Source organism: Magnolia sinica, chromosome 13 (assembly GCF_029962835.1).
Source record: "Magnolia sinica isolate HGM2019 chromosome 13, MsV1, whole genome shotgun sequence".
Lineage (NCBI taxonomy): Eukaryota > Viridiplantae > Streptophyta > Magnoliopsida > Magnoliales > Magnoliaceae > Magnolia > Magnolia sinica.
In genome coordinates this window covers 11,059,522-11,131,610 of record NC_080585.1, presented here as the reverse complement: position 1 = coordinate 11,131,610, position 72,089 = coordinate 11,059,522, and the positions used below count along the sequence as shown (strand labels likewise).

The 72,089-nt window shown below is 39.5% G+C and overlaps 1 protein-coding gene across 1 annotated transcript; it reads left to right on the top strand.

The window, feature by feature from the left end:
* The first annotated feature begins 35,356 nt into the window (after window positions 1–35,356).
* LOC131222785 (protein HOTHEAD) lies at window positions 35,357–49,761 on the top strand. The gene is made up of 7 exons (XM_058217980.1): window positions 35,357–35,468; window positions 35,548–35,609; window positions 40,656–40,998; window positions 44,091–44,401; window positions 47,026–47,411; window positions 48,583–49,151; window positions 49,633–49,761. The coding sequence occupies exons 1-7, from the start codon at window positions 35,410–35,412 to the stop codon at window positions 49,685–49,687; spliced, it is 1,785 nt and encodes a 594-aa protein (XP_058073963.1). The 5' UTR covers window positions 35,357–35,409; the 3' UTR covers window positions 49,688–49,761.
* The last annotated feature ends 22,328 nt before the right edge of the window (window positions 49,762–72,089 follow it).

The following is a 72,089-nucleotide window of genomic DNA, read 5'->3' as shown; positions in this document are numbered from 1 at the left end:
GATACCAATAAAAAATTGAAACCGATTGGATTATCCTGTCCCTCTGTAAGTTGGCCCCCTTTTTTATATCCATTCATTTTTTCCAGCCAAAAACAGAACGTTTTCGGTAGTCCTATAAAAGTAATTCTTGTGAACTATGAGCTATCAATAATGAATCTCAACCAATGAATGGTTCAGATTATCGATAGGACCTACGTTTTTCTAAGCGATCTTGACCGACCATTTTATAGGCCCCTGATCAAGTACTTAGAAGTCCGATTTTCTCACACGGTAACTCTTGAAATGCTTTACCACACATAATGGATAGTTCAGTTCCATAGATTGGACCGTCCAACTGTCCCAATTAGGAAACGTACTTTGATACTCCGGCAGAGTATGATTGTTCATACGCATGCACTCATAAATCATGTAAGTATCATATAGGTAACCAAAAAGAAAACCATCCAAATTGTGGGTCCCACTTTAGATAGGTCATCAACCAAGGATTACACTGAAGTAATGTCCTAACTGGCTGTTCGGTGAAATCCAACGGATGGACCAGAGGAGAAAAAGTCAACAGTCCAAATTCAACAAACAGATGTCCATTATCCAGAGGTGGGACCCTCTAATCAATCAAATTTCAGGGTTATGTCCTATCTATAGTGGGCTTCACATTTTGAACGGTTTAGATTGAAGTGACATATATGCCACGTGCATATATATGGCTGAAATTTTGCCAGCTTACAAATAAAAATCTTATAATTAAAAGTATGGGTCACATTGTGGATGTTGCTTTCAAGTGGGACTTGATAGTGACGTAGCCAGATTTAGGGTCCCATCGTAGTTATGATTACTAGGAAACATCAATGATTTTCTTGATTCAAATTTTTTACTTTATTTTATTTTATTATATATATATATATTTTAAACACGCACACACACCGCACACACACCACCACACACTCACGCCGTAGTGGGATTTCACCACCTATGGGTACTCGAACCCTCGACCAGGTGTTGAAACTCCTGAGAGTCTACCACCCCGAACAAGAGCAAGGACCCTCTCAGTTCAATTCGCTTGTTGATCCAAACGGTGTATTTAAAAAAGAAGAAGCTAAATTTGGATTTTTGTTTAGGACAACTAACACTATCTTTATTACCTGTGCTCGTTTTGACTTTATAGACTCACATAATCACCCTTCAATGATGATCCCAGCCTTTGATTTTTAGATCTGAATGTGATCCACTGAAAATTTTCATTTCATGGTTCTAAAATTCATTTGCAGAAAGTGATGGACACAATCATCATTTCAGGGTAAATTTCTTATGGGAGCACTGCATAGAATAGATTCCACACCATGTATGGTTCAGATCATCACAACGCTCAGAATGTGGGCCCCACTGGGCCGCGACACACGATCATTGATAAGTCGCGACAGATGCGAAAGAGCTCTTCTTCTTGTTTTTTTTTTTTCAAGGGGGGGGGGGGGGTTTAGCTTGTTAGTGCACAACCATGCACACACTCCATGTTAGCCACCCCCGTGTTGAAACGAGGTATCTCCACTCAGTTTGCCAGTTGAGTTATGGATCTGGGTGTCGAAAGAACTCTTACCATGCATTATATATCTCATGTGAATTTATGATTTGGCCCCACTATTATTCCGTCTGATCCGGACGGTTTTCTGGTGAACCCCATGTTCGATATGCCATAGCACAAAAAAAAAAAAAGAAAAAAGAAAAAGCAATGCGTTGATCCTAACCGTCTGATTGCACTCCTTGAACGTGGACCGTTGCCTTTTAACCAGCCATTTGCACTTTGCCCAGTAGATGTTCAGGATCATGCAACTGGTATGACTTTTGGTTGTTAGGCATCTCATTGGTGAGGCCCACTAGGCATCCTTAGTCGGGACCAAGAACCGACCAAGACAACTAATCTTTTAAGGGTCATGATCTAGTAGCCTGCGGACTACTGAAGTGAATTTGTAGTCTGCCCGTTGGGCTATTTGGGTCTGTGATCGGGACCGCAGAAGTCGAAGGTCTCACCAGCAATAGTCATTACTACATACAACCCTAGTCATTAGATCCATAGGGGCTTACCTCTTCAAGTGGACCTTACCATTATCAGCATATCCCAACTGGCAGGTTATGGTCTCACTTCAGTAGTGAGCGTACTTAATGTCTTTCCACCATCTATTGATGGCATCATTACCGTCCACGTCCTTTCCAGAAGTGGCCTAGGTTGAAGTTTTAGTAATATATAACCCTATAGGACTACTGAAATAGTGGTCCACGCAGAAGCCGGTGGGTCCCCCCATTTTTAAGTTGGGAGCCGTGGCTTCTAAGAATAGCATCATGTAATCCTGTGGACTACCAACCTATTGTTGCCAAACAGGGCCACTTAATTTCCACCATCCACCCTCCTACATTTGAAGAACGCTCCCAGCGTTTTTATTGTTTCACGTGGTGCGTACAGGAGCTGAGGGAGCACCATTAATGTCCTCTCACTGGGTGGTCGCTGTTATCCAACGTCTACAATTGCTGAATTTTTGTGGCGGCACATGTTTAGTACTGTCGGTTTAAGTGCATGAAAACCCAATGCACATAATTGAATTTGGACTCGTTGGCATCCACATCACCAATCTTGACCGTCCATTAGGTCCAGTTCACTCTTTTCAACAATCTTGCAAAATCTGGAAATCAGATGGTTCTAAACATCCGTGATTTAATCTATCTTCTGTGAATAATCTTATCCATCCACTTTGCATTCTATTACTAGACGGTTTGGATCATCTGATTTGTATGAATTTTTTTTAATTCGGGAAGCCTATGAAGAGTGGACTGAACCTAATGCACGGTCCCCGATCGGTGAGGTGGATGCCAGCGGGTCCTAACGCAACTATATGTTTGTGAAGGTTCCCGTGTCATTTCTGCACACGTGGCACAGACGGGCTAGATCGAAACCGTCCATTTGGCTTGTTGGAACAGTGAATGGGCCATTAACCAAAAATCACCTGTTTTAAAAATCACAAGCCTTTGTGCCATGCCAATGGACAATACAAGACAAGCTAACAATGAATGGCTCGTGCCCCAAATGTTGCCATGCGAAAGATCCAAACCGTCAATTCGTGGGCCTGTTTGGCTGCAGCTTAAAAATGTGTTCATCTTATTTTATTTTACCATAGCTATATATTAGAGATAAATATATTTTGTTAGGGATTTTATTTTATTTATTTATTTTTGGTTAGCTTGTTAGTAGACCCATTGTCAGTTCACACGTCACTGTTAGAGATTAAATATATAATATAAACGATGATCTCTAATACTTTTTTGTTTTCTCTAATACCTAATTGGCCTTAACTAAAATGTGACGAAGTTATTTTTAAGTGGCAACCAAACGGGTCCTGAGCTTATTTTATAAGGATTGTCGCATCAGGAGATGGTGGGGAATTCCATCCACAGTAGGGCCCATCACATGAACGGTCTGGATGACCAGTCCATGGGTCCCAGATGTATTAACATGGGGGCGGATTGCCTGTGTTTACGGAGTTGCCCGAGACAAATCCACTCGGTCATCTGTTTTGAAAGACCACAATAGGTCCAAAACTCATGTGGGGTGCACCACACGAAATGGTGGGAAAGCAACGTCCACCGTTGAAATATTCCTAGAGCTACCATGATGTTTATATGCCATCCAAACCGTTCATAGAATTATTACCACTCAGATAAACTGCGGGAACAAATATCATCCTGATACAAAACTTCTGTCACCACCAGGCGTTCAATCCTCACATTTTCATGTGGTATAGCCCACATGAGTTTTGGATCGCCTGATTTTTAAAATCATGTTCTATTGTAGTCTTTCAAAACAGATGGACGAAGTAGATTTGTCACAGACATCCCAATGGACCCCACTTGTCCAATAATGGTTTACATTATTTATAGATGCAATGATAATTTAGATATCTAATAATCTAGATTTTGATATTTTAGCACTCTCCGTTAGAGGTGGGCATCGAGTCCAGTCGGACCGGATTGGGTCCAACTCGACTCGATCTGATTTTTCCAATAACCCGACCTGAACTCGATTCGATCCGGGATCTAGTCCAGCAGGGCTGACTCGATCCGATCTGAATCTTTGATGGCCTGACCCGAACCGAGTTGAATCGAGTCGAATCGAGTTGAGTCTGTCTAGTCGATTCGGACTGGGTTACATTAAGATCAGGAGAGAGAGGGAGAGAAATGAGGAGAGAAAGAATGAGAGGTGGGAAAGAAGAAGAGAAAGGAGGGGAGAGAAAGAGGGAGAGAAAGGAAGAGAGATGGGTGGGTGAGGCGCCGTTCGGGTAGAGAGAGAAGGGAGGGATTAGTGCTTCGTTTGGGTAAGGTGAGTAATAAAAAAATGAAAATAAAAGTATTACTTATATAGTACCCGACCGAATCGGATCGGATCCATTTGGATTGGATTTTGGATCGGATCGGTCCGGATTGACCACGATCCAAACTCGATCCGATGTACGATCGGATCTAAGTAGTCCTACTCGAACTACACCGATCTAGGCCTTCGATTCTGCCCAGCGCTACTCTCAATGGAGAAAACTTATGACATTGTCCATTTAATCAACAGCCTGGATAAACCAACCATGACCCCATGTGAAAAATTTAGTGCACAACAAGAAAGTTATATTTTAATCACAATTTGGGATTCTGGTGAGCCCAGACGTGGATGGAGGCTATCATTTGGTCCAACTCACATGTGACATTCTCAACCAAATTACTTTCAAATACGACTGCTCTGACTCAATTAATATGACTGCTCAGACTCAACAACTTTTAAGCATGCTTTACTGTCATTTCTTACTGCAGCACATGATCCAATTAAATTTCACCATCTCACATTGGCTTCGAGGAGATGGAAATTTCCTTTGGTAAGAGATTAGGAATTGTGGACTACCCCACTAGGGCAAAACTAAAGATAGATGATCCAGTCAGGGGCTCTATGGGACCAATGTGATGTACAGGTTTTATTCACACTGTTCATCCATTTTGACAAATCATTTTAGGACATGATCTCAAAAAGGAGAAAGACGGAAGGTTCACGTGGACTATACCATAGGAAGTTGTGGGGATTGAAAGCTTTTTGTGGGGTATAGAAGTTTTCAATCAAACTTATATTTAAGTTTTCCCCTCGTACAAGTTTACTTGACCTAATGAACAAGATAGATGGCAAATAAATATCATGGTGGACCATAGGAAGTTTTCAACCTTTTGAATTCAATCAAGCTACAAACACATAGCTAGTTAAACATCAATTATTGTAATAGATATTATTAATTTAACATATCGAGTTGATATAGATGAAAGGTTCATCCAAACATTCATGTTAACCTGGCTGAATGTCTAGTTATTTCCAAGTTTTGAGTTTTTGGACTATGATCTACGGCTGTACATTATTTTCTATGGTGTTGCTCACATTATGAGTAGACAGCCTAATTTTTGCACCTGCTGTTCTTTATGGGAAGCAGATTGGAGCTCACCTTGATGGGTTTATCTACACTGTTCATCTATTTTTCTAGATCATTTTAGGCTATGAGCTAAAAAATGAAGTAAATTCATGGCTCAAGTGGACTATGGCTCATCGTAATGTTTATTTTCCATCTAAACTGTTCATAAGGTCACACAAACTTAAATGTATGAAGGTAAAAAAACAAATCTGCTTGATCCAAAACTTTTGAGGCCCCTGAGAAGTTTTAATGGTGAGTGTCCACTTGTGCCTTGCATCTACCTCATTTTTGGGCTCATACTGTTAAATGATTTGGAAAATTTTATGAACGGCGTGGATAAAACCCATAGACAACAGTGGCACCATAGATATCGATCCCATCCAGGTGGGGGCAGGACGCAATCCGTCTCCTTCCTTATGGTGGGACCTTAGGGCCCGTTTGGTCCGTGGAATTGAATGGTATTAGACGGGAATAACATTATTATTGCATAATGGTTGCATGTATGGAAATACCATGGTATTGTAGCCATCAAACTCCATGTTTGGGATAAAATTTTTGCCAGGGGAAAACACTATGTTAAGAAAAATCATGTTTAGTGGACCATGGAATTGTAATCAACGAACCAAATTCAAAATGGGGATGTTGTTGACTTGTACACATATATAATCAGAATGTCACGTGTAAATGGTGTATATGAATGGACGGCATGGATAAACACATGCATTAATGTGGGGCTCACATGTGTAGTGGATTTCAAAATCTACCCAAATCTTGCATGGGACCAAATGCAATTCCATGAGACTAAATGTAATTCCATCCCACCTAATCCCATCCTTTCCCATCCTCTCCAAATGCTGGATGGAATTGCATGGACCAAATGCAATTCTATCCAACCTAATCCCATCTAATACCCTCTCCCAAACGCCCCCTTGGACTTTTTCATCCGACTAGTTGTGTGAGACCCCTCCTCTTTTAAATGAGTTGCTATGGTTATTTAGTTGGCTAATAAAACTAGCATTTAACTAGTAATGTGTCATGCATGAATAACATTAGCCAGTCCAACTAGTTGCATGTGAGACCAACTTCTATGTGAGGGCTCACCTACAAAACTAGGTGGACAATAAAGTCCCAAAAATCATGGCCTGATTGGACTTAGAGGGGCACCACCTTGTTAGGTGGAGAAAAGTCCATCCACTTCAAAACATCCAGCTTTGTGGCATTTGCATTAATGAAAAATGGAGTTCGCTTTCATGGCTAGGGTTGGTTGGCGTATCTCTAGTATGGTAATTTTACTTAAGGTAGAGTTTGGTGTTTTGGGAGATAGTGGAAAAATATCTCAGATGCTAGTTGGACAATAATTTTATCTTACAGCTAGTTGTACATGAGACCTCTCTTTTTGTAGTCAGTGGTCCACAACTATTTTCTTTATATATGGTACATGCATATAGTTGGTTATCCATATTGATCACTCATTGCTCATCTATTTAGGTGGTTGCTTTTATTATTCCAAGAACTTGAGAGTGTTGGAAAAAATATAATCTAGTATACAATGGAAGAAGATAATAATAATAATGAGATAATTAAATTTATAGGGTTCAAGGCTTAGCTTGAATAGTTAATTTCTCAAGATAAATTTCCTCTCTTTTTTCTGGTAGTTCTAGCAAGTGCAAACGAATGAAATATATAAATTGTCTTCAGGATATGATTAACTCGCAATCTAAATTTCAACACGAAAATTTGCACATTAAGTAAGATTGGAGAGTACTAAACAATTGATGATTTATCTGAAAATTTGAGAGAATTTCTTTTGAATTATAGTATTTAGGATTTATAACAATTGAATGATCATGGAGATCTTCTTGAAGAGATACCCACGTGCCTCTTCAAGAGATCCACACACATTCACAATAAACAATACTCTTCCATGGAAGTGTAAGACATTCTTTACCATGATAATTATTTCTATATAAGCCACGTGAGGAGATTTGAATCCTTATTGCAGAAGAAAAATCATTTCTCTTACTAACTAGTTATATATTCTTTTTATAAAAAGTTTTAATAATTAATATATTTATTTATTTACTAAAATTAAACTTTTATTTTTAAAATTTATTTTTATTATAAAAACACAACAGAGGAACCATGACAAGACAGGCTGACGGATCAAACCTTGGTTCATGGGGTGAGTGAGCCGGTCTAGTCTGGTGGTGCTAAATGAGTTACTTGGTCAAGGAGTTATTTGATTCATTCTCAGAGTATGAAAGCCAGATGCTGCATGTGCTCAACAGCTGAAAATGTCGCATAGACAGTTAGCAAAATGCCCTATGGTGAAAAGGTACGTAGTAGGGAAATCTTAGATGCAATATTGAAAGACAGTATGGGAAATGGTAATTGTAATATGTATTTTGATCTCAGTCATTAAAAAGATGATAAATGATAAGGTCCAAGAAACATAGGTGCAAACAATTTGGAGAATGAAAAAGTTAACATTTAATACAATTTTGATGCTGAAAAAAGTTGGCGTGGAAAAAATGATAATACATACAAGGTGAATCTTCTGTGAAGATAATCAAATAGCTAAGGTGCTAGTTAACTTTACATGCATCACTCATAAATGTAAGAAGTGTGCTTGGGAGGTATGTCTTTAAGGTAGGTTTTCAAGTCTTCGCATTAAATGATGTGTTGTTTTGATGTTTCATGGGTTTGGTGGCATTTCTTTTCTCTTCTTAATAAAATTACAGGTGATGTCATACATCTTTGGTCAAACAAAATAATATATTATCTTTGGCTCTCTATGGGATCCTTGTTGATGAATGTGTTGTAGCCTGTAGGGTAACACCTTAGTGAGTGTTATCCTTACCATATGGGGCCCATCTTAATGAATGTATTGACTATCCATGCCGTCCATCCATTTTTCCAACTCATTTTAGAATTTCATTTGAAAACTTAAGCAGATCTAAATCACCAGTGGACCACACCACTAGTAGTCAATGACCATTAAAAGCTTTTTATAGGCAACAAAAGTTTTGAATCAAGTTGATCTTTGTATTTTCACTTCATCAAGGGGTTGGATGAAAAATTAACATTAAGGATCTGCTTACGTTGGACCCTAAGAAAAGTTTCTAATATTAAGCATTCAATCACCGCTATTTCCAGTGATGTGGTCCACTTAAGATTTGGATTTGTTTAAGTTTTGGGACCACATCGTAAAATGGGCTAGAGAAACGAATGGAAAGCGTGGATATACAAAAAAAAATCATCAAGGTGGGCCTCATGATAAGAGTAACACCTCGGGTAACACCTAATCTGCTCCCTTGTTTTCTAATCTCCCTTAAGAGCATGGTTTGAAAACTTATTGACTCAAAACTCATCTAATTCAACTCAAATATATGAAAATTCAAGTCAAGTTAGAGAGAAACTTGTTACTGAGTTTGACTCTGAAATTTTTTGTTTTTTAGACTCGTAGGCTCAGTTGAGTTTACCCAACTCATAGGACTCAGCCAAGTTACTTGTCAGTGAAACCTTTTAAAAAAATAATATTAATAATAAAAGAAAAAGTCATTTGGAAGGATGGTGTTTAACAGTCAACCCCTCTGTAAAGATCCTCAACGAATAGGGTACTAATGCAGATGTATTTATATTAGCTATTTTGTTGAGAATTTTCTTATTGTGGTGGTTAAAATACATTATAAATGAACATTGATTTTTGAATTCAAAACTAGAAAAATTAGTTTTTCCTCCAAAGCTTTTGAAAAGTTAAACAAAAAAAAGAAGAAGAAATTTTTTTTTTTTTTTTCATTTGTCCCACGTTGCTTAGACATAAAAACTTTTTTAGATTTATAAATGATCTTGTTAATAGTTTACTTATTTGGAGAAAAGAGAGAGAAAGAGAGCTTTGGGTTATATGCGCGCTCGAGCTCACTTGACCAATGTGGTTATAAAGGCGCTAATGGTGCACTTTACGCTTCACATGTGTGCATGAGCACGATATGAGTGAGAGGGCCAACGTTCTATATATACCGGACTCCTCCGGATCTAGAGTATCAGCAATGCAATCAATCTTGTTTAAGCCTGCTAGAGAAGAGCTGATTGTGTTAGCCAAATTCCTGAGGTAGTCATCACAGAAGAGATGCGATGAATCATCGTTTAGGGATAACGAATCAAATATGTGCTTCAGCCTAATTTTGATAATCAACTTTTTATTTTAGAATTTTTTTCTAACATATTTTATACAAACACTTAATACTACCATTACTGTTTTATTTTTGCTTTAAATTATCATGTCAATCTGTTAGGGTAAAAATTGACAAGTCCATAGGTAGGATTATGGAATGGACCAACTCTACTTAACCAACACATGCCCAGTGAAATCTAAGCTTGATAAGGTATATACATCCAGAAATAGGTTGACCTTTAAGGAAGTCGAGGCAACTATAAGGACATTCAAATAACACGATAACGAGCCCATTCGTATAAACCGTGCTTTGACCTAATGGGTCAATTGCAGATCGGCCACAGTTCAACCATTGGTTGGATATAGGTTGATCTTAGATCTACCCCAAATCAGTCACTGTTCGACAATGATCGGTCATAGCTCGTCCATTGGACAGTTATAGATCGGAAAATGTCCGGTTACAAGTCAAGCAACGTCCCATGACAAAGTCAAGGACTATTAACACTCAACTAAAAATAAACATGGATCCTCTGACTTAATTATTAATTGAAGATTGAGAATGCTGATCTGTCGAGAAGATCAGAGTCGCTCATTCCTGAGCCATCACCCACATGCGGGAGTCGGCCTAAATCCCAGTTATAGATTCAAGGAATCTCCTATAATCTCGAAGATCTCTCCCCAAATCTTTTAAGGATAAGATCAGATCCTGATAATGTTAGAATCTGATAATCTCATAAAGATCCCAGATTTGGATGGATCTCCAAGAAATTAGGACGAGTTCTCATACAATTGGACTCTCTTCCCTATATATAGAGGTATCTCTAACCATTAAAGGTACGCACATTGTAACCCTAACATTTGACTCGTCTCTTTTCTGGAGATCCTACCTTACAAAAAAGATTCCGTTCCTGACTTAGGATTCAGAGAGTCCCCTGCACTAGGCAGGGTCCCCTGCAAGAGGGTCAATCACAGAGGGACTGCGGAAAACTGTATCAACACAATCCATGTAAGACTCAATCAAATCTACGAGTCAACTCAGACCAGCCTGATACCGAGACAAGTGTTGGGGTTTTTGAATTATGCTTAAAATTTTCTTTAAAAAAGCGTATAGATTTTTGAAGAAAAATATTTCCATTTAGTTAAATGAATTTTTTTTTGCCCTTCTTCCAAGTAATTTTATACAAGTATTTATTTAAAGTGGAGTTTGACAAACTATAAGTATGTATGTCTAAAGTTAACTGTACAAAACATGGGCCCAACGGTTGACAGGGCATAACTACAAAATCTGTAGTGATGGATCCTAACGCCCAACTAATGGATTTTTTTTTTCGGTAATAAAAAATAAAATAAAATCATCGAGCAGATGTTGACCTATCAGCCAGGTAAGACATTATGTTCTGACACAGCTAGCTGGTTTCAAAGCTCTGTGGGCCCCACCATGATATATGTGTTTCATCCATTTTGCCAGCTTCTTTTAAAGCATGAGCCCAAAATGAGGCAAATCCAAATCTCCGGTAGACCAGACTATACAAAAACAGTATTGATTGAATGTCTACTATTAAAAACTTCATTCTACGTGATGTAATGTTTATTTGCCATACAACCTATTGATATGGTCATACAGACCTGAATAATTAGAAAGCAGAAATATCAGCTCGATTCAAAACTTATGTGGCTTTAGAAAAGTTTTCAAACAGTAAATGGTCCACTTGAAGTGTGATCTGCCTCATTTTTTGGATCATGCTCTAAAATGAACTAGCAAAACAGATGGACAACGTGGATAAAGCACAAGGATCATATTAGGGCTATAGAGCTTTGACGAAATTAGTATTGCCAGCTCATGTTGGGACATGAGTATAAAAATGAGGCAATCTAACATATAAGTGGGCCACACAATTAGAAGTAGTCATTCCTACTGCCAAAATATTCCCTGGCCCACCATGAATGTTTATTTGCCATGCAAACCGTTTTATTTCCACTGGGATGAACTGCAATTGTAAATATTAGAAGTCTCAGCAAAGGCTTCCGTTGCCCGTGCAAGATCACCACCATTTTCAAAGTGGTGGGGACTGGTCCACCGTACACTTGCTATAAATGCAAGTCAATACCGGCCGTCCAGGTTGTGTGACCTGTTGTGGATAAAGCATAACCCAAAAAATCAAATCCAATGGGTGTCTATTCAATGGACAGCTAAAAATAAGAAAGGCCCATGGTCTAAAATTAACAAACAAAATAAAATGGAGCTACACTTTATGAACAAAGGGACCCACAATTGTATATATACGTCCAATCACCGTTTAGGTATGCCACGTTTACTTAGAGAAAATTCAGAAAATGTGGGTGAAATTAATATGGCCGTGGAATAATCACATACACGTATTGTGAATAGCATAGGTTGGATGGTGGACGTTAGGTAGGGCTATGCCAGCCATAGAGACTTCCACATGGAATGCGGGGTCCACCATGTTGTCTATATGTCATCCAACAAATTCATTAGGAAAATGTATAGGTTTTAGGCGTGATTGTACAATATTGCTCCCCAACCGAGTTTGGGAAGGACTAGATTAAGGAGCGTACGGTGAAACATATGGAGGCCCACCAGATGCATGGTTTAGATTCCACATATACATCTCGTTTCGACCCCACATACCTCGTACGTACAGTGACTACCATACATTCAAATGTATATAATCATTCCCTAAAGTATGGGGCGCGGATTCAGTTAGGTTTTGCCCTGACCGAGTTCGGTCAAGTCGTAACTGTGGGGCCAACCTTGATGAATTTGTTGTATATCCACACCGTCCATCTGTTTTTCCAGCTCATTTTAATACGTGCCCCCAAAACTGAAGCAGATACATATCTCAAGTGGGCCACACCACAGGAAACAGTGTCTCTACCAACTTTTAGACATGAAGACATGGCCCTCATGCACATTTAAGATTTTTTTTTTTCTTTTTTTTTTTTTTATTCGCATTAAAACATGTGGTCAGGGATGGGCGGAGGCGGATTGGCTACTAAAGCAGTCAGTAGACAGTCGCTATTGGACGGTGGTCTGTGGGCGCTACAATGATCTATTTATTTTATCCACTCCGTCCATCAACTTTTGAAGATCGTTTTATGAAATAATAGAATAAATTAGTCTGATCAAATTTTCATGTGGACCACCCCACTGGAAACAGCTGTGATTGAACGCTCACCATTGAAAACCTCATGGGGCCACAAAGTTTTCGATGAAGGTGATATTTATTTTTTTTCCCTTCATCTAGATCTTTGTGACCTAACATACAGGTTGGATGGAAAATAAACATTAAAGTGGGCACTAGGAAGTTTTTAATGGCGGGTGTTCAATCATCACTGTTTTCTTGTGGTGTGATACACTTTAGATTTTGATCCGTCTCATTTTTCGTCTCACGCTCTAAAATGATTTGGAAAAATAGATGGACGGCTTGGATAAAACAAATACATTTATGGTGCGGCCCACAGATCACTGTCCAGTAGCCATGTTGCTACTGTCAGCGTCAGTAGGCAATCCGAGTTCGGTATGGGCATGGATCGTCTGAGTCGTGCGCAGGTCAAAGTTATTAGACCGTGGGTCCACCGCAATTCTTACACCAAACTCGCAATCCGAACATTCATCAAAACCGTCAGATCTTCATTTGACAGTTGGTGGTCACGTGTAAAGACCACAACCGTATCCAATCAATAATCATCGGTTGATGCTCACCAACCTTGCAGAAGTTAAATTCCGATTGGACAGCCATGCGATTGAATGATTGACAGTTAATAGACAAATGCAGTAATTACATCAGACGAGTCACGTTCGTTGCATTCATTCTCAACACGTGGCATGCCTGGATGGATCTAAAGGTCCAATTTTTCATTTCCAACGGTGAATGAACCATCGAACAAGATCACGATGGTTGGACGGTTCTAGTCCTTTAATAGCGGCATACAAATTAACACGTGGCATGCTGTTGTTAATTGAGGGAAAAGAAAAAAAAACCATTTATTAGATACGGTAAAGATAGTTTAAAAGAAGACGTACAAAAATAGTTAGGGGTCAATTAACGGCGGAGCCGACAGGATGCATGATTTGGATGGTCATCCTTTGTTCCATGTGCGTGGTATACAATCTCAGGCACGAAAGTGCCGTGGCTTCCAAGGCATGTAATCCGCTTCAGTGCATCTCTTACTGAAAGATACGCAACGAGTGTCATTTAAAAAGTAGTCCAAGATCACAGCCATTCAATAGTGTCTAGGGTACCAAGAAAGGCAGGATAATTTAATAGGTGGGCCTATCTTGTCTATGTTACCAATAAAGAGAGAATAATTTGGTCACAATTGCATGAATGAGGAATACTATAGTAGCATCCATTTATGTAAGATGAAAGGAGCATTTTCGACAGTGAAGAGTCACGAGTAGAACTAATATTCCTTTTTTTTTTTTAAATAAAATTTATTAGCTTGCTAGTACAACAGACTGTCAGATCACACTTCACTGTTAGCGACCCCTACTAGGGATCAATGCCAAGACCTCAATTTTGAAACGAGGTATTTTCCACTCAGTCTACCACTTGAGCTATGAAACGGGTGTAGTAAAACTAATATTCCTACATGCATGTTTGTTTCACCGATCATTGAGAAAATGTAGAGGAAGTGTGGAATGCTTATAATTTAATTGAGCTTGAAAAGCTTATAGCCCGATGGGAAGTCCCTACAACATGCATTGGTGAGAACTACCCGAATAAAAGGGCGCATTTTGAGCAGGCAATCTGCGGTGATAAATTGAAAAGTTATAAATACCCTCGGTCAAAGTTGCAGTCGCATCTCAAAAGCTATTGGCTCATCTGCCTCTCTACTACTAATTGTAGGGGTACACTACTTGCATTATGTATAATAAGGATACACACACACACCACATGCATAAATGAAAGCACGTACGTGTATCATTCAACCTACTATGGCAGAGCCTCAAGTACTCCCATTTGAAAATTGAGGGGTAAATCGGGAATGCAAACCCGGTAAATAGGGTAGTTGGTTAGTAGCATTTACACCAATGAAATGGACTTTGTACATGAGTACCGCACTAATTGGCTATTAATCCTCTTTTCTTTTAATGTATCTCTCTCTCTCTCTCTCTCTCTCTCTCTCTCTCATATATCAGTGAAGATATCATTGATTCAAGTACCTTGCATCGTGTCCTTTCTGTTACGTTTAACCAACGACTGTTAAGCTAAGTGGCCAATATGTAAAAGATGACTTGGACAGACATTACCATGTAATGGTCTACAAATGAATGGTAATAGTAGAAACAGTCTCATGCTAATCTCATCCGAAGGATGTGATCATCCTATCAAAGGTGATCTTGGGCCATCCTACCCAGTGGTCCACCGTGACCACAAGTTTTCTATGTATCCTTTCTAATAATCAAAAGGTGAAACTAAAGTGACTCCTAAAATTGTTGTATAACCAAGTTGATATGGAGCTGTATTTTGTTTGAGTTTTCATTTTTATATTAATTATAAAACATAAATATTTTAATTATTTATCACCCTTTTTAATATTTTGAATTTATAATAAATTAAATGTCAGTCGACTCAGGTCTTATCTTTGAGTTGAACTAACCCGGCCAGCTTAATATGGAGCCTGATCCTCTAGCCATTTGGGATCATCTAGCCATGTAAGGTTCGGTCTTATCATCATACTAGTTTCAACAATCAATCTTGCATGAATGGGCCACATATGTATATATAAAATAGATGATCTGAAAGATAACTGCCAATCATCCACATACAAGAAGAGTTTAAAAACTCATTGACTTGGCTGAGTCGCCAGACTCATTGATCAGTTTGCTCAATAGCTCAGCCGGCTCAATACAACTCGGCATGATTGCACGATCAGAAGCCATTTAATAAAAAATAAAAATAAAAATACAACCGATGAGAATCCAACTTGCATTAGTGAATTAGAGTGCATCCTTCTTACCAGCGTCCCACAAACAAAAGCTTTATTCTTCTAATATATAATTTTTATATTTACCGAAAGGTGGGAGCACATCACCTCTAACTATATTGATATCCAAAAAAGAAAGTACAACTATTCAGGTGAGCCCCACACCAAAAAATACTTGGGGCCATGTCAAGTTTTTAATATATAATTTACATATGTAACAATTTTAAATATTAATTATTCAATTATGTACTATAATATTAGGAAGAGTCAATTTAAGTCTAATTCATCTGACCTAGCTGGACATCAAGTTGTAGGTTTTTGGGTTTTTGAACCACATTCAAGATATGGCGTTGTGTAGTTGGAGTCACCTAAATATGGTTATATCATATGATTACTCTCCTGATGATAGTGAATATTTGGTAATAAATCCACTTGAATAGTGCTGCCACCTATTTGGCATGACATAAATTGGCATGTTATATATTAATAATAATTAAAAAAAGAAATATTTTTTTAAATTTCTTAGAAAAAAAAAAAAGATATATTAAATTCCTATGTGGGTTTCAATCACATGACCATAAACCCTATGTATTCAATGGTTAGACTTGTCTAGAGGTGGCCCATTTTGCCAAGATGCAATAACAATGACTTTCTAGGCATGCTGTCATGATCAAGAGAAGATGCATGTTCCTCTACGACTCCATAGGATAGGTTTACTTTATGGGTTATTCATCTTGTTGTAAAAATTTATTTCCTCTCTATAAAATTTATTCACCAATGTGATGACACGCTTATTCACCTACTTATGCGACATTGCTTTTATGCGATTCATTGTGTTCAGTGTGCTATCCAATCATTAGGTGGGCACAATCAATGAACAAACACCCAAAAATCTCTTAGTTCATATGGTGGCCCACATGCTTGTTGGATTACACAAATTAATAAATAAAAAACATCATTATCCAAGCTTACCATAGGTTGTGTGTGAGGCTACCATGGTGTGTATGGTTCATTGAACCCGTTACCTAGCTCACCGGGATGAAGAGGAGGTACGAAAATAAACCTGATAAAATAACTCAGGTGGGCTAAGATTATATGAGTTTCTAATCAGGTTTATCTTCTGTATGTTTGATTCAAATAATAGTTCTCACTTGATAGACTGAGTATATTTTACATGTAAAAATTATTGAGCCCATACAATTTACATGGTGAATAAAACTTTTGGGCTTCTGTTTATTATTTTAAAATTTTTCTCTTCAGAGCTTCTAGAAGCTTATTCCCAGGGTATGCATGGGCCCCACGGTGACACATATGCATGATATCCAATCCATCCAATAGCTTGGTATTGGCAGTGGGAAGCAGAATGTGCACTAAGTAACTTATTACACTAAGCATAGTGAGTAAACTCTTTGGGTCCACTATGCTTTATGTATTTTATCCACTATGCTCATCTATTTTACCAGCTTGGGCCTAAAAATGAAGCATGTGAAAAGCTGAAGTATACCACACCACATAACATAACATAACATAACATAACATAACATGAATTCAACGTCTACCATTTATAAATTCCTGGACGTCATAAAAGTTTTGGATCAAGCTGGTATTTGTATTTTCCCTTCATCTATGTCTGTGTAAACATCACTGTGGGCATTAGAAAGGTTTCAATGGTGGAAATCAGTATTCCAACTGTTTCCTATGGTGTGGTCCACTTGAGCTTTAGATATGCTTAAAGTTTGGGCTCAACTCCTAAAATGAGCTGAAAAAAATAGATGGGCAGTGGATAAATCACATATAATCACGGTGGGCTAACAAAGTTTACTCAGTACTGAGTAGTCAGTGGGCAATCCGATTTCTTGGCAGTGGTTCCAACAGTGGCATGCATGATATGAAGTCTGTCCAATAACATGTGGTATTGACCGTGTAGCCCGCTTTAGTTTTAGAATGGTCTAACTTTTAGGTTGTCCCTTCATCCTGGCAGTGTCCTTATTCTGATTAATGTACAAGATGGTGTACACTACATATTGTGAGGCCCGCTCAAAATTTGGAAGGTTTAATGGAGAACTTCCCAAATCCAGATGTCTCCTGTGGTGTGATTAACCTTTGTTTTGAATCTGGCTGATTTTTGGAATACAATGTAAAGTTGACAAGATGCACCTCATGGACGGATTGGATGTGGGCCATACATCAAGGTGGGCCTCACATACTGGTTGTAATAGAAGCTATTGCATGGATGTAATGATTATTATTATTTTAATTGAGCAAGTAATGCTAGCTATTTTACCATACTAGAGCATGGCGTGTGAAGCGCCAAATGCATAATAAATATAGGTAAATAGCCCTATTTTATCCTTGTAGTACCAACCATAGCACGTGCCTATCCACACAAATAATTGCAGGGCAGTTTCGTCATTTAAAACTATTTGCTACCTAACAGAAGTTGAGTAGGGCATGCAATTTCAACCTAGTTGAAATGCACTGAAGAATGTCTCTCAAGTCCAACTGATCGGACCATAAGTTACCATCCTCCCCGTGAGTAACTTCCCACCTATCAAGTGCCTATGACATCCCATCCTTCAAATAGGTTTACCCCACCATAAGATATCCTTATGCAAATATCAACCCCATCTACCCAACACCAGGGCCCATTGCATAGGAAACAATGTCTAAACACCGATCAATAAGAAAGTACAAGTGTGGTCCAACTGACTAGTTATGCAGTTAGAATTCACACACGAGAAATCCTCGTTATGATGCCAACCTATTGGATGGGTTGGATTTTATGTATTTTTTTTGGGTTAGATGATCACATGCGCACATCATATGTTGGAAGATATCTGCTGGATGCACATAATCTATGGTCCAACGAGTTGGACTTAGACCTTCCTCATCAGATAAGTATGGACGCCATTTATTTAAAACGAAAAGCACATCAAGTTGGTTTCAGACTCTCAACTCTTTTACCCTATCCCTCTTAAATTGCATATGTCACGGCATAAGCACACGTACATACCTCACTACTGCTTTGATTCCATGGCATAAGTGCCTCTGCATGCATAGACAGTGATGCTTCATTACTACATTAGGAATGAGTCAGACAATCATCAGATATAATAGGATACTATTATAATGAAAATTTCAATTTGCTTACAATTGAATTTTCTAAGCTTGTTTGGTACGTGCGATTAGATGGTATGGAATTGTGTTAGATAGGAATAACACCATTATTGCGGAATAATTGCATGTTTGGAAATACCATGGTACGTATTTTAGCCATCCTATTTCCATGTTTGGAGTAAAATTCCTAATATGGAAAAAACATTGTATTAAGCGAAACTCTGTTTGGTAGACTTGCTAGATGATAGAATTGTAATCAATGAATCGAATTCATGACGGATGTTGATCACTTGTACGAATACGTGACTAGAACATCATTTGTAAAAGGCGTACATGAATGGACATCATGGATAAAACACATGCATTAATGTGGGGCTCACATGTGCAGTAAATTTCAAAATTCATGAAAATCCTACATGGGACCAAATGCAATTCCATTCCACCTCATCCGAACCCTTTTTGTCCTCCTGAACATGGGACCAAATGCAATTCCATCCCATCTAATCCCAAACACAGGACCAAATGTAATTCCATCCCACTTATAAAAGAAGCTTTCTTTATATAGATCTAAAAATCTTTTAATATTTTAACTGGATAGCTAGGATGAAGCCTTACGGTGATTACACAATTGTTGGGAATAATTTAGAATTCTAACCATTTTTTCACTACTTGCTCTATGAGTCCCTACTACAATTCTTTTATTATTTTTTAGAACCTTTACACAACAAGCTTCTAGTTATAACCCATGCGCAGCTTGGTGAGTGTAAGGGTTGCAATTTGATGAGGGGCCACCTTTGTAAGTGAACCTGCTGATGGAATGTTTCAAAGATCCAACCCATTCAATGTAGTGGATTTTGAACACGTCTAATACCACAAATTAGGATAGTTCGTCTTGATTCATGGGCTAATATGCTTGCTTGTGATTAAATGGTTGCTGCATCCAAACTTCCATCTTGTCAACGCCTCATCATGAATGGCCCACTGTTAAAATAATAATAATAATAATAATAATAACAACACCTGTATGATCCTACTTTTGGATTTGTTGCTTCAAACCAACCGCGCCATAATATAAAAATGGGTAAACTGTTCATACTAAAAGCTAAAAATTTCATCGATTGGGTGTCTCTTGATGATTCGACCGGCATGTTTTTATACTGTGGGGTAACGAAGGTAGGTCTAGATTCACCAACCTTACAACCACACATAACGTTTAGGAGCCATCATTGTCTGTAGACAACGAATATGAAAGCTGCTCGGCTGTACTGACTCACTCTCATTGAGCGGCCAGCTAACTAGTTAACTGTATGTCAGGGTCCTGTTCCACGAACCGGTGAACCTGAAATCACTTCGAATGAATTACATCCACCTCTCTCTTTGAATGAATTACATCCACTTCTCTCTCTCTCTCTCTCTCTCTCTCTCTCTCTCTCTCTCTCTCTCTCTCTCTCTCTCTCTCTCTCTCTGACGTTATAATGGCTAAATGGCATAAGAACCTTGGGTAGGGGATATCTAGTTAGTTCACGTGGTGGGCTTTTTTTTCTATCTGGCATCGCCATGAAAATCAGGTTGGTCCAGCCATCACAAGGAACTAGCATTGATCTTTATTTCATAATGAGTTTCTGTGAACAATGATTATGTTTTAAGGGTCAAGATCTTTAATACATAATTAGTATTAATTGAAATGAGATAGCATCTACTAATAAGGCTTAAAATATTATTTCAAAATCAGTCTGTATAGTGTAATCTAATATAATCTATGAACAGTATAGCTGTATCCGGCTATATTAGCCCAAACAGCCCTAAACAGGGCAACTTGACCCACAGCGATGGTTGACGAGAGGATACACTCCAATTGAATTTTAAACCATGGTACAAACACATTAATCTTCTAAATGAGTCTATATGGAGCCCATGCAAGGCCACAACACATCAGGTGAGACCCAACTTTGATTGGCTTAGATTTTTCTCGAACATTGGCACCAAGGTGAGGAATAGCTCTAGCGGACATTTGCCATGCTCTCTAATCTATCTTCCCCAAGTGAGAGCCAAGTGAGTGGAACCTTCATAAGATGTACACCGTCCATCAAATCCACTGCTTCATGTTAACCTTGTCACCCAAAAATAATGATGACCCAACAATATACAGGTGAGCCATATCATATGAAATATTTGTGATAGGACACCCAATTTCGTTTTTTATATAGGGTCCACCATAATAAATACCATCTAATCAAAGTATTCCAAAACTGAAGTGGACATACTACTTAATTTGGAGGTTTTATATAGAATTTTATGGAGTGACCCACCTGAGTAATGAATCGGCCTGACATTGGGGAACAAGGCAAACGAGATGTGGTCCGCGTGAATTTAATGCACTGTAAGCCAAAAAATAACTCCAGTGGTACCTACCCAAGCGTTTTACCGGGGAGAATAAGAACCGTATGGCTACTCTCACAAGCATCCACAGCAGCCGTCGGTCTCTCTCCGCTCGGATCATGAAGCAGTTCCACTGCACCTGCAGCTAGAGAATTCTAGAGTTATACAGCAGTAACTATATAGAAAAATGTTCCATACCCTGGCAGAGTATTATAATAGATGATACACGAGCGCTTGTAAATTATTTCGAAATTGTATATTCAGCGTGCAAGCAATTTAAATTAAACCATCCAAATCATTGGTCTAATTAGTTTAGATGTATGATGGACCAAAAATCATGCTTGCTTGAGTATCTGACTAATGAATTGGTAGATATTTATTCTATGGTATAAAATGAATAATATGCAACGGATCTCTTTGAGCAAACAAGTATCCTCAAATCAGGGATTAGGACTGGGACTATGACTTAGAGTGGGCACCATAATTTTAGTCTAATTAATTTGAATTAATGTATGCCATGAGTGTAAGAATGTGAGCATATCAAGTCTCATACTCTACCAGAGTAATAAATAACTCCATGTATCAATATCCCATCTTCTTGAGAATTTATTGGTGGACCACTTACAATTCTTACATATGGCCCCATTTAACCAAACTCCATTAAAATAACCACACGCTTTCACGGATCTGGGCCTTTTTTCATTGCTTCACCATCTCTACCCCTTCCCCACCGTATGTAATAATAAAACCCGTAGGGATAGATATTCAAGTGGACCCCACCCAAAATTCAATGACCACAAGGTTCATCACATGGAAGGAAGGTGAGTGAGTAAATGTTTGTTTTTTTTACTTGCATCATTTTGTAGGGCTAGAGGGTTAGAGTCCTACGATGGTTCACCACCTTTCTAAAAATGGTGGTGACTCTTCGACCACATGAGTTGTGTGCTTGCAAGGCAATCTGGCCACTCAAATCGTTGACCCAATTGTGAATGGGGCATAAGCAAAAAAGTTACACTGAAAAGATGACAGGGACCTTCTGATTTTTCTTGTGAAATTTGGACCGCTCATTATTTTACTTTGAATGATTCGTTTGATATCCAACAATAGGATGACCAGGATTTCTTGACCATGTGATTTTAGAGGTTTGTTCACATCCACAATGTGTCCTACAATTTGAATGGCCTCGATGCCTTACATGAGTGCCACATGTGGGGAGGATAAAATGGTGGTGGCCTAGCTCTCTGTTGTTCGATAAAATTTAAAATTTTTTTTTTAAAAAAAAGAAAGTGAAAAAGAGAATTCATTGACTGACGCAAATGTTATGGCCACATCATGTGTGGACGTGGCATTGCAAGGGTCTTAACGTAGAGAGTAATTTGAACCATGTACTCGGTTTTTTCTGTTTTGGCGTGTGTGGCCCATGGTTTTGTGATCGAGCCCATTGATCTGTTGAATCACACCACGAATGAACCATGCCCACCTGATGATTGCTCTTGGCCCACCCAATAAGCAACTCAGACCAATCGGAATTAATTACATATCCTGTGTGTTTTTCCAAATGAGAAATGATACATTGGTCTAAATGCACCCAACCTTCCCAGGCACATAGTTGCATTTGGACTTGTTGGCTTCCACATCACTTATCTAAACGGTCCATTAGCTCGAGTCTATTCTTCTTCCACTAATTTCCAAAAATCACAGCATTAAGAAGGTCTTAAATATCCGTGGCCGTGCCTATCTTCTTCAAATGATCTTGTCCATCCAATTTTCACTTCCACTGAATAAATGTTTTAGATCGTCCAATCGTATGATTTTTGCAAGGCAGTCTATGAATGGTGGGATAGAGTAGATTTGCAGAAAAGCTTTGTTGAGATAATGCTTAGATGATGATGACAATGAGCTTGTAAATAGTGGACCGGACAAACGGACGGTCCACCTAGCCCAACAGATCATGTCTCTTTACAAAACACCATCATTCAATAAAGGAAGTATTGACAAAAAATAATAATAAATAAATATATGGTTCTTTGATTTAATAGGTGTTTTTTGACTAATTATTGTAATTTTGTAAACCTACAACACTGCATAAATTTGTTGGGAAGGACTGAACATCAGTACACGTGGGCATATATGCACCATCCATTTCTTTGGCCCCGTGGCTGATGATATGAATACAAACAAACCAGTCAGATGGACTCAGATCTGAAGAAATTCTGACCATCAACTTAGACTTTTTGTAACTGCCCAAGTGTAATCCTCAAAAGTTGTCTCTGTCACTGGCTAGGATCATCTACTACCCCATTCCATGGTGGCCTAGCAGATTGAATGGATATTTAGGGTCTCTGTAACAACTTTAAATTTTGGTACATTATAAAAAAAATTAAATTAAATATTTAAAGATTTTATTTTTAAATAAAAAAGTAAGAATAAATTAATAATTGAGTTGGTAGAGATATTTTAGTTGAAAGAGAGGCTTATAGATCAATTTTTTAAGTAGTAATAATAATTTTTTATATCAGGATAAGGAAGGATGTGCTCATCCTAAGAATTTTCTTTAAAAAGGAATGCGAATGTTTCTACATTAAAAAAAAAAAAGAAAGATAAGAAGCCCTAAAGTAAAAGGAAGAGGAAATTCAAAGAGGACTTGATCGGATAAGTTCCAACCCTCAGATTTTTTTTAAATTTTTTATTATGTTGTTGATTTCTTCTTGATCTATACAATGGATGGTGTGGATCATCCACGATTTTAGATCTGTTCAGTATTATTTTATAAATAAATTTAATGAGTGCAATCTAATTGAATTAGATTAGATTTGTATGGATCATACGATCTCTAAGGCCAAAATATAAAAGGGTCCTAATTTTCATATCAATCTGATCATCAGATGAGCCACATTAGTCAGATTTAGAAGTGCTTAATAAGGGAATCTTAGATTTTTTTCGCAACTGTTAGTATTACTTGGCGTAGAAGCTTGAGATAGGCCATTGGTGTATGTGTGGTTAGATCCACACCATTTATCTAATGTGTAGAGGAAAAATATGACAAGACCTTAAGAATCTAAATAATCTAATCATCCGATGGGCCACCCTGATTAAATAATTTCCAATCAATTTTATTATCTTAAAAAGAAAATAAAAGATAGAAATAGAAAATAGAAATTTTAATTATTTGATCATTTGGATTTGGCCACCTAGGATGTTAATCAAAGGTGGGCCCCACCATGTAATAAAAATATATGAATAATAATATCATTGATATAATTGCTAGGACCTTGGAATTCAAACCAACCTAATTATCCTACAGAGTCTATACTACCAGACTCAGGTGAGTAATCCAACTTGTCTCATAATTCATTAAAATTATAATAAATCGTTTGTGATTGTTTGATTTATTAATATACTCATTTGAGAATTTTGTTATGATAATTGTATGTTAAATTTATATGTGAATATTCTGATTAAAATAATTATGTCAAATATGAAAAATATGCATTTACATATCATTCATCATTCATTGTATTGCATAATGCATGGTCGATCCTAGGAGCCCTTCCTGGAAGAAATGTCGATCTTGGTAGAGCGTCACTAGATGCGGGCTATGCCCAAGCCTACTGAAAGGTGGAAGCCTACCCAACGGGTGGATGCAGGTTGATGACTTCCAACCCAAGCAGATGGACAATCATCCCATCTAATACATTCATACACCATTTGCATCCATATCATTGTGCGTACATTTTTATGTTATTTAAATTGTTATGACTATGAACCATGCTTGGTTATTTCAGTAAGATTGACCAGCTTACCTTTTTATTGATGAAAAAACTATATAGAGGAGCCATTAGTAGATGATGTAGCGCAAGAACCGGAAGAATCCACCGTACCTAAATACAACCTATGTGAAATGTGGCCATACTTATCTGAAGATGAAGTGGCGACATTAGACAATTCCTGATTATGTAATTTATTTGTTACCGCAATTTAATTAACATATAATGCATATTGGTATTGATTTTGAGATTTTAATGAATTATTTATATTTATTTCATTGAAACAATGTTAGTATAGAATAAGCATAATTATAGTACGATGATATAATAAATGAATGATTTTTAAGTTTTATTTTATCTTAAGGGTTGTCAAGATTTATATATGCCTAGTTGATTGGTGATAAGTGTTCTGTATGTATGATTGAGATTATGGTGGAACATAAACTGAATATAATTATTATTTCTAATTAAACTGATTAAAGAATTAAATTAGTACACTTCATGTACGAGTTACGAACTGAAACTTGAGTCTGAGGGTGCACACTCTGTACCCGAATTTTTGGGCGTAACAGTCTCTATCTCATGCGTGGTCCACACGTGTAGTTCTACAAGCAGGACTGACTCAAGTAAGGTTGAAAGGTTGTGCGAGTGCCACGTTGGCAAAAATGCCAAAGAGTTAGCAAATTCGACGCATGTTGTCATGTCTTTTCCAAGCACCAGAGTTATTTTTAGGCAATCCTCAGCCATGATGGGACCACGGTTTTGACGTCTGGATGGGTGTGCATATGGAAATGGATTGGCTACTTCCCTACCAATAACCAATGGCTAGTGGTCCATTATCTATGGACCCAATATGATGTATGTGTCTCATTCATGTTGTCCATTCGTTTTTTCAGATAATTTTATAATATGAGTCAAGCTGATGTTTGTTTTTTGACTTCATCAAAATATGTATGGCATAATCTATAGGTTGGATGTCAAATAAACATTATAGTGGGCCTTAGGAGGTTTTTAATGGTAAACGTTCAATAACTACTGTTTTCCTATGGTGTGGGCCACCTGAGATTTTGACGAGCCTCATTTATGAGATAAGTAATTAAAGTGATGTGTAAAATGGATGGACGGTGTGGATAAAACACAGATCTTGGGGCCCACATAGCACAAACCACCACCTGGTTAGATGCGGCCTCACTAGCCAAACCGCGTCCGCTTGTACGCATGCAGGATACTTGCGTAGGGAAGCGGACCACACACCGACCTGGCTGATGCGGTTACAAGCGCTGACGCTCTTCTGAGTTGTACGAACGGTTCAAAAGATATCAAAGTTACATGTCTCCGAAATGATGTATTTATTATATCCACACCATTCAACCGTTTTTCAAGAACATTTTAAATCATTATCCAAAAAATAATTCATATCCAAATTTCAATTCGACCACACCACAAATAGAAATGGAATAATGATTCTCATCATTAAAACATTCGTAAGGGTCCGACGTAATATTTATTTTCCATTCAAACTTTTCTTGAGATCACACCAACCCATTAAAAGATGAAAAATAAATATCATACTGATCCAAAACTTCTCTAGTGTTGAAAAGATTTCAATGGTAGACATTCAATCTCCTACCTTTTTGCAACTGGGTCCACTTGATTCTTATATATTTCTTATTTTTGGCACAAGCTTAATGATGAGCTCACCGGATGAAAGGGTGGTTGGGATATAAAACCTACCTTATGATGAGACTCACGAACCCTAGTGACGTCAATACACCATCCAGATGAGTGGCGTGTGGTGCACCAGCCACCGAAGCCGATTTGCCCTGTACACGACAGAAGTGGATTGGCTGGTGCACCTCACACCAGCCATATCGCTGATGCATTACGTAGCAAGTTATGGGGATCTAATAATGAGGTATGTGTTACATACAAACTATTCATCCATTTAGCGAACTCATATTAAGGCTTGAGAATAAAAATAAGGTAGATCTAATTATTCAGTGGACTACACTGCAATAAGTAGTGGGGGATTGAAAGTCTAATATTGAAATTCTTTTTGAGGTCATAAAAGTTTTGAATTAATGTGAAATTTGTTTTTCCTTTTCATTAAGGTTTTTATTTTCTTATAAACAGCATGGATGGAAAATAAATGTTATGGCCTCTATGAATTGTTTATTGGTAAAAATCATTATCTCCACTGCTATTTGAGGTGGGGTTCAAATGATTTTTGGATATGATTTATTTTTTAGATAATGTTTTAAAATAATATCTAAAAATAGATAAATGACATAAATATAATAAATACAAAACTGTGGGTCCATGTAACTTTGATCACCTTTGAACAGATGGTACCATCTCGTACCAGCTGGAGCTCGAAGAGAGTCGGTGCTTCTCTTGCACGACACGTAATTACAGCAGATTTATAGGTATGCCAGCTAATTCGCTTCCGTATACGCCGTAACAGACCTTGCTAGCATGGTACGTGTCGTGCAAAGACCGGAAGCCATTGGCCGGTCACCACCTCCGTAGCTGTACTTGTAGCTGACGCATTGACGTTAGCAAGTTCTCTGAGTCCATCGTAAGGTATGTGTTATATCTAAACCGTTCTTTCTTTGGTAAGCTCATCCTAAGGCTTGAGCAGAAGAGTAAGATATAGATACCACGTAGACCATACTGCTAAAAGCAGTGGAGGATTGGATGTTTACCATTGAAATCCTTTTACGGGTTATAGAAGTTTTGGATTAACATGAAATTTGTTTTTATTCTTATTCCATGAATTTGTAACCTTATTAAAAGATTAGATGGAAAATAAATGTTGTGGTGGGCCCTATAAATTAGTTAATGGTGAACACCATTACCTTCACAGCTATTTTGGTGCGGTTCATTTGAGCTTTGGATATGTTTTATTTTTTATATATTTTTTTAAAATGATCTTGAAAATGGATGAATGACGTGAATATAATAAATACATCATTGTTGGGCCATGTAACTTTGATATCCTTTGAACCGTTGGTACAAGTGGGAGCTCGAGGAGAGTCGGCGCTCGTCTTCTCAAAACACATATTTATAACAACTATGTTGCTGGTGTATGGTACACCAGCCAATTCGCTTTCCGTCTTTGCAGGACACGTACACACACACTAGCAAGGTTGGTGGTATGTCGTATACTGGCCGTTGGCCGATCCCTTCCGTGGCTGGTGCACCACACAGCTATCTACACCAGCTATATGGCTAGGTTCCTCCACTTTCGTGTTGGACAACGGTACAAAGGAGATCAAAATTACTTAGACTCACCATGATGCATTTATCATATCTACATCTTGCATCCATTTTGACAAATCCTTTTATAGTACCGTCTCAAAAATGAGTCATATCCAAATACCAAGTGGACCATACAGCAAATAGCACTGGGATAACAATTCTCACCATTTAAAACATATGCAGGGCCTATCATAATGTTTTTTTTTCATCCAATCCGTTTGTAAAGTCAGATAGACATGGATGACGAGAAATATATATATAAGATATTGATCCAAAACTTCCGTAACCTCAAAAGGATTTCCAGGTTAAACGTTCAACACATTACTTGATCTTTAGATCTTTTTTATTCATGAAGAGCTCACCAAATGATTAGACCCTCCTGATGGGACCCACATAACTTGGTGATGTCAACACACTAGCGAGGTTGGTGGTGTGTAGTACACCCGCCAATCTCCTTTCGTACGTGGGGGCTTTGATGTAGCACACACGAGTAAGGGATGGCCAGGATAATGCAAGGGCTCCCTGTGTATATGCTTGGCACGTACATGTAACCTGCACCATCGTAGTTGGTCTATAATTAGATTATTTAATCAATTGTTAAAACTTAAATGATCCAGATTCAACGAGCATTAATCAGAGGTCAGGACTATCTAATCAACCCTATTTTGTGTACATGACCAATCTACCGTGGTTTCCACCATTTGGAAGGTTTTGATTATTTAACAAATGTGTGTGTGTGTGTGTTTTTTTTTTTCGAAAATAAGAAAATCGTGTGACATTTGAATTTGGGCCTACGGTACTTTTCGGGGGACCCGAGAGTTGCCTGTGCCCCCAGCGCACAGTAAGTTCGTGGGAGGAAGCTATGTCGGCTCCCAACGCACATTTTTCAATCTCAAAAATGGTACGCTACCTAGTTTTGACCGGAAACGGATTGGCTTCTCCCCTGCCACCAGCCATTGGCTGGTGGTCCGTGCACTGTGGGCCCCACCATGATGTATGTATTTCATCGATGCTACCCATTTATTTTTCTGGATCATTTTATGGTATGAGACCAAAAATGAGGTATATCTCATTGGACCTAATTACTGGCAACAGTGTTAAATGAATGTTGACCATTAAAAACTTTTTGGGGTCATAAAAGTTTTGGATCAAGCGGATATTTGTTTTTTCCCTTCATATGGGTGTAAGACCTAATCAACATATTGGATGTCAAATAAACAGTAAAGTAGGACTTAGGAGCATTTAAATGGTGGATATCCAATCATTATTGTTTTCCTGTTGTCCGGTCCACCTGAGGTTTATATCCCTCTCATTTTTAGGATAAAAAACCTAAAATGATATGTAAAAATGGATGAAGGAAATGGATGAAGTACATACATCATGGTGGGGCCCAAAGAGCACTGAACACCAGCCATGAGGCAGGTGGCAGGGGGAGTAGCCAAATCCGTTTCGGTTATGACCTGCTTAGTACTAGCGCCATTTTTAGCCGGTGCTTGGTGGGCTACAACATGATGTATGTGTTGTCTCTATTCATTTAATCAACTTTTTAAGGTATGAGCTCAAAATTGAGAGAGATCTAAATATTTGCGAACGATATCATAAGAAAAGAAGAAAGTGGTGATTGAACACCCACCGTCACCATATGGAGCTGACATGATGTATTGGTCAAGAGTTTTTTCATTTATGCCTATCTGGGATTTGATTGATAGCAAGCTATTATTGATGACAAGTTGAATCAAATATGCACTTAACCAAGCAACTTTAAAACAAGTATTGTAGGACCATCTTCAAGAGTGATCTGCTGGCCAATCAAATCTGAATAATGTCCAATTTACGTCACAAAAGTCAAGGATGCCCAGCATCAATGGAAGTGGATTGGCTGGTGTACCACACACTAGCGATACAACTGGTGTAGATATGTGTCCAGCGCGGAGGCTCCTCAAGCTCCATTCAAATGAGATCAAAGTTACATGAGCCCCACAATGATGTATTTATCATATCTATACTGTACATCAAATTTTCAAGATCATCTTAGAGCATTAGCCAAAAAATTAACCATATCCAAAGATTAAATGGACCATACTAAAAATAGTAGCCGGGATAATGATTTTCATTGTTAAAAAATTCGTAGGGCCTATAATAACCTTTATTTTTCATCCAATCTGTTTATAAGGTCACAAATACCTATATGAAGAAGAAAAACAAATGTCATGTTGATCCAAAACTTCTGTGACTGCTAAAAGGGTTTCAATGGTACATATTCAGTCCCCCACTGCTTTTTGCAGTGTGGTCCACTTTATCTTTAGATGTCTTATTTTTCTTCTCAAGCCTTATGACGAGCTCGCCAAATGGATGGACAGTTTGGATATAACACATACCTCATGATGAGACCCACAGAACTTACTAACATCAATACACCAACTATATAGCCAGTGTGTGGTACACCAGCCAATCCGCTTCCGCCATCAACATTAAAAATTACTATTATTAACATTAAAAGATCACTATGTGAAATTGAAAAAAAGAAGAAGAAGAAGAAAAAGAAGAAGATGGAATTGCTTAACAGGTTTCATGTTTTACACATGAGCCATTCATGATGGAGCCCACCAGGTGGACCGCTCTGATTAATACATCTCCCTCCCAGTTGTTCTGTATAGAGATGGCTTTAATTACCTTATATTTAAGTTAACATGCTTTGTTGTATACAAGGTAAAAAATGGTAAGTAACAGGTCATGGATTGTATTTAAAAAGCACAAACCATGATAAGATTCTGCACTTACCTAAGGCAAGGGAATCCGGTTATGTGGGATGCTTTCCAGATCAGCTATATACGGTACACGTGGCATGTGCAAAATGATCCCAACTGTTCATTCATCATGAGGCTTCATGAGTAGACCATAGAACAAAATCTCATTGATGACCATGTAGAGAACCTCGTACACAGTGCTACAGATTGGATTTTACTGATCTAGGTACACCTTTTCGATGGAACAGTGAAACACCTTAGCTCTGTCCGGCCCAGCAGCGAAGTCGCTGATCAGTGGTGAAATCCACATCACCTTCAACGGTGGTGAAATGACGTAGTAATATTTGATTGGGCCACTGCGTGCAGATGGTGTTGGAATATTTGGTTAAATTAAATAGACTATAGAAAATCGAGAACTAAAAAAGAAAATAAAATTTTTGAGAAAGAAGAACTTATTGAATTGAGTCGAGGTGTGACTGAGTCACTCGGCTTGAAATCGGATTTGCTCCCCTTGGACAGCGTCCCAAGTGCAACAGGTTTCCAGAGCAATCGACCTCCAGGATACAACGACTATGACCCGGTCCCAGTGGTACACTCATTGTACATGGGCTTGAACCACTTGCAGTTTAATCCGAAAGTGCTGAGTTGACTCAGCAATGAATTTAGTAAAATTCTTAAAACCATAACAGAGAAAGTTTTATAAGAGAGATAATATTTTCGCATATTTGAAATTTAAACAGAAGTCCTTATATAGACTCCGAAGTGGTGCATAAGCACCCTTTACAGAGGGTTAGGTCCGTTGGACTTAAACCCAACAGGTGTGACCAACCGGAAGGGATGCATCTCTATGAATTAAAAAGAAAAGGCGCAAGTACAAGTACACTCTCGCAAATAAAGTCTCGTGACTACTCATACACACACACCCACGCGAGTACACCCACACCGCACCCACACCAGCGCTCGCACCCGCGCCCATGCCCAGCCCAACCCGTCCTGTCCCATCGCGTTGCGTCGCGTCGTGTACGCACACAGACACGGACTCGGACTCGGCTCGGCACGGTACTACCTGGCTCGGCGAGCATGCGCGTGTGGTCAATGACATAGATTATAGTTATTGGCATAGCCCCCTACATGACCAAATTCACATGCCCCCTGAAAGGGGCTCAAACCCTAGGCAAAAAGACTATCTTATATACAAAATAGTTTACTTTGTCAAATCCGATGTGGGACAAAACTCACAACACAAAAGTACCAAAACTTTTCAAATGTGGAGGGAAATCACCGAAAATTTAAAAATTCAAATTTGAATATTATTTTAAAACAAAATATAACAATCCCCCACATGTTTTAAAATAAAACTCTTTCGGATTAAAGTGTAATAGTTGTGCATTGGTGCCGGTGTCACCATATACTTGAACCGACATTAGAATCAGCAAGACAGGTCTAAAGGAATCAGGTGATACCATAGTCTTGAACCTAAATCCTTTTAATGTAGATCGCAAGTACATGCCACTCATACAACTCTTCCTCTGCAAGTGATTCTGCGGTTCGGTACGTTTTGACCATACACCATTATCTAGATTTCATGAGTGCTCTAGAGAATTCGTCTAAATTCTCATATGAAGTAGCCTCCACCTCCACACCCATATAGGTGAATTTCATCAAGTGTATACAACAACTATATACACCACTAAATATATGGCTATGGATTCATTAAGAGTTCTAACAACTCATCCTTCTGTATTGCTGCTCGTACTGTACACCATAGAAGGGGCTTATACAATTTAGTGCAATCGTCTACCTCGTGTCTTATTGTTTACCCATTGAACCAATCTCATGGAATCTCCACTTGTATAGGTTGGGTTGCCGACACTGGCAGCTTATATATTAGGCTTAGCCTCATTCCCTTCGATGTATCATTGACTAACCTTTTAAATAGTCCTTTGGTCAGAGGATCTGTTAGATTCTTTTCTGACTTCACAAAGTCAATAGATATAACTCCATCACGCAACATGTGTTTCACTATGTTGTGTCTGAGTCTAATATGTCTACTCTTTCTATTATATATTTTACTTTTTGCTTTCGCTATAGCTGCTTGACAGTCACAATGAATAGACACGACCGATACAGGTTTTGGCCATAAGGGTATATTAGCTAAGAGATTTCTAAGTCACTCGGCTTTTAATACAGTCTTTTCTAAGGCAATAAACTCGGATTCCATAGTAGACGAGCGATACGTGTCTTCTTGGTAGACTTTCAAGAGACTGCTCCTTCAACCAAAGTGAAGACATATCCACTCGTGAATTTTGTCTCATCTGAATCACTAATCCAGTGAGCATCACTGTATCCTTCTAATACAATAGGAAAACCATAAACTATAGGATATACTCGTGGTCATATGATTAATATTGTTTGTAAATATACAATTCCCTTAAAATTGTATTTTCCTTAAAGTAGAGACCACAAATGAGTGTGGGTGGGAGAATGTGCCTAACTCCTTATCTCGTAACCGAAACCCTTACTTAAATCTCTAAGATCATAGGCCAATTACATGAGTCATTCAAGAGTCTTTTTCCGACCCTAGTAGGTAAGTTTATGACTTTGGCCAATCAAGAACTATTACCTTATTAAATGAGTTGTAATAACTCTAACAATTATAAACATATTACTCTAACCACCTTGAAAAGGTACCACTCAGCTTAAGAAGCTATGACAAGTTAATACATATGGAGCTCACCGCTTCAAAAGATCAACCGCACAAAATAGCCAAAACACCGTGTAGTAAGAAGCACTCTTCTACTCCGTGTCACATATCCAGAACTACACCGCACGTGTGGCCTATTAAATCTTACCACATCATTTCACCACCGATGAAGGTGGCATAGGCTTCACCACCCAATCTGTGTCCAAGTACATGTAGAATCTACCGTCTATCTTCTACTCAAATATGCCACATTGATGATTCAGATGCCCAGACCAATTGGGAGTACGATAGGAATAGGATGCCAGACCACAAATATTTTGTGGGGCCACCATTGTGTGTTCATCTTCCATCTGACCCGTTATTCATGCGTCACAAACTAACCAGGATGAAGCGAAAGTACAAAAATCGGCCTGATCAAAAAATTCAGAACTTCAGAGGATCTAGAAGTAACATGGAGTGTGTGTACTGACATGGGTGAGTACTGACAAGCTAACCCAAAAAAACAAAAAATAAAATAAAAATAAAGGTCATATCTCAACCTGAGGATATAGACGGTAACTTTGCCCTTGAGTTTCAACCATGATTTGGTGAACCAGACCCCACTGTTGATCCCTTTTTCAGCTGAATGTGGACTGCTGATGTATCTCTTCCGTCAACTGCCCATCTCTTTGCAGGCCCATCAAATCAACGGTTTAGATCAGGGAAACATGTTTTCCTGAGACCTTGAGTTTGTACAAGTGGATCTTGTATCTGTGTGACCTAGACCGTTGATTTGATTGGTTCCACGTGTTTACGTAATTCCTTGGAAAAAAAATCCAATGGTGGAAAGTTATAGCCATCAGATATGTTCCTCTTACCTATAGAATATGGAACATTGTTATTTTTTTTCTCCTTAACCGTCCATTTGCAGGCCACCTCTCTATGGGTTAGGATTCATCCATCAGGGGATTTTCGAAGACTACCCCATCCACGTTAGGGGCTTCATGCAAATGATCTGGATCATCCAGCCACAGGCTCCACTTGTATGGCTCGATGATACTATGAAACATCCTCACCATCTAATCCACTTTTTAGTTACAATAGGGTTCTATGGTTCAGTAAATCCAGGCCATTGATATTTGACCCCCCTACCCGTGCTTTAAATTTTAAAATAATAATAATAATAATAATAATCTACTTCATAGGACCATCCCATCCGTTGAATTTGTTACCTAAAAATAGATGGTTACGAAGAAAACTGCAACAATGGTCTTCATTCAACTAGACGAACACCCAAGATTGACGGCTAGGATCTTCCATTATCGGAAAATTTTCTGGGGCCATCCAAACTGGGGCCCATCAAACAAAAGGTCTGGATGATTGACTATGGACCCCACATATACAAAGTTAAAAATCTGGTATACAATGCAACATGCATATTCTCGTATCGAGAATCTCAGAATTCCCCAATTCTTCAGTCTGAATCTCAGCATCTAATACTTTTCTTTTATTTTCGTCTCTTCTCTCTCTCTCTCTCTCCTGGTATGGCCCAGGAAGAACATAAAATGGTAGAGCCGCGTATTTACAGTACACGTGGCAGTTTGATGTTTCAATCGGGTCCATCCACATGGTAGGGCACATCATGGATGGTCCATGCTTTGAAGTCAAACCTATCAAAGAATTACTCCGGTTACTCTTCTTTACTATCGGCATTTAAAGTATACAGTACATCTAGTGAAAATGCAAATGCATGTGGTTGTAGAGAGACTGAAAATGAAGTGGGTCAGTGAGATCAGAGCTCTCCTAATATGTTAATCGGACTAGCACTACTTCCTACTCCAACCGTGCATTCATGGCCTTCATAAATGAATTTCCCGTTGTGGGTTGCGTGCTCTTAAATAGACACAAGCTGTATGTTTCTCCAATCCCCTCTCCTCGTTGTAGCTGTTGTTGTTTTTGGTTTTTACTTCTCCTTCTTTTCTTTGATGAGTCTGGAGATGGCAAAGCTCCTCAAGATCTTCTTCTTTCTCAACATACTCAGATTGTCTCAAGGTTTCTTCTTTGTTCTTTTGATTTGATATGTATATTCTTCTTCTTCTTTTTTCCATTTGGGTACATGGATTCTTGATTTTGTTGTCGTTTTCTTTCTTTCATTGTTGATGTTGTGCATGGGACATGGATTTATGACTTCTACATTCATTGTTAGCATTTGAAATGCACTGTTACTTTCTGCCTTAGCTCTCTCTCTCTCTCTCTCTCTCATTTTCATTTTCATTGCAAGAACTGATTTCATGTCTTCTTTTTTCGTGGTTTTTCACTTTTGGTTTTTTTACATTGTTACATAGGCTTCACCAGCTCTACATGGATTTTTTTTCAATGTAGTTTTAGCTTCTTTTTCTTCTTCTTCTTCTCTCTGTAAAAAAACTGATTTTGTGATTTTTATGTTCCTACCTCAATTTTTCTTGTATGGATGTGTCGGTATGTGATCTTATTTCTATTCATTTCTCACCTTGCCAACAGACAAGTGATAACAAAAAGAAAAGAAATTGGTATTTACACCCAATTTTTTACTCCTTATCATACACCCTATCTTTACTTCTGCTAGTAGAGTACTCTACTTCCGTACACTTCCATCTCCCAAAAAAGTAGACAGAAGTGGTGTATGCTTAAAAATGTGGGGCGTAAACATCATTTCCAATGAAATTGACTCCTCCTTCCATCCATTTGCAGTTCTGCTCATCTTTTTCTCCCTTCTGTTTTTTCTTTGCACTCACCTCTAGCAAGTATCCAAGTGTAACACACGTGCCAGATCCACGCCTCTCATCAGGCGGGGCCCACCTTTAAGATGCATTAGCTGAAACTCAGCCTGGTCTAGTCATGAGTTCAGCTGTAAGTGTTTCAAAAAGAAATGAAGGGTTGAGATAACTCGACCAACGGCCTAGATTCAACACTCATGTGACTTTTTTATACTACCCTTCTGAACGGTAGAGCCAACGTGATGAACGGATCACATCTCATACACGTTTTAGAGGCGAAAAATACTTCTTTTTTTAATAGGAAATATTCAACGGAACTTTCTGAGCACACATGCGTGCAATAAAGCTCATGTACACGCCACACATGTGCCAGCATGACACGTAGGTGTAGGACGCGGATTATATACTGACAAGGTCAGTAGCCAGATCACTACTGAAGTGACGTCACCGAGCTATGTGGACCCACCATGAAGCATATGTTGTATCCATACCGTCCAACCATTTGTAGAGATTGTTTTATGGCATGTGAGATAGATCTAAAGTTCAACTGGATCCACCGTAGAAAAACGTGGGAGCAGTCACACCCACCGTTGAAACATTTATAAGGCCCACCATGATATATTTTTGAGATCCGACTTAGTCATAAGTTAACATAGAAATAGATGAAGTGAAAACAAAAATATCAACTTGATCGGAAACTTCTGTGGCCCATAAGAAGTTTTGAACGGTGGATGTTACTGTCCCCACTGTTTTCTATGGTGGGGTCCACTTGAACTTTAGATCTATCTCATTCTTTTTCTCATGCCATAAAACGATCTCTCCAAGTGGATGGACGGTATAGATACAACACACGCATCATGGTAGGGTCCACAGAGCTTGGTGACGTCACTTCAGTAGCGATCTGGCTACTGACGTTGTCAGTATCTAATCCGCGTCCCTTAGGCCTTAGGTGTAAGACCGTTTTACCAAAAACATATCTGGTCCACCCCGCACGTGGACCCCAATATTAGATACAGATGGATGGATTAGAAAATTTCAGCCAAGTTTTCTACAGCCATACATTTGTTTTGCTAACAGTGGTCCACCTGATCAGTGGATCAACTTGATTCTTGGCCTAAGGGCATCAACATAGTGTTGCATTTTTGACAGGTGTATTGGATCACGGACCTATCTTGCAATGCTCACACATGTTCATGAGTTTTATTGCACACGTGTGTGGGCCTAGCACAGCACTTCTAATATAGTAGTAGCCAAAATCTTGAAATACATCTACTCGAGCACTTTTTCTTTGATGCTATTGCATTAAAATTCATGTTACTCTTATTAGTGGGACCCAAAAACAATCTAAGGAGTTGATATTTTTCTGTTCATTATTTTGGTAGGTGTGAGTTTTGTCGATTTACTTAGAAAAAATGCTCAATTCCATAAATGAGATTTGATACTTCATTAAAAGTAGGAAAAGTCGCGTGGGTATAACAACTCAAATGTCGGTTTTAAAAGTCATATATAGGTATAACAACTCAATTGTCGGTTATTAGATCTTTATTAGTACCACTATTAAACCTAAGTGGTGCACCTAATATAGCAACTAAGATAATGGTTATTAAAGCTTTAGTACTGTATGAGTGGTGCACGTGTGGTAATGTGGCCTTTTAATCCATTTGGTCAACTATAAATTGGGCTAACCTAAAAAATCTGATGTTGGATGACCCAACCAGTGGGACCCATGTGAAGGTTGTATCAGTCTGATTTTTGGAGTGTCTAGGTTTTACGAGAGAGTGATCTTTATTGATGGTTAGGATGGCTATCTAGTTGAAGTTATTTAATACTCAGGTTACTTTTAAGTTATCACAATTGATGCATAGGCACTTGAAATTGTATACATTCAGTTTAAATTCGGGAACCCACAACCACTAAGTCATAGTCCCCAAATCATGTCAATTTAATGATTCTACTCTCTTATTTGTGGACATTTGTTTGTAAAATAAGACAATAAGATATATTTCACTTTTAGCCATCTAATAATCATTCATCAATATTTCACTTTTAGCCATCTAACAATCATTCATCAATCCAATTGTTGGATAATCAAGTAATTGTATTAATGATACATCTAAACTTAAGACTCATAATTTAGATGCTTTAATTTCAATTTCTTATATTCTATGTATGCAATTTTTAAGAAGCTTCCAAAGGCCTTTCATCACTCTTTGCTTATGGGTAGAGGTGGGCATCGAGTCGAGTCGGACTGGATTGGGTCCAACTCGACTCGATCCAATTTTTCAAGAACTTGACCCAAACTCAATCCAATTCGGGACTGAGTTTAGCAGGGCTGACTCGATTCGATCCGAATCCTTGCTAGCCTGACTTGAATTGAGTCCAACTCGGTCTGGAAAACTGAATCGAGTCGGATTGAGTTGAGTCTAGGGAGAGAGAGGGAGATTTAGGAAACCAGGAGAGAAAGAAGGAGAGAAGGAAGGAGAGGAGGGAAATCAGGAGAGAAAGAGGGAGAGAAAGGGAGAGATAGGCGGGTGCGGCGCCTCCTTCGAGTAGAGAACAAAGGGGTTAGGGTTTGTTTGGATTTCGGATCGGATTGGGCCGGATTGACCACGATCCGAACTCGATCCGATGTATGATTGGATATGAGTGGTCCATCCGCACCGATCTAGACCTTCAGTTCGGTTCGGATCGAGTCGGATTCGCCAAATCGAATTGAATTCTCCCTAGCTCTACTTATGGGTAGAGGCTGGATCATCTACAACCATGTAGAATAAACTCATTTTAGCTTACCAAAAATTAAAATAAGCTTACCATAGAATGGAATTTGTGGGCTTGATGTGTAAATGACATCCAACCTGTCCATCATGTGAACCTTTTCATATTCTCTTGTAGCCCAAAAATTTGGATGACCTAAAATTCATGTGGACCACACCTTTAAAATCATGCCTAAAATCTCTAAAATCATGTAGTGTAGCCCATAAGGTTTAGAATTATGTCCATCAATCGCGGTGGTTCACATCTTCTGAAAGGTTCTGATGGCATACACAAAAACATTGGACACGCGGTCTAGAAAGATTTAATGGCAACCATCTCCATCCTAACTATCTCCTCGGTGTGACCCACTGTATTTTGTATGGGCTTGTTTTTTCGTTACAAGGTGAATATGAAGGATCTCACTTCATGTACAAAATTTTCGTTACAGGGAGGGGGATCCCTGTAACGTTCTTACAATAAATTTATTTTACAAACAATAAATATGGACCCACCATGCTATAAATTCATTGAAGTCATCTAGAAATATTAACTAACAATGAAAGCACATAACACCAAAAATAAATCACACCAACCCAACCATCAGGTGGGCCACTACCTAAATTTGGAGGTTCTTGCTTGGTCATATATTATTATCTATGGTGTGGCCCACATGATGGTTGGATTGGCCTGGGGTGTCCAACTTTGATGATGGAGTGACCCTGATGGATAGTTTGGTTGCAATATAAAGACATCTGTGGGCCCACTTGCAGCGCTTATATAATAAGTTTATGGTGAGTTACTTAAGACGGTATTACAGGAAATTACCGAGAGAAGAAAGGTATTTTTCTTCACATAAACGTAAAAGTCCTGGAAAAATAAAATCTATTAAATTCTTAATAGTGGTGTAGACATAACAATCATTAATTTTAATATTTAGTAGACCACCCATCCAAACGGAGGCACACGATGCTAGCTAGGAACATGTGCTTGAAGGCCATTCTCCTACATTAGTTTCGCACCATTTGAAAAATGGTGGGGACTCATGCCTTACATGTGGCACTGACTTACAGCCATCAAGGCTATCCAAATTGTGGGTCCATCGTGGATGGATGTCATCTCTAAAATTACACTGATCAAGCATTCCTAACCGTCCAATCAATGGCTATCAGACCAATATTCCAAATTGGAAGGAAAAGTCATATAGTTAACATTATTTCAGCCATTAGATAATCTGAATTGCCGGACAATTATGTCATGTGTACGGTTGAAGCATAACCACCATTTTAAAACTAGGGCAAAACTAGCATAGGATTCTAACCCGTGCTTGAAATCTGATCACATATTCTGTGAACTGTCAATCTGCATCGCTCATTAGCTGGGTTGCATTGTACAAAAAAACTAGCAGCCTATAACAATTATTTCTAGCCATCCAATTTTTGTTACACTGCTGCTCACCATCCTGATATAAATCTGGCATTTGAGACACATGTGACATACTGGCAATGTTAGTATACAAAATCTAGAAATGGGTGGTGTTGATTTCTTGTACCTGGTCCTTACATATATTTATAACCATGATAAAATGCAGGTGGGGCCCCTAATTTCAACTACCCATTTCTGAAAAAGGCAAGCACTTTCAGAGGAGTTGGTGGATATGATTACATAATAGTAGGAGGTGGAACAGCTGGGTGCCCTCTGGCTGCTACACTCTCACAGCATTACAATGTGTTATTACTGGAGAGAGGGGGATCTCCTTATGGCAATGTAAACATATCCCACATGCAAAACTTCCACATCTCTTTGGCCGATGTAGCTCCTAATTCACCCAACCAAGCCTTCATTTCCACTGATGGTGTCATTAATGCGAGGGCCAGGGTCTTGGGTGGTGGCACTTGTTTAAATGCTGGCTTCTATACCAGAGCTAGCCCAAGGTACTCTCTCTCTCTCTCTCTCTCTCTCTCTCTCTCTCTCTCTCTCTCTCTATATATATATATATATATATCACACACACATATGGTGCTATGAAGTCGAAATCATGAGACCTTTCCATGAGGTCGAGCACTTGATGGTGCCCACCTAAGTTTTGGATATATTGACCTGAAATTTGGTGTGACCCCTCATCTAAACGGAACACATATGATAGATGGGCTGGATGTCTGAACCACGTCCTAAGTGGGTTTTACAAATAATTAGGAAGGTTTCAATGGGTAGCCATCCACTGTCAACTGTTGACTGTGGTATGGCCTGCCTAATTCATGGATTGGCCTGATGTTTAGGCCCATGACTTACCTTGGAATGATGCATCTGATTGATGGTGTGGATTTCTAACACACATTACAGTGAGGCCCATAGAGCTCGACCTCTTGGGAAGTTCCAATGAGGCCAACCTCATACTACATTTTCCTCATATATTTCAGTCGTCCAACTATCTCATTAGTTTCATTGGGTGATTTGCTCAATCATGAAAAACGCTTGCTGAAAAATTCAGACCAATCCATCCATCAGGTGGGCCGCATGTGTACTTTAGACCCGATGGGCGGTTATCCATTGTTTTCTAATATTGTGTGGCCCACACAGTGAGCGAATCTGTGGTGTTGTTCGTAGTGGGCCCTACCATATATGTAGGCTATTATGTGAGAATTTGAGGGTCAGTCAACACTAATGGATGGTGTTAATTCCTGGTTTGATTATTCAACATGGTCTCTTGGGTAGACAACCGACGGTTCCAGATGATTTAATGCAGAGTAACGCAAAGAACAATAATGAAAAACGCTGGCGATTGAGAGTCTTTATGTTGGAATAGGAACTTTCTCAGTTGTAGTTGGCAATTAGGACTCTCAAAATCTTCTTCTTTAATAGGCAATCGTACATCCATTCAAGGCAGGTTTGCAATATTGCGTGGGATATCACGTGATCACAGGTTAGAACTAGGTTGCTGATGGGACAGGAATCCTCTCCAACATCTCTTGTATATGTTATAACCATAACTCCTGAGTTATGTAGAGCCCACCGTTTTGTGCGTGTAAAATCCACTCCGTCGATGGGATGCACCTTCATGCGTTCAAGGTTACATCTGAAATTAAGCTCTGATCCAAATTCAGGTGGGCCACATTGTTCAAAACAATGTAAAATCTTGGCTAAGACCTCTAAATTAATACAGTATGAAATGTTCTAGTCTTGGATCGGTCTATTTTTAGGTATGTCAGTTCATCCTGTCGAGGCACTCTTGATGAACGGGTTGGATATAATGTACACACCATGGTGGGCTCCACACACAAATCTCTTGTTGGTGTCCCCTCCCCATCGTTCCCTATGGTGGGTCCCACCTGAGTTGGGGATCGTGATTAATTTTCCTTTCATTTCCCTCCTTCCTACCATTGTCTTTAGATCCACCGGTCGGATGGTTAGGATTATCCGGTCCATGTGTGTTTTGAACCATTTTCCATTCACATCAGGAATAACTAGATGGACGACCCCGATTGTTGCATCACCCCGCCGCGTGTACTATTGAGAGATATCTTTATCTCCTACTTGTTCCGGTTGTTCCTTATCCACCGTACAGTCTCCCTTCAATGTTAAAGATAAAATTTTTTGCTGATTGTACCGTCTCCATCCATACATTGATCGGACCGCTAGTCATTTTCTTTAAACCGTCCATTTCTCTCAAAGGCATATGCCCTGTTCATTTACTTAACCGGCCTGATTTATGAGCCGGGGCATGTTGACCTTGAGACCCACCCCATGAATGGCCTGGATCCTGCACATGTTCCAAATGTTGGCACGCGTGATGCGTGCGAGGCCCCTTTTCATATCACTGGGGATCCGATCACCATGTTCATTGAGTTCCACTCCCACGTGCCAAAACCCTTTTAAACGGTGGTTAAGCGGTGTGAGTGGGCCCAATCACGGCCATAAGCCGTATATTATGTAACCGGGTTCTCATCATGGTCCCACTCCCTTCGAAAGTAGCTGGTGGTCATGCTCTCTGCTTGACGACTGACCAATAAATGAGAATACCTAGGCAATTTTTCATTAGCCCACGTGAGCCCACGTGCACCCTCATACCACATGCTTTGAATATATATATATATATATATATGACACATGTTTGATCATTTCGCCAGCCTGCTTTTGCTACCTTGCGCATGAGACCAGCCGGTTTGGTACGTCCACCGTGTGTATATTTTGACAGCCACCGTTTTTTTTTTTGTTTCCACTAGCGTGTCCTTTATTTAGGAAATCGGACCTGGTGGAAAAGGTGGGCCCACACCATAAAATAAACTAGGGTGAAAAATAACACAATCTCCTCATTAGATGGCCCACATCAGTACATTGAGTCAGACCACCGGTTGCCATTGATTTTCCTGGTGTAGCCCACTTGATGAAGAAACCACCGTCATTTTCTCCCTAGCTTGTATGTGAAAGATCACTCACAAACGTTACATACATACCAACACTACACAAATTCTTCTGTCGCGGAGCAGATTAGGTGCGGTCCTGACCGATGTGACCCACCTTGATGCATGCAGTGCATATCCACACCTACACACCGGTTATCCATTTTGCCTGCTCATTTTAGGGGAAGAATATCCAAATCTCAAGTATATCCAAATCTCAAGTAGATCATACATAGGAAGCAGTAGTGATGGAATGCCCACCGTTCAAATCTTAGTAGATCCCTCCTTATGTTAATTTGCCATAAAATTTCTTACTCTGGTGGTAGACTTTCAAGAGTTTCAACACCTAGTCAAGGGTTCGAGTAGCCATGGGTGGTGAAATTCCACTTTAAGGCATGAGTGTCTAGGTAAATAAATAAGTAATTAATTATTTTTTTTAAAAAAAGAAAAAAATTAAATATCAGCTTGATCTAATCTACTCTCCTTGTGTCCAAGTATGCTGGCCCACCTTACAAGGTGGTCTAACCACATCATACCATACAATATGGTCTCATAATCCCTTTTCAAAATACTATATTTACAAAACATGTGGATGTTTTAACATTTGGTATGTCATTGGCTTACAGATACGTCCACGAGGTGGGTTGGGACGGCGAGTTGGTGAACCAGTCATACCCATGGGTCGAGAAGCAGGTCGTTCAATGGCCTGCTCTTGTGCCATGGCAACAGGCTTTCAAGGATGGTCTCCTCGATGCTGGGGTCTCACCCTACAATGGATACACATACGACCACTTGTATGGTACAAAGATTGGTGGGACCATATTCGATAAGGATGGATTCCGGCACACTGCTGCCGATCTTTTGGCCTCGGCAAACTCCAACAATCTTAAGGTCTTGATTCATGCCAGCGTGCAGAAGATCGTCTTCGACAAGAGAGGTAAAATCCATATCTACATAGTTTGAAACTGATTAGCCTACAGCCTATTTTGATCAGATTGATGATCCACTGTATCAAGCCATGGGCCACACTAGTAACATACACAGTTGCAACTAACGGAATGGCTAGGTTGAATAATAGACTGTTGTGTCATGGATGATATGCAGGCACCTAGAAATTATACTCAAGGCTTATAACTTAAATTAGCTATCCAAATTATTGTTACTAGTTTAAGTATATCATCATTAAAAAACTATGCTTATTTTGATCATCTAGCTATCAGATTTGTAGACATTCATTGGACGGTTTAAAGGAAAAAATACCCAAACCCCAACAAGTGCCATGAATTAAAGGATACTAATGTTCAACCAATCTAATATTAATACCATGCCTTATGGCAGTGGTTTCGACAATTTAATTGAGTTAATATATGGTGTGTACAATTTATGAATGTATCATATGAGCGTCCAATAGGTGTATCAGACGAGTCATTCTTTTTGGAACTGGGTATTGGCAGTAGTTTTTTTTTTTAATAAACACAACCATACGGCACACACCCACCCCACGTGGGCATCAGATGCCACAATCTCATTATTAAAACAGAGTCTATCTACCACTGAGTCATGGAATCAAAATGTTAGCACTTAAGGAACTACATGTCATTAAGGTCCCATTTAGTTATAAAAAACTTTTTTACTTGAAATTATTTAATCACTTCAAATAATGTTTTTAGCTTTTCTACTTCTTCATAAGCGGCTGAAGAGATGCTTAAGAGAGACGAAAGATTGGCGAAGTTGATAAGTATATTGTTTACTAAACATATTTATCTTTTTAGTAAGTATAAATTAAGACAAGCAATTTGCGACATAAGTAACTTATCTTAAGAAATTTACCATCCAAACGCCCCTAAGATACACAGCGCTAAAATGATAAATGTTAAAATAAATGATTGACAGGATAATGTAAATGGAATTAGAAATGAATGTATTTAGCCGAATTATTTAAACAAAACACCAAAGGTATTAAGACGAAGAAAAGTTAGTTCAGACAATTTCAGTTGGTTTGACCACGTACAATGTAAACTAAATTCACTGCACCACTTTAAAAGAAGGGCCGTTAAAAAAAAATGAAAATGGCTTTCAAACACGCACTTGGAATAGTTGTACGGCAATTTGGACAGTCTAGATCACCCAATCACTGACCCAACTATAGACCATCCAGATCATCCAATCATTGACCCAACTATGGTGGTGGCATAGTTTTAAATTTTTAAAAATAAAATAAAATAAAAAATTCATTCAGAAGGTAATATTATCCATCGGATTTTTCCATCGAAATTTGGACAGCTCACTATTTTAATCTCAGCCATCTATTTGATGTACATTAATAGGATGGTTGAGATTTCTAGTAAATTCCGAGACATGCTACCTGAAAATGCGATCCAGAACAGGATGGGCAAAGCACCCCACGCCCATACGTGGAGGGATGAGTCTCCACCATTTTTAAAAGGTGTGAAATGAATACAAGAGTCTAGCCTTATCATAAATCGGATCATATGGTAGAGAATTGTACCTGAAAATTTTCCTAGATCACAAATCAGCTCATATCCACTCATTAAGTGGGCCACACTTGCGAGAGAATAATGACCGTTGGGGAAGAAAACACCAACGGTCTATCTTCACCGTTGACACGAAACCAACCTAATGGGAGGACCGGCCTTGATTACAGAAAGCTGGCATGGTAACATTGATCCCATCTAGTAGAACGCCCACATCTTATACGTGTAACTAGTCACCACGTGCGCACAGATACTTTATTAAATCTCTCCTTCCAATGCAATTTATCGAAGCATCATTGCCTGGCCAATTGGAAAATGACAATCTGAGACGGACGGGTGGGGAGCAGATTATGTGCAGCCCTGACAGTGGGGCCTACCTTGATGAATGCATTGCATACCCACGCCGTCCATCCATTTTTCCAGCTCAGTTGTACCATACCACAGAAAATAGTGGTGATTTATCATTAAGAACTTCTAGTGGGCTACGGAAATTTTGAATCAAGCTGATATTTGTTTTTTCTCAACGCTGTTACTTTATCAACATTACGGTGGGCCCTAGGAAGTTTTTAACGGTGGGTGTTTAATTACAACTGTCTACTATAGTGTGGTCCACTTGAAATTTGGATCTACCTCATTTTTTGGGATTGTGCACTAAAATGAACTGGAAACACAGATTGACAGCATGGATATACAATACATACACCAAGGTTGGCCCCATACGGTCAGAGCAGCACCGTGTTGGGTGAGACCGTGGCCCACCCAATCCCCTCACTAGAGGGAGAGCGTGGTCATTATCCCATAAACAAAATGAATATTTTAGTCATAATGAGGTTAGCTTACAAGTATTTTAACACTATGTTAATGACCAAACTACCCTTGTCGCGAAGTAAATTTCTGTTTCAATATGTGCCCAAGGGTATGATCCTTCATTAGAAAATTGAATGATCTTTTGAACTGAAATCAACGGTTACATACATATACTCAAACAACAGCCGTTAGATCTTCATCTAGTCATGATTGGATGGTGGGACCCATCACTGTTGTAACATTTGCACTGTGAATGTAGGGAGGAAGCCGAAGGCGATCGGAGTAATTTTCAAGGACGAGTATGGGAAGCTTCACCAAGCATTCATCTCAAGGCGGAAGAAGAGCGAGGTGATACTGACTTCAGGAGCGATAGGGAGCACACACCTACTGATGCTAAGCGGTATCGGGCCCGTATCTGAGCTGAAGAGGATGAACATTGAAGTGGTGTTAGCTAATGAGTTCGTCGGCAAAGGAATGTCTGACAATCCAATGAACACGATCTTCTTGCCCACAAAAGGCCCAGTGCAGCAATCCCTCATCCAGATCGTCGGGATTACGAAGATGGGGTCGTTCATCGAGGCTAGCAGCGGGTTCGGTCAGTCCTCTGATAGCATTCAGTGCAACCATGGGATCATGTCAGCAGAGGTTTGCTCAGTACTCGCTTTTAATCGAACATCTTCATGCATGCATTTTGCCAAGAATAATACTACGTATGGAACTATACTTTAAACTAGGCAGAAACCATCTCCACCTTCCAATCACTCGTGTGTCTATTGATATGGGCCGTTAAATTTACTGATGGCAGTCTTAAATTGAACCAAAATGGATCTTCCCATCTAGGGCTATCTGGGCCGGTCTGGTCCATCAGGCTTTGACACAGGGGAGGACGTGTTGAGGTTGAACACCGTCTTCCTCAAGGGATAATTACTCCGAATCAATGGAGCTTCTCTGGACTCCTCACATGCTTGAATCCACCTGGAGAGATGGAAAATAGAAATAAATTCTAATAAAAATCAAAATAAATTGATTGATTCTCAAAATACGAGTTTACAACCTCTTAAATAGTGACATGAACCTTAGAAATAAATTTTGGAATCAAACTACAACTAAAACTCCCGTAAATTGTGATATATGAGAAATAGTAAACTTAGACCTCATGGTTTTATGCCAAAAATAGTAAGTTTCTTATTTGGCTCAACACGTTATTCTCCTAATTTTTCTAAACACTTTTTATGTTGGACACAACTCCTAAAGCCCAAGAGATGAAGAGTTACAATTAAACTAAAACTTCCTATAAATAGTAAAAACAAAAATAAACTAGAATTTTGACTGTCAATAGGATGTAATCTCACAAATTCGGCGTGGGCAACCCGGCGTATCAGGGTTGGTTGGCTAAAGTAGATTCTCGTATCCAAAATCATATATGGCATGTCTTAAAACTCATTCCGATTTGTGAGATATGCCTATTTTAAGGTTCTGATGGTCCGGATCACTTCTGTCTTGAACCGGGTCTTCTCTGATCCATCTTGGCCATGAAATTGTCCATGACCCGCTCTACATCAGGCTTTCAAGTGTGGCCCACTTAAAGAGTAGGCATTGCATGGTGGGGCACACTTAAGGTCATCCCATTGAAGAGCTCTCTACTCCCTTCAATTTTACTACTAGCCTCTCTTTATAAGTTTATTAGGATCATCAAACTGGTGAATTTTTTGTGCTATGGCCCACTCAAGAGATGGGCCCAATAGATAGGAGTTTCAATGAATGATTTCAATACTGGATGGCCCATTTTTAATAGATTGGTATTTTTGATCACCAGATAGGGCAATTATCAACCATCCCACCAAAGCAGAGGACCCTCGAAGCGGCCCGGGCTTACATGCAAAACAAGCAGGAGCTACCACGTGAGGTGTTCAAGGGTGGGTTCATACTAGAAAAGATTGCGAGACCGCTGTCGACGGGCCACATTAGCCTGATCACCAATAACATCGAAGATAATCCCTCGATCACCTTCAACTACTTCAGCCATCCAGAGGATCTTCGAAGGTGCGTCAATGGCATACAGACGATGGAGAGGATCGCGCAGTCCAAACACTTTAAGGACCTCACCGCCGACGATGAGTACACCATGGAGGTGATCTTGAACATGAGTGTCAAGGCTAACGTGAACCTCATTCCTAAGCACACTAATGATACTGTATCCCTAGAGCAGTTTTGTAAGGACACTGTGATTACCATATGGCATTACCATGGAGGATGCCACGTTGGCAAGGTCGTGGGCCCTGATTATAAGGTTATCGGCGTGAATGCGCTTCGGGTCATTGATGGGTCGACGTTCGCCGACTCGCCGGGAACGAATCCTCAGGCCACTGTTATGATGCTGGGAAGGTAAGGAATACAACCCTTCATGTGATCCCACTTGGTTCCATTTTTCATTGTTTTCTGTTATTTCTTGGCTTGGAAAATCAGACACAAGTGGGCCCATCGATCTAATGGGCCTAAAAATGATATGGGGCATTTTAGGAATAAGTGGTAGACTTGGGTTGATGGCTAGGAGGCATTTTAAGAGTGCTAAGGATAGTTGTAAGGTTGGTAGTGGTGTGATTCTAAGCATCGATCTAATGGGCCCCAAAATGATAGTTGGACTCATATCAGATGAACGTGGACGACTACCTTATTTTTTTCCTCCTCAATCACCTATTTTCTAGGCCATTGATTAAAAGGTTAGAATATTCTGATCTGGATGATTTCCAAGGAGTCCCCTATCCAGTGTGAGACCCATCAGACTAACGGCTTGGATCACTGAACCAGGGTTCAACATGTGCATTCTAACAAAATAGATTTTTTTTTATTTTTTTTTGATGTGCAGGTATATGGGAGTGAAACTGTTGAGAGGGAGATTAGGAAGAGCAGCTGGGGTTTAAAAAGCGCCCACTGGAAGTAGCATTTGTTGTGCAGCAGAATGATATATTTTTCTCTTCCTTTTTATCTAAGAATTATTATTGTTTAATAAATACGTATGTTGTAATGTTAATGGGGCTTATTTTGTTTGATGTTGTTTCTTAATATAATTTAATGGTGGGGATATTTGTCTAATCCATTTATGCTTCTTTATCCACATATCCACGTGTCAATCTGGCATCTTTTCGTGGCATGGGATCCCTACATTTGGTGGACCACCATGCAAGATGATCTGTCTTAATGCTCAAGCCTGCACATTCCAAGGGTGTCAACGGGTCTGTTAAGGTCGGGCCTCCAGCCCTGGTCCATGACAAGCCAAAATAGTTCAATCCATGCCCGAGTGTTTCTTAGATGGGAACCTATTTAAGGCTTGTAGTTGCAACAGCCACAAGGTCGTGTTTACCAGGTGAGAACTGTCAAATTTCTATTATCGTCTTTCTTTCGTACTTTCTTTAAAGAAATATTGTACAAATATATATGGAGATTAGAAACCCTATTTTTGACTATATATAAATATTGTACAATCAATCAATGAGTTGTACAATCACAAATATAATCTTTCTGATTTTCTCTTAATTGACAACTCATTGATTGATTTGACGACAACTCATTAATTGATTTGACAACTCACGCCAACACTCCCCCTCAAGTGAAAGCATCCAAATCTTCAATGCCCAACTTGTTTAGTGAGTTGTAGAAATCCTTGCTTGATACGGCCTTTGTAAGAATATCCGTCAGTTGGTCTTCGGACTTCACGAATGGAAACCGAATTATTTTAGCTTCAAGATTCTCTTTGATAAAGTGTCTGTCAACCTCCACGTGTTTGGTACGATCATGCTGGATCGGATTGTGAGCAATGACGATAGCTGCCTTGTTATCACAAAAGAGGTCCATCTCGGATGTAGGAGCAAACCCAATTTCAGTTAGAAGTCTTTTGAGCCACAGGAGTTAACAAAGTCCTTTAGCTATTCCACGGAACTCTGCTTCAGCACTTGATAATGCTACCACTTTTTGCTTCTTACTTCTCCATGTAACAAGATTCCCTCCAACAAACATGAAGTATCTTGAGGTGGATCTTCTGTCTGTGGTATTCCCCGCCTAATCTGCGTCTGTATAACCATTAACTCTGAGATGTATATTTTTTGAAAACATAAGCCCTTTTTCTGGAGAGGATTTCAAGTATTGTAAAATCCTGATCACCGCCTCCATATGATCTTTACCAGGTTGATGCATGAATTGACTTACTACACTCACTGCGTAGGCAATATCTGGACGAGTATGGGAGAGGTAAATAAGTTTACCAACTAATCTCTGGTACCTTCCTTTGTCCGTTGTCATTTGGTTTGGATATTATCCGAGCTTGTGGTTCTGAATGATTGAAATGTCTGCTGGCTTACAATCCAACATTCCAACCTCACATAGTAAGTTTAATATATATTTTTGCTGAGAAAGAAATATACCTCACCTTCATCTAGTAACCTCTATTCTCAGGAAATATTTGAGTTCTCTTAGATTTTTCATCTCGAACTCGGACGCCAATTGTTTCTGAAGCTTAGTGATTTTCTCCTTATCATCCCCTGTGATGATCATATCATTGACATATACAATTAAAGCTGTTACCTTGCCCCCTTGGTACTTCAGAAACAATGTACAATCTGAATTACTTTGGTGGAAGCCATATTTCTTCATTGCCAGACTGAACCTCCTAAACCATGCTTGAGGAGATTGTTTTAATCCATACAGTGCTCGCTGCAATTTACACACAACTTCAGCTTTTGAAGATGCTGTGTAGCCTGAAGGAGTATCCATGTAGACTTCCTCTTCAAGATCACCATGGAGAAATGCATTCTTTACATCAAACTGGTGCAACGGCCAGTCCAAGTTGGCTGTGAGAGATAACAGGACCCTGACTGTATTTAACTTGGGTACCGGCGAAAAAGTTTCTTGATAATCTACGCCATATGTCTGAGTATATCCCTTTGCCACTAACCTTGCCTTATATCGTTATATAGATCCATCTTCCTTATGTTTAACAGAGAAGACCCATTTGCACCCGACTATTTTTTTCCTTTGCGTAATGGAGCCAAGGTCCATGTTTGATTCTTTCGTGGTGCTCCCATTTCTTCCTCTATTGCCTGTGTCCACTTGGGATTAGCTAAAGCTTCCTGAACTATAGTGGGAATATGACATGCGGACAGCTTGTGTGAGAATGTCTTGAGAGGTTCAAGTAGCTTTTCGGTAGAAACATAGTTGGCAATTAGATACCTCGACTTTCTTTCTTCAATGTTTGGAGAGTATCTATTTGATAGCTTGCCACGGTTATGCCTGAAAGGTAAGGTATACCCAGCAGACATATTTATGTTATTCATAAATAAGGGTGTAGTGAAATTGCTTACCTCAGGAATATTCTCAGGAGATGGGTCTGCAGGCACTGAGAGATGGGGGGATTCGGGTTCTTCTCTTGATGATGTGAGCTCAGTTGCTGAAGGCCCTCTAGATTCAGAGGATATGTCAGGCCCTGAAGATGTATTTGTCGATTCCTCGCCAATCATTGGTGTGTCATTCTGATCTTCAAGCCAGTCAAAACTCAGTCAATTCAACTCTTCATCTAATGTCTCCCCCTAAAGAGAAGAAGTGGATGCCGAAGAAGGATAGAACAGTTCGGATTCCAAAAAGGTGACATCCATAGTCACATAGGTACGCTTAGTAGCAAGATCATAACAACGGTAGCCTTTTTGATGTGTAGCATAACCCAAGAAGAGGCACCGAAGGGCACATGGGTCAAGTTTGGTGCACTGGTTCTTAAGGAGATGCACATATGCCGCATACCCAAATATGCGAGGAGGGAGCATTAGGGCCGTAGGTAGAGAGACCAAGGCTGACAGAGACTGTAATGGGGTCTTAAAATTTAATATTTTGGAAGGAAGGCGATTGATTAAATGTACGACAGTGGTAATAGCATCGGGCCAATGTTGTGTGGGAACATGAGCGCCTAGAAGGAGAGCCCGTGCAGTCTCAAGAATATGCCGATTCTTCTGTTGAGCGACTCCATTTTGCTGAGGAATTTGAGGACATGAGGTCTCGTGAATAAGACCATGTTGTTGAAAATAGGAATGAAAGTGGTGATTAACATATTCACCACCATTGTCAGAGCGGAGAATCCAAATATGAGCAGAAACTGGGTCTGAAGCATAACATGAAATGACCGAAAGATACGAAACACTTCATCCTTATGTTTCATCAACTATAGCCAGGTCATCCGGGTGCAATCATTAACAAATATCACAAACTACCATACACCAGATATAGTAAATAAAGGAGAGGGTCCCCATACATCAGAATGAATTAAAGCAAAAGATGTATCACTTTTATTCATACTTAATGGATAAATAGCACGATGACTTTTGACTAAAATACAAATATCACAGTGAAATTCAGAAGTCTCCACATTAGAGAATAAATCAGGAAATAAATGTCGTAAATACCCAAATGACGGATGTCCCAAACGACAATGCCACAACCAAATCTGTCGAGCCTTAGAACCAAGTGTAGAAGACATGTGATGCACACAACCCAAACTGAAATCTTCCATGTAGTATAATCCCCCCTCTTAGTACCACGCCCAATTATATCCTTGGTGAGAATATCCTGAATAAGATAAAAATCGAAAAACATTAGCATCACACAATTTAGATATGTAGTAACTTGGCTAACAGATAATAGTTTGTGAGATAAAGAGGGAACAAGCAGAGCGTTGGGTAAATGAAGAGAGGGTGATAGGGTTACAGATCTGACTCCTATGATAGGTGAGGTCACTCCATAAGCATTCGCAATACTGGTGCGCCTTGAAGGTGAGTGATGAGAGAAATTTGTGGGATCAGACGACATATGATCCATGGCCCCAGAGTTGAGGAGCTAATCACTACTGTCCACATCATGACAACGACTAAGTAAGGCATGCCAGATGTTACCTAGATCTGCAGGAGAGAAGTCCGATTTAGGTGATACAGTAGGTAGGATGAGAGAGAGATAAGGTTCGGTTGCTGCCACAACAGCCTTTCTCGCGCCTTCAGCCGTACCGTCTCATTTTTTTCTGGCTTGAAGTTCGTGCCACCAATCGGGGTACCCATGCAACTGAAAGTAGTTTTCACGTGTATGCTTCGTATTTCCACAATGAGAGCATTTGAGACCATCGGATGAGGTACGGGCTTTAGAGGAAGATTTTCCAGTATACTGTGAAGTCGATCCAGACAGTCCAAGCTTTAGGCCTTTCAAGGCAAGCACCGCCCCTGAAGGTGGTTCGTGGTTGCCAGCGTTCATCACCACCTAACGAAGAGCCTCCCTGCGGACATGGGCATATGCTTGCTCCACGGTGGAAAACGGGTGCATCTACAACACGTCGCTGCGAATATTGTCCAATCTGTCATCAAGACCATCCAAGAATACATAGACCCAATCTTCTTAGAGAAGATTATTATAGCGTTCAATATCAGCAGGGCACTCCATCGGATTGGGACGTCGAAAATCAATCTCACACCAGAGGCCTTGCAAATTGGTGTAGTATTTTTTCAGGGAGCCACCCGCTTGGCGGAGACATGAGACGCACCGCCGGATATCATAGACTTGAGAGGTATCACCACCATCAAAATAGGTGGTAACAACTGAATCCCAAATTACTTTGGCCGTGGGAAATCGAATGAAATTGCCAATTAACGTTGGATCCATGGAGTTAATCAATCATCCTTTGACAATGGCGTTGTCAGTACGCCATTTGCAGAAGGACAGATCGGTCGAAGATGGCGGAGGTAACTCGCAATTAATCTAGCCCAACTTGTCTTCGTTGGATATGTACATCTCGACAACTTGGGACCATAAAGCATAATTGGAACCATCCAACTTGATGCCGATCGGGACAGCCGCAGGTTCAGAAAGCACGGTCGCGGCCTGAGCTTTGGACAGAGCTTCGGGCATTTTTGTGGTGAATATTTCAGAGAGGAGCGTATTATGGTCGATGGAGGAGTCACTGGACTACGTCGGAGTTTCGGTGTCTCCTATATGTGAAGGTGGTGGCGGAAGAAAGCTATGAACAAGGGTTAGACATAAACCAAGAGCTAGAAATCGACTGGCTCTGATACCATGTCACATTTTCTATTATTGTATTTCTTTTATACTTTCTTTACAGAGATATTGTACAAATATATAGGGAGATTAGCAACCCTATTCTTGGCTATCAATCAATCAATGAGTTGTATATTGTACAATCAATCAATGAGTTGTACAATCATGAATATAATCTTTCTAATTTTATCTTAATTGACAACTCATTGATTGATTTGATGACAACTCATTAATTGATTTGACAACTCACGCCAACAAGAATGACTTTCAAGGTGAATTCTCACAAAAATTCAATGATTTGGCAAGAGGCATTGATTGGAGGAGCTTGTAAGATGAGAGACGCAGGGATGAACGTGATGAGGATAACTACTCCGAATCCACGGAGCTTCTCTGGACTCCTCATAGAGACTTCTCGAATCCACGAGGAAAGAAAGCAGAAAATAGAAATAAATTCTAAGAAATTCGAAATTGTTTAATTGATTAATAAAAACGAGTTCACAACCCTTTAAATAGGGGTACCAAGCAATGGGAAAGAAATTAGAATCAAACTACAACTCAAACTCCTAGAATCCGCGACTTATTGTAAATAGTAAGCTTACTATTTATAGATGGTCGTGATGTCTACCAGTGCACAAGGTTTTCGGCCAAAAATATTAAGTGTCCTATTTGGCTTCACCAAACCGTTCTCCTAATTATTCTAAGCTCTTTTCACGTTGGACGCAACTCCGAAAGCTCGACGGATGAAGAGTTATAATCAAACTAAAACTTACTATTTATAGTAAAAATGAAATTAAAACAGAAAAACGACCGTCGATCCAGGGGTTTTTTGCAATTTCGGGCTGCGCAACCTGGCGTAACAGGATTGTTGGCTTCAGTAGCTCGTTCTACCCCAAAATCATATATTTTACATCAGCTAACTCATTCCGGATTGCAAGATACGCCCGATTTAAGGTTCGATGGTTTGGATCACTTCTGTCGTCGACCGGGCCTTTTCTGATCCATCTTGGCCATGTAATTGTCCGCGACCCGCTCTACATCAGTCTCCTCCACTTCAAAAGAACTCGTCCTCGAGTTCTCGTCATGCTCTTGTTCATGATACTCGGTTAGGTCCGCGACATTGAAAGTCCGTGAGATTGCCATGTCATCTGGGAGATCAACAACATAAGCGTTGTCATTGATCTTTCGGATGATTGGTACCAGTCCAATCTTCTGATTTTTCAACTTGTTGTACGTCCCGGTCGAAAATCTCTCTTTGCACAGATGGACCATAACGCGGTCGCCCACCTCGAACACTTTTTATCGCCGATGTTTGTTCGCATATTCCTTGTACTTTTCTTTCGAGGCATGTAACTTGGTCTGCACTTCTGCATGGATGCCCATGATCTTTTCTGTCATATGTTCTGCTACAATGCTTGTGCCTGGGTGCTTGGGCAGATGGACCAAGTTAAGTGTGTGGCGAGACACTCGTCTGTAGATAATCTGGAACAATGATCTCCTTGTCGAGCGGTTCACTATATTGTTGAATGCAAACTCTGCTTGAGACAAGGCTAAATCCCACTGCTTTAGTTTTTCTCCTGAAATACAGCGAAGGAGGTTTCCCAACGTGCGATTCACAACTTCGGTCTGCCCATCAGTCTGTGGGTGGTAAACACTGCTGAATTGAAGTCGTATATCGAATCGATTCCATAAAGTCCGCCAAAAGTGGCTAATGAACTTCGTGTCACGATCGGAAGTAATGATCTTGGGGACCCCGTGTAGCCGTACGACCTCCCTGAAAAATAGATTCGCCACGTGTGTTGCATCGAGGGTCTTCTTGCATGGGATAAAGTGCGTCATCTTGGAGAAACGATCTACCACCACGAACACCAAATTCATGCCGCGTTATATTCGTGGGAGACCAAGCATGAAGTCCATTGATAAATCCTCCCAAGGACCGTTAGGCACAGGTAACGGGGTGTAGAGGCCCATATTCTGAGATTGCCCTTGGAGGTCTGACAAACATGACAACGTTGTATGGCTTTTTTCACATCGTGTACTAATTACGACCAATAATACCGCTCTTCCACAAGAACTCGCGTCTTGTCTCGCCCCAGGTGTCCATTGAGGCCACCTCCATATAGTTCCTGAATAATCTGCTCCCTCAGAAAACTTTGGGGGATGCACAATCGATTCCTTTTGAAGAGAAAATCGTCCTATATATGAAGGTCACTGGGGTGACCTTCTTTGCACTTCATCCAAGAATCTTTGAAGTCCTCATCCTCGGCATATAGCTCCTTGAGATAGTCGAAGCCGACCACCTCATTGCTCATCATAACAAGTAGTGATGCATGATAGCTAAGTGCATCAGCCACCTTGTTCTGCTGCTCTGACTTGTGCTTTAGAACGAACGTGAATTCCTGTAAAAATGCAACCCATCTAGCATGCACATGATTCACGTTAGTCTGACTATTAATAAACCTTAATGCTTGATGGTCAGTTTATAAAACAAACTCTCTTTGAATCAGATAATGCCGCCAATGTTGCAGCACCTGAACAACTACGTACAACTCAAGCTCATAAGTCGACCACTTCTTTCGGGCTTCGCTAAGCTTCTCGCTGTAGAAGGCTATCGGCCTGCCTTCCTGTGATAATACTCCTCCAATTCTGACGTATGAAGCATCACACTTAACCTCAGACAATTTGTCAAAATTAGGAAGCACCAAAATCGGTGTTGTAGACAAACGATGCTTGATCTCATGAAAGCTCTTGTCAACTTTATCAGTCCACTGGAACGGTCTTTTTTTCACGCAATCTGTTATAGGCGCGACTATGGCACTAAAATCTCATACAAATCGACGATTGAAAGTCGCCAACCTGTGAAAACTCCTCACCTCATGAATGTTTGTCGGAATCGGCCATTCCCTAATAGCTCGTACCTTTTCATCGTCCACACGAATGCCTGTGGACATTACAACAAATCCTAAAAACAACAGACTGTCAGTTAAAAAACTACACTTCTTCAAGTTGAGGTACAACTTGTTAATTTGTAGGACCTGCAGCACCTGCCTGAGATGTTTTCTGTGCTCCGCCTCATCCTGGCTATATATCAATATGTCATCAAAATATACTACCACAAATCGGCCAGTGAACGGTTTTAGAACTTGATTCATCAAACGCATAAAAGTACTTGGTGCGTTCGATAGGCCGAAGAGTATGACCAGCCACTCATACAACCATTCCTTGGTCTTGAATGTCATTTTCCACTCATCACCGAGTCGAATACGAATCTGATAGTACCCGCTCCTTAGATCTAGTTTAGAGAACACCTTGGCCCCTTCTAACATATTGAGCATGTCGTCCAACCGTGGTATTGGGAACCGATATTCGATGATAATTTTGTTGATTGCCCGGCTGTCGACACACATGCGCCAACTTTCATCTTTTTTTGGCGTAAATAATGCTGGTATGGTACATGGGCTCATGCTCTCTCTCAAGAGACTCTTACGGATCAATTCCTCCACTTGCCCCTGAAGTATCTCACACTCCTTTGGACTCATCCGATAATGAGAGCGGTTGGGCAGGCTAGCCCCAGGGACGAAGTCTATGTGATGTTGGATGTCCCTCATGGGGGGCAATCCATCAGGTAAATCATCAGGCCAGACTTCTTTGAATTCGTTTAGCAACAGTTTTAAACTTGGAGGGATGTTTGAGGGTTCCTCTTCATTGCCCTTCACCACTACAGCGTATACCTCGCCGGTTTCATTGGATTCCTCCATAAAATCTCGAATGGTCAAGACGAAACTCCCCTCCACTTTAAAGGCTTCAGGGAGGTTCTCTGGTGCCATATGGGCAAGGATTATTTTTCGACTATCTTTGACGAATACGTAAACATTATCTCGTCCCCGATGGGTCGCATCACGGTCCGACTGCCAGGGTTGACCGAGTAACATATGACAAGCTTCCATATCGACCACGTCATAAAGTATTTGATCTTTATAATTTTTACCAATTGAAAATGAGATAGTGCATTGTTCAGTTATCTTGGTCTCATTCACCTTTTTATCCAACCAATTGAGTACAAGGAAGGATGTTTCATCGTTGGTAGCCGTAACTTGTCCACCATTACTCTTGAGACGATGTTCTCGCTACTACCATTGTCTATGATCACATCACAGACCTTTCCATTGACGGTGCACCGAGTACGAAATATATTGTGTCGTTGTGGATGTAATTCCTTTCGTGGGGCATACAGCAATTGCCTCACAACTAGAAATTTGCCACGATCCTCGCCCGTCATTTCATCGCCACTTGCTATTTATTCAGTGATTTGTTCATGTTCATCAAAGCGATAGTCTTCTTCTGTGGCCTCATCTTCAGTGCCCCCTTCGTTTATAGTTAAGTGTATTGCGGGACGTTGAGGACAAGTATTTGATAAGTGGCCTGGTTGGCCACAACAGTAACAATTGTTCGACCTTGGCCGAGCATAAGGATTTGGAATCCTACTCGGACTCGCTATTATGGGTGCTGCACGTTGAGGTCTGGATGAGCAGCTCCCCGTATCACAGTTTGCGGTTGTAGGAAGTTAAGGTACTGGGTCTTTTCCTCGTGGCAGCATTGGATCCTGCGTGGGACCCGTCATGGGGGGTCGAGTTGAAGGATATGGACGAGCAGGAGCTCTTGCAAGTTGTGTTTTTGTCCTACCCGCCAATTGAACTGCTTCATCTACAGTAGTGATAAACGTGGATCCTGAATTGTCAGTCGCAACCCACCTATAAATCGTGCCACCTTCTGTGACTCAGATTCTGACAGATCGTTTCGTGTAGCCAGCCGTTGGAATTCTTCAGTGTAATCTGTGACTGTTCGATTTCCTTGTCTGCAAATTTGATATTACTGGAATAATATCTGCTCATAATCACTGGCGAGAAATCGAGATCGAAGAAGACGTCTCATCCGTGGCCATGATGAGATGGGCGCCTTGTTCTGGCAGGCTCGTGAGAGTTGTAATTGTTCCCACCATGCAGAAGTACCAGATTTTAATTTAAACGCTATCAATTTTACCCTTTTATGATCTAACACGTCCATGTAATCAAAATATCTATCTACTTCAGCTAGCCAATCGAGAAAATCTTCTATACGTAATAAACCGTTAAAACTAGGAAGTTCAGCCTTACCTCGATAGTCTCTTTCAGTACGATCTAGATAATCACCTCCATGGATTGGTCGTCTGGAAAAACTCTTGTTAAGATCATCGTCGCTAGAACTTGAATCATCTGATGTAGCCCTATGGTTTGCCACTGGTAGTGCTCTACAAAAATCGGGGTTGCGTCGTACAGCAACCATGGGTGGTGGAGCCACCATGGGTGGGAGAGCAACTAAAGGTGGTGGAGCACCACCTAGGGCTCGGGGCGGGAGTAGCGCATCCATAAGACGGTCGAAAGTTGCCTGCAGCCCTTGCATGGTCAACTGACTCTCCCGGTGGAAAGCTTCCATTCTTTCCGAAAGATAACGAATCCCTGGATTACTGTCGACAGGATTTTGATTCATACATTCATTGTTTGCCATCGGCCCGAGGAGAATCCTTGCTTTGATACCAATTGACGCAGGGATGAACGTGATGAGGATAACTACTCCGAATCCACGGAGCTTCTTTGGACTCCTCACAGAGACTTCTCGAATCCACAAGGAAAGAAAGCAGAAAATAGAAATAAATTCTAAGAAATTCGAAATTGTTTAATTGATTAATAAAAATGAGTTCACAACCCTTTAAATAGGGGTACCAAGCAATGGGAAAGAAATTAGAATCAAACTACAACTCAAACTCCTAGAATCCGTGACTTACTATAAATAGTAAGCTTACTATTTATAGACAGTCGTGATGTCTACTAGTGCGCAAGGTTTTCGGCCAAAAATAGCAAGTGTCCTATTTGGCTTCACCAAACCGTTCTCCTAATTATTCTAAGCTCTTTTCACATTGGGCGCAACTCCTAAAGCCCGATGGATGAAGAGTTATAATCAAACTAAAACTTACTATTTATAGTAAAAATGAAATTAAAACAGGGAAACGACCGTCGATCCAGGGGTTTTTCGCAATTCCGGGCTGCGCAACCCGGCATAGCTGGTTGGTTGGCTTCAATAGCTCGTTCTACCCCAAAATCATATATTTTACGTTAGATAACTCATTCCGGATTACAAGATACGCCCGATTTAAGGTTTGATGGTCTGGATCACTTCTGTCGTCAACCAGGCCTTTTCTGATCCATCTTGGCCATGTAATTGTCCGCGACCCGCTCTACATCAGTTGGAGTGTTAGTTGAAGCCTGGAAGCTGAAGGGGTGTTGGTTGGAGATTGGAAGATGAGGGGCGCGGAAAGATAAGAGAGAGGGATGAGTAACTAATGAGAGTATCAATTGGGCTCCAATGTAATTTTTATGTGAAATTCATCTTGACCATTAGCTGCGTCATCCCATTTTACACTTACGAGTTAAATATCAGCTTGCTTTATAATTTAAGTAGACCACGGCTTAAATATCAACCCCATTTATGATTGGAAACAATGTACAAGGCGATGCTTACCTTCTAAATTGTTTTTCTTCATGTGGCCCACCTGAATCAAATAAGGGCCTGATTTTTGGGCCCCATGACTAAAATTTGGTGTGCCAGTTGATGGTTGAAGTAAATTTCATATAATCATTAAGGTGAGCTATGTAAAGAACAAGGGTGGACATCTCTATCCCAACTATCTCCTTTGGTGCGGCTCACATGAAATATAGATCTTTTTTTTTTTTGCCATGGATCTAACCTTAGAATACATATCTAAGGGTTGAAATGGACTTCACATACATATCATGGTGGGCCCTGTAACGATGGGCATCCCTTAACATGCAGAAATCTAATTGTTTTAAACAATTGGAAAGGGATGCTACCCTTGATTTTTTATGAGCGTACGTTGATAAGTTTTTGAAATCTACTCTGACCATTAAATGTGTAATTCGATTTGAAGCACAAGGCCAAAAGATGAAGATGACTTGTGATCAATGTTGTCATATGGCATAATTGATCCGAAGTGATTTGATGTTTTTTAAAAAAATAAAAAAATGGAAAAAATCTTTTTTTTTTTTTCATAAAGACTTTAACCATTCTAATTTAATTTTCAATCTAATTCGTATAATATTATTATACTACCTAAGCTATAATAATTAATAAGTTAATAAACCATTGATCGGAAGATATTAAAAAACTAAAAATCAATAACTCAATAACTTACTAATAAAATTTTAATAATTTTGGTGATAAACAAAATTTATAAATTACTAATTGACTATATACATTGTTCCCTCTCTCTTATAACTTTTGTAATCGTAGCCTTAAATCACTCCAAATCTTATAATGTTCATCTCAACTCACTCATGTAACATTCACCATTACATATTTATGAATATTAATAGAGAGAGCTCTCTTCTCATGTTGAGATTGAGAGAAATTCTCTTGATACTCGAGACCATTCAAATCGAGACCATAACCTTAATATCAAATTGATTAACTAATTACCTTTTAAAAAAAATAAAATAATTCATGGACATTTGTTTTCTTAGGACACGTAGTGAGGTAGGGGTGGCAAGTTAATGGGTGAGGCACTGATCGTGGGGCCTACCTCGATGTATGTGTTCTACATCCATGCCATCCATTCATTTTTCCAGATCATTTTAGGAAATGGTTTGTAAAATGAGGCAAATCAAAATCTCGGATGGACCACAAAATAAGAAAACTATGGTGATTTGAGCACCCACCATTAAAAACTTCCTAGGGCCCACTGTAATGTTCATTTGTCATCCAACCTGTTGATAAGGCCGCATAGACTTGGATAAAGGTAAAACACAAATAACAATTTGATCTAAAACTTTTGTGACACTTGATAAATCTTTAATGGTGAAAATTCAATACTTATTGTGTGGTCCACGTGAGATTTAGATCTGCCTCATTTTTTAAACCATGCCCTGAAATGATCTAGTAGAATGGATGGACAACGTGGATATACAACACACACATCAAGGTGGACCCCATAGTCAAGGCTTCACTTGTTAATCTGCTGCCCTTGCCTCACTCAATCCACGCCCATTTTCTTAAACTCGGGCATACATGTACCTCGGATTTCCACCAATCAGTTAGATAGGGCCTCATTTTCGTGTAGATATTTTGCTTATAAGCCACTAAAAGTGGGCCCACGAAATGGACGACTTGATTCTAATAACATGTATGCCTTCACACGATAAATCCACAGACACTGACCTATCTATAAAAAAAAAAAGGCTAGTCCACAAGATGGAGCATTAGGTACACACCCGGCCTCACCTAAGATGGTGTGGCCCATGCCATCCATCAGTTTTGCCATATAATTTTAGGGCATGAGCCTAAAAATAAAGCAGATCCAAAATTCCGGTAGACCATATCATAGGAAATAGTGGTGGTTGCACCATAATAACCTGTTGATAAGGTGAGGCACAAACCGAATGAAATATATATATATAGGGAAAAGGTACTAAGCGCTCGACCTCACGAGTCCGTCCCATGAGGTTGAGCTGTGTGGGCCCCATCGTGATGTGTTTCGAACATCCAACCCATCAGTCAGATGCACCATTCCATCGTGGGCCTAGGTCTCAAACATCAAGTCAATCCGTGACTTGTATGGGCCACACCACATCCAGAAGTGGGGAGGGGCCATGCACCATTAAAACATTCAAAATCCATTTTTTGGACCCACCGAGATGTGGTTTGCAAATCCAGCCCATCCATTATGTGTGTCCCACTTGCATGAGGGTTCAGACCAAGTTTCAGCAGCATTCAAAACTCAAGTTGGCCCCACCAAGTGCTTTTATATGTTTTAAAGGTGTTTCACATGATTTTAGATGGTATGGCCCACCTGAGTTCCGGGCTGATTTTTGGGATATCCCATACTTTAGAGGGTACCCATCAAATTCACGGTGTTGATGGTCGACATGCATCACGGTGGGGCCCACACAGCTCGACCTCACGGGAGCTAATCGTGAGGTCGAGCGCATAGTACCTTTTCCCATATATATATATTAGCTTGATACAAAACTTTTGTGGCCCATTAATGGACAATCATCACTGTTGATGAGGTAACGCAAACCCGAATGAAATAAATAATAATAATATTACCTTATACAAAACTTTTATGGCCCATTAATGGACAATCAACACCGTTTCTTATGGTATGGTCCACCTGAGAATTGGATTTTCTTCTTTTTTTCAAGACATGCCATGAAAAAACCGGATGGACAACATAGGTATAAAATTCATACATCAAGGTGAGCTCCATAGTAAGGGTTGCACTGTCTTGGGTGAGGCCATAGCCTCACCTAATCTGCTCTGTCCACCTTGAAATTATTAGAAATAGAGTTGATGTATTGTTAAGTTATGATACGGTTGTTAGTTCCTTCAACACTTTGCACATGTAAATATTACATCCATGCAAAAATGTGGCCCACATCATGATTATTAGCTGATATGAAAATCAATGGAATCGCATACTACATTGTACCATTGGTTGTGCATTGATATTGATTTTGTTATTGCATCTGGTCATTGGGTGGGCTGCTCAAGCACACTGCCTAATTTTTATATGAGATGATCATCATGTGTGGTCCACCATTCATGAATTGGATATTCCATGCATGTGATATGTTGGTAGAAGAAAATTGCATAGCTAGTTTATCCATGGTTCCTCCTGTCTACTCAGCCTTAGCCATTCCCTCGAAAATGGATCATTGGTGATTCTAAGCCATCCAATTTTTTACCACACACGTGACCAACTTCGTTTGTAGGTGTTGGACAGATTGGGTCACACACTGTTATGAGAACCCACTTGACCAACGGTTCATCGCGGTCGACATCGTCATTTAAGCTTTTACTTTACATTGATTGTACTGGATTCTTATTCAGTTTAATAAGATTGACACTTATCTTTATATTTAATTTTTGTTATTTAAGTGCTTACTTTGTTAATAAATGCTACAAAGTTATTATTGTTGTAATAAAAGTCATTACATCTAAGGCAACAAGAACTCATTTGAAGCATTAAACCTTACATTCACAAATATTGTCTTGTTCATTGTTAATTAATGACTGAGTAGTCAGTTAATTTTCATAGATCTAGTTTTAACCTGACTATTTCGGCGAATAGGGTCACAAGGTGTCCAATTGAATTTGAGTTGCATGTTACTTTGGCATGGCCGATGCATATATACCCACACAAGTGTAATTAAAATCGAGCCATTCACTACATGTGTGGCTGACTATTTAAATTGAAGCCCAATAATTAAATGGTATGAAAATCAGGAGAACTCTGCGTCATGTCATTGGTTGTCTCTTAATATTGATTTTGATACGTGGACTTGCCTAATTTGCAGGGGAGGTGATCATCAAGTGTAGTCCACCATTCATGGATTGGATATTCCACAAGAAAAGTACATAGCTGCTCTATCCGATGGTTCCTCCTGTCCACTTGGCCAAGCTTGTTCCCTTGGAAATGGAGTGGATTAGGTGGGGCCCAGTCTCGCTTAAGATGGTATGACCCTTACCGCAGGGTCCACCTTGATGTATGTATTCTATATCCAAGCCATTCATCCATTTTACCATATCGTTGTAGCACGTTATCCTAAAAATAAACAAGATCCAAATCTTAGGTGGAACATACCTTAAGAAACAATGTTGATTCACCATTAAAAAGTTCTCATGGGCCACAAAAGTTTTAGATCAAGCTGATATTTGATTTTATTTTTTTCCTCGTCTAGATTGTTGGGACCTTATAGGTTAGATGGAAAATAAACATAGTGAAAAGATTATGATGGGCCTTAGGAATTTTTAACAATGGGACATTCAATCACCCTCCTTTCCTATAATATGGTCCACTTGAAATTTGGATATACTTCATTTTTTAGGATGGTTTCCTATAATATGGTCCATCTGTAACGCCCTGAAAATCGGGGGTCGAGCAAAGACTTAACTCCCGAGTTTCAATGCATCACTTATGCAACATAGATAAAGATGTTTGAATGTTGTCCATATTAGTGCATTAAATATGAGTGGAATTATACTAAAACAGCATATCATACTCCAGAGATAATTAAGCTAAGCAAGCGGAAGACTGAATTTAATATAAAAAGTATAGATACATGTTTCATAACCTCCACAGTATGATCATGTAGCTGAGCTGAATATATATACAAGTGTTGTTTCAAACTTACAAAATGCCAAAAAAATGTAAATGTTCAAGTAATCCAGTATCCCTGTAATCCCATCGAAGCAGAACAAGGTCAACGAGAACCCGCCTGATAGCTGAACATAGGAGAATTCTTCCTCCTCGTCCATGAAGTCCATTTCACCTGCATAGACTCCGTCATTACCTACATTTACAACAAAGTCTATGTGGTGTTTTAAAACACCGTCCCAGGTGGGAATGAGTAGCTAATTCAGTGGAACTATAAAGTAAAGGTTAACATGTTATCAATTCAGTCAAGCGGTAATGATAAAGCAGTACAACAATCATGTCATAAGTACTCTTATTAATGCAAGAATGGTATGCGAAAATGATATATGCCCTCGCCTACACTCCCTCAGCGACATTATCTCACGATCGTGCATGCAAACTCCCGGTAAATGTGCACTTCCTCGCCAAAGCACTGTGCAATGTAGATGCATGATCGTGTTAACCAAACTCTTATTTAGGCTTATTCATACAGCAGATTCGGAAAGCTAAGGTACCTCCCTTATATCATTACCCAAACAATGATCCATCTAAGGTCGTCAATCTCAGTCAATCACATATGATAGGCATGTTCCAGGTAGCCACGGAGAGGCTCGTCACCTCAGTACAGGCCTGGTTTATACTCGAGATCACTACGGAAAGGTTCGTCACCTTAACGTAGTCCTAGTGTATACTCGAGGTCACTACGGGAAAGGCTTGTCACCTTAACGTAGGCCGACAGCTCGAATACAGTGTCCCATACCACCGTATTCAGCTCATAAGTTTGGGTTGCTCATTGGTCACTACAGGGAGGCTCATTACCCCAGCGCAGGCCAACAGCTCGACCACGGTGTCCCATACCACCATGCCCAGCTCATGAGTCTTGGCGGATCGTGGTACCACGGTTACATGAGCTTTCATTGGTAAGTGGTACCTTAGATTCAAGCAGTTGCGTCCATACAAGTTAAGCATGCAATAGGCTAATCGGGTTACTTGACAAGTCCGATTAGTACGAGCATACATTGAATCAATCGACATGGAGCGCGTAAGCACTCTGTGTGGCCTAACCACTGTCGACAGTCAGTGTATGACACGGATTCCTCGAACGTGTCTAACATGGCAAAACTAGTTCGACCACTCGAATAGGAGCCATTACCGATTGCCTAGACTACATCATAGCCCCAATCACATCCAAAGCAGTAGCATTCACATGTGATAGTCAAAGACAGCATGTGATAACCAATCCAAATATAAATCTCATTTGAGCATTTTAACAAACACATAGTGCACATATCATCATACATAAGCATTTTATACATGGATCACTAAGCCTAATGTAAATTACATGGAGAAATCTATTCGAATAGCTAAGGCGATTGAGAATTTTATCTCAACACCTTTAATAAATACATTTCATCAAACAATTACTTATTCAGATAATTGATCAAACACTTAGACTATACATTACAATACACATGTAGTATATTAGTTATAACAAATATTATGGCAAATCCTTTCACAAAGGAGTTGCCACACATACAACGATCATATATTCTCAATTAAATAAGCATGGCAAGCACAAATCATAATTTTATATTCATTCAGACATTTCTACAAACACATAGAATGTATTATATTCAACATAGGTTATATATGTGTAACATACAGAAACATCGTAACTAAGCACATGTGATAGCAATCAAGTCAATCATAAATCATTAACTGACATTGAAAGCCTTGAAAACCATAACCTAAATGTTTATAGTCCGCACTTTTCATCGGAATACTCGATTTGAACTCGGTTCCAACACAATGTTCCCGAAAACGGAACAACGGTACCGAAATAGGTTAGCTATTTCGTCAATTATTCTATTTGGATCTCCAAATCGAGATTAGGATTAGGGTTTCTTACCCAAATTGTAACCGAAGACAATCGTGTAGCGATGGTGGGGAGGTGAATCAGCATGTGGAGTTATGGGAGAGAATCCCAGCAATGATGTCCCAAACTCTCTCTTCTCTCCTTACTCTTTTCCTCTCTTTTCTCTTTTCTCTCTCCTAGGATTTGGAGAAAAATGTATGGAATGGGAATGGGGTGGTTTAAGGGCTATTTATAAGCCCAGAACTGATGTCAATGGCCCCAGGGCCATGGTACACTTAGGTTATAGCCAAAGGGTGGCTGTTTTGGGCCAACAAAACCCATCTGGAGGTCCATTGCTCGCATACGGTCTGGAGCAAGTTCTCTGATAATGGATCTAAGCCAGGTTAAGATTTCGGTCCGATCGGATTTATGGATCGATTGTGGAGGACCCGTTTCAGTTTAACGGCTATCGTCACTCGATCAGGGCCACAAGTACACTGACATGTGTAAAAAAAATTTCCTGATCTAAAGGTATAGTTAGGTCAGAATCTGACGGTCTAAAGTCTTCAATTTCACCCGTGAACGAATGTCCCAATTCACTTAAGTTTTGGTTCACTTTGTAAAGATATTCGCGTTTCTCACACACTTCGCTCAGGGCTCAAGTTGTGCATTTCTGGATACTATTCAGGCTTAATTCCCGCAATGGTTATCAGGCCCAGTAAGGCGGTCATAACCGTATAGTTTCGCAGTAATCGGACTTTCGACGTGCAGTCTAGGTCCGATATGGAGTTTCAAGATGCTCTCGAGAGCAACTGGGTTTTGAGATTGATCTTAGATTTCTAGGTAATGTTGAGTTAGCGATTCTAATAGTTTTGAATTTTGTAGTTTATATGGAAAGTGGTTCAAGCGAAATTCATCGATTGTTTAGTTTAGTACTTAACTAAATTCCACCCTAATTACGATAGAATAAGGTCCTAAGGTAGTTCTATGAGTCTTTTTGACACTTTTAGTTAGTATATTATTTTAATTATTTTTTTTATAGTTCGTCATCAAGTCTACTTCATCTCTACCCAATTTCATTAGATTTCGTGTTATAGAAAAATTCTAAAAATTCTAGAAGTAGCAGATGTTTGGACTAATAATTTTTGGACAATTGTCACATCAACCTAGATTCAACTATATTAAAAATTTTATTATATTTTTCTGTTATTTTTTATATGAAATTAGACTTATCAAGCTTCAATCTGACTTTTGAATCACCTAAATCGGAGTTATAACGAGGGAGATATGACTTTTTGAAGTTGATCAAAAAGTGCAGAAAATTGCAGCGAGTGTCCACCGAATTTCGGTGCACTGGCGGTGCGCCGCCGACCGGGCGGTGGCGCCGCCCGCCCGCTTTGATGTTTAGTGGTGTTTTTGCCATGCGATGTTTGAAACGGGTGTATCTTACAAAATGGGATGAGTTATTTGACGTGCAATATATGATTTTGGGGTAAGAGAAGTTGATCTATCCAAATAACATATTTATTTTGTGAGATTTCATAAGGTTAATAGTAAAAAAAAACTCATTTTATTTATATATTTACTATTTATAGTAAATTTTAGTTTAAGTATTGTTCTTCATCATTTAAACTTTAGTATTAGTGTCTAATATGAAAGTACTTAGAAAAGTTTGAAGAATAAAGTGGTGAAAGATGAGATTTTGAAGAAAATGGGTTAAAAGGGGATTTTAAGACTTTAAGATTTAAGTTTTGAGAAGTCGATAAGGTGTCATGATAGACCCATTGCCCAAGGATGCCTAACTCCAATTTAGCAAAAATTCAGGACGTTACAATCTACCCCCCTTAAAAATAATTTCGTCCCCGAAATTGGCTAAGGTTAATAAGTAAAGATTTTATTATTTCTTTTGCATAAGTTTTATTGACTTCGAGTTTATATGCATGGTAGGGTGCATATATGCATGGTAGGGTGCATATATCTATACTAGTCTGACTCACTTTAGTCTTCCCTCCTTGAAACTGTTTTGCCCTGAAATTAGCTAAGGCTCCTATTAAGTTCGTATTTAACGAGCACACTGTAGATACACTAACCTTGGTTATTGTAATTCACCTCGTACTCATTGTTAGGCCTATTCTTTAATATGAATTGGTTTAATACTTGGACCCTAATTGCTTTTCGTCAATGACTTCATTATTGACATTCTAAGGAAGATTCAGACCGTATTCAGTGACCTATCCTTACGTATAGCCTAGATCAATTTCCTTCGATCCTGGCATAGTGAGGCAGGGGCCCACCACGCTTTTGCTACGCCACTTTGATCAAATGGATGTACAAACTGACTTAACTAGATTAGGCTCAAAATGTTCTATCCCCCTTAAAAATTGTTTCTACTCTCAAGGCTCAAGAATTTATGTCCTGATCCATATGTCGAAACAAAGTGTAATTTAGAACCTATCCTTGGCATGAAATGGGAAACAATCTCTCAATACATTGGTCTTCCTTTCATCAATGATGCGTACTATGACATTGGTACCTATGGTCATAGAAAGGAGCTAAAAATGTTGGTTGTTGTGGTTAATTTTAAGGACTGGTGTGAGTTTGTGGTAGGATACCTAATTCTACCAAAGAAAGGCTTTTACTACGGTCCCAACTTATCCTCTTTAATCATATCTAGTTTAATACTGTAGGATAATCTATACATTATTAGTACATAAGGAATTTGAAAAAATAAGTTAACAGGCAGACTATCTTTCTAAGTTCATATGCACAATATGTATGCCAGAATGGTTTGCGATTCGTGACCTAATTCTGAACTGTATGTTGCCCATTTGGGAAATTTCTTGGGCCTACAGAAAAAAATATCCCTATTGGCTATAGTTCTTAACACTTCTCAAAGGCAAAGTAATAAACTTTTGGTTGTAAGTGGTCTGGCCAACACGGAAGAAAAGTTGTGTAGTGGGTCTGAGCCGGATACATAGACCTTCTGCCTAGCTATGACAGAAAATTTGTCGTATCAGTTCTTAATTCTAGTTGATCCCGATCTTCTGCTTGATCAGAGCATTGAGTTCATTGGTAACTACTAGGATTGAGAATTCGATTCAAACTGCGAATACTTCGCTTATATATATAGTTTCTCTACTCCGTGTTCCCGATTGTAATAAGTCCTTGAGAAGACAATTCTAGGGGTTGTGTTGATTTGACCTAACGTTAAATCCATGGATATATAAGTTTTCTCTAAGCATGAATAGTTTCTAATCAAAACAAGCTTCCTAATAGTTATTAAATAAGCCTATAAGTATTAAGGGGACTCAACGAAGGAACGAGGTCTCACTCTAACTTAATCAAGACAACTAACTAAGTCTATATTTCAATTATCTTAGCATAATCGGTCTTTTACATTCCTTATTATAACCAGTATCCTAGTCTTAACTTGGGAGTAGGTGTAATCCAATAATTGTGATCCAAAGTTTACGCTCATACGCTAGATGATTTCATATCATTTCTAATACAACTAATTGTTTTATCACTTAGGGTCAAAGGTCGTCTGATTAGAATTGAGTTGCCCGAACTTGAATTTAACTGCGCTCGAGCACTTCACACATGACCATACCAGCTAAGGAGGTGCTCTGATTCATGTTATTAATTTATTAAATTTCCTAAACTGTCAGATTTTTTGAAATCTAGGAGTACCAACTTTAGGTCCCAAAACTCTAAATGTCCCAACATTTGGTGGTCATTGTTTATGGACTAAACTACAATGTTTAATCTCGCCCATCGGTAGAGACCTTTCTAACATAATTTAAGGGTCGAGATCCTGTTTCCACCTTCGATCGGCGCTTGCACTTGTCTCGGCACTTGTCCTTTTCCTAGAACGGCTTGGACGGCTAGGCCTGGCCTTATCCGGGGCCACTCTCTTCTTTCCCATAAGAGAAAGGAGTGTCGAGATCGAGAAGATGGCAGCGACTAGCTCAAAGAGAGCCATGGGGTTGGAAAAAGCTCGAAAATGAAGTGGATTTGAGGCTATGGGAAATATGAGACACAAAAAGAGGATTCTTGTGCTCCAATGGGTATGAAATAGGAAGATTAAGAGAAGTAAGAGATGGGTTTGTTGGTTTGGAAGGTTATGAGACACAAAAGAGGGCATTTG

Coding starts and splice junctions, on each gene's coding strand:
- LOC131222785 (XM_058217980.1), top strand. CDS start 35,410: ATGGCCTTCATAAATGAATTTCCCGTTGTGGGTTGCGTGCTCTTAAAT. Junction 35,610..40,655: donor CATACTCAGATTGTCTCAAG/GTTTCTTCTTTG, acceptor GATAAAATGCAG/GTGGGGCCCCTAATTTCAAC. Junction 40,999..44,090: donor TATACCAGAGCTAGCCCAAG/GTACTCTCTCTC, acceptor ATTGGCTTACAG/ATACGTCCACGAGGTGGGTT.